This window comes from Staurois parvus, unplaced genomic scaffold, assembly GCF_062004578.1.
Source record: "Staurois parvus isolate SC_StPar_1 unplaced genomic scaffold, SC_StPar_1.0 ptg000012l, whole genome shotgun sequence".
Taxonomy (NCBI): domain Eukaryota; kingdom Metazoa; phylum Chordata; class Amphibia; order Anura; family Ranidae; genus Staurois; species Staurois parvus.
The window spans coordinates 7,946,633-8,018,721 of record NW_028317808.1 but is presented as its reverse complement, the minus strand read 5'-3'; the positions used below and the strand labels follow the sequence as shown (position 1 = coordinate 8,018,721).

The 72,089-nt window shown below is 43.3% G+C and overlaps 1 protein-coding gene and 1 long non-coding RNA gene across 3 annotated transcripts in view; one reads left to right on the top strand and one right to left on the bottom strand.

The window, feature by feature from the left end:
- Positions 1-29,813, top strand: part of LOC149473677 (uncharacterized) — a 71,135-nt gene extending 41,322 nt beyond the window's left edge. For both annotated transcript variants that reach the window (XR_016312387.1, XR_016312386.1), the window contains exons 2-3: positions 23,671-23,924; positions 29,272-29,813. This is a non-coding gene — a long non-coding RNA (uncharacterized LOC149473677). The remainder of the gene's footprint in view (positions 1-23,670; positions 23,925-29,271) is intronic.
- Positions 29,814-37,772: 7,959 nt separating this feature from the next.
- LOC149473676 (uncharacterized) lies at positions 37,773-70,678 on the bottom strand. The gene is made up of 5 exons (XM_089674744.1): positions 70,605-70,678; positions 57,743-57,847; positions 46,239-46,298; positions 46,095-46,160; positions 37,773-38,074 (listed from the first exon to the last, which is right to left on the bottom strand). The coding sequence occupies exons 1-5, from the start codon at positions 70,623-70,625 to the stop codon at positions 38,009-38,011; spliced, it is 318 nt and encodes a 105-aa protein (XP_089530870.1). The 5' UTR covers positions 70,626-70,678; the 3' UTR covers positions 37,773-38,008.
- Between the last annotated feature and the right edge of the window lie 1,411 nt (positions 70,679-72,089).

Below are 72,089 nucleotides of genomic sequence, written 5' to 3'. Positions count from 1 at the left end.
TGAAATACTCACCATGCCTCTTATCAAATTCCTCGGATTGTGTACTTTCCAAAAAGGGGTTATTTTGGGGGGGGGGGTGTTTGTACTATTTTGGCATTTTAGGGCCTCTGAAACTGTGATAGGTAGTGAGGAATTGATATGAGGAAAAATGAGGCTCAAGAAGAAGCACATTAAGGTCCTGGAGTGGCCTAGCCAGTCTCCAGACCTTAATCCAATTTAAAATCTGTGGAGGGAGTTGAAAGTTCGAGTTGCCAAGCGACAGCCAAGAAACCTTAAGGACTTGGAGAGAATCTGCCAAGAGGAGTGGGCCAAAATCCCTCCTGAGATGTGTGCAAACCTGGTGGCCAACTACAGGAAACATCTGACCTCTGTGATTGCCAACAAGGGATTTGCCACCAAGTACTAAGTCATGTTTTGTGAAGGGGATCAAATACTTATTTCCCTCATGAACATGTAAATCAGTGCAGAATTTGATAGACATGCATTTCTTTTGAGTTTTTTGTTGCTATTCTGTCTCTCAGTGTTACAATACACCTACCATTCGATTTTTAGACTGATCATTTATTTGTGAGTGGGCAAACATTCAAAATCAGCAGGGGATCAAATACTTATTTCCTTCACTGTAACAAGTATTTCATTTAAAATAATTGTTTATAAAACACAGTGCTGTGAAAAATTGAAAATTGAATTAAGTTAGGGTTTACATATTTTTTCAGTACTGCTTGTTTTCAGCCTGAGTTAATATCCTTAAAGTGATACTAAACGCACACTATTTAATTTGGATTATCACTGCTTTTTCTGTAAATGGATGATGTCAGGATAATTATTTTAATAAAAACAACACCTAAATACGTTTTTTCCTAAAGTATATACAGCTGTCACATGACCCAGCTCTTTCCCAGCCTGTTTGCAGGGAAGCAGTGGCAGGAGGAGCTTCAAGTCCTCTGCTGCTGGTCACATGTTGGAAAAAAACCAGCCTTTGAGATACAGAATAAAAATAAAAAAATAATATCAATAAACTGTTTAAAATTGTCATACAAATATACTGTATATTTGATATCAAATCTTTATTATTTTTGGGAAATAACATGGTGTGGTTGTGCTGGTTGTTAGGAGCTGGCACCTGCCAGCATCCTAACAGCCAGTGACTCATCCATGCTGTCAGCCAGCAAGGATGTCATCTGTTGTTAAGGAGCTGGCACTCGCTGGTGTCCTAACAACTAATGACAAATACCTGCTATCAGCAGCAAGGAAGAGTCATCACTTGTTAAGCCGACACCCACCAGCTTCCTCACAATGATGAGCCAGATTCCCATAGACCGAAGAATGTAAACAAAAAAGCCAGCAATGAAATAAAAAAACAGCATGGGGACATTCAGATATGGCATATATAGTTTGTCTCCCACAAACTTCATTGTGTCCATTCATTCCTCACTGGGCTCTGTATCTACACCTGGGCGGAAATTAGGGATAAATACCAAGCCCCTCACGCTGAACTTTTCCGATTCCTACAAATCAAACACTGGTTGACTTCAGTGCTTGCTGACAAAGACCCAAAGACCCAATTGTCACTGTTCCAACATATTTGTCATCAGATGCCTTTGTCCCCTAAACTCATATCTACCCAAAGCTCTAATACTCACATTTATGTTTCCAGGTGGGAAAGAGATCCTAAAACATGGCCAGATCTAGGGGGGTGCAGGGGTGAGCTACGCCCCACCAGATTTCACTCACGCCCCCCAAAGCCAACAGCTGCCCTCCTCCACGCTGGACACTGTGCCTTGCCACTGAACCATTGCTTCAGACAGCTGCATTTTCCCTGTCTGCCGCTTTGTAAATACAGTGATAATCGGCTTTGCAGGAAGGGAGCCCAGCAGGATGGGGAAGGCTGCCTATAACACTCCCAAGTCATCTAATCTGCTTAGCTTGTCCTACGGGGATCTACAATGACTCCTGAGGCAGCCAAAGTTTGTGGGCGGAGCTGCAGGTGTGGCTGCCTCATTCACTCCTCCCACAGACCCCTTCACTAAGGATGATCTGGCAGCTGAAGAAGAGCAAAGTGGAGGAGGAAACAGCAGCCTGAGAGTCTTTGATTTCAAGCCATGAGGTAACACCATGCCACCACATACTGCCCTAGTCTAGCACTCTACTGCCCTAACCCTGCTCTACACCTCCCTAAGCCGTCACTACACCGCCTTAACTCGCCACTACACCGCCCTAACCCGTCACTACACCGACCTAACCCACCACTACACCATCCTAACCCACCACTACACCGACCTAACCCACCACTACACCGCCCTAACCCACCACTACATCGCCCTAACCCACTACTACACCGCCCTAACCCACCACTACACCGCCCTAACCCACCACTACACCGCTCTAACCCACCACTACATCACCCTAACCCACCACTACACCACCCTAACCCGCCACTACACCGCCCTAACCCGTCACTACACCGACCTAACCCGCCACTACACCGCTCTAACCCACCACTACACCGCCCTAACCCACCACTACACCGCCCTAACCCACCATTACACCGCCCTAACCCGTCACTACACCGCCCTAAACCATCACTACACTGCACTAACCCGCCACTACACCGCCCTAACCTGTCACTACACCGCTGTAACCCGCCACTACACCGCCCTAACCCACCACTACACCCCCTTACCCACCACTACACCGCCCTAAGCCACCACTACACCACCCTAACCCGCTACTAAACCGCCCTAACCCGTCACTACACCGCCTTAACCCGCCACTACACCGCCCTAACCCACCACTATACTGCCCTAACCCGTCACTATACTGCCCTAACCTGCCACTATACAGCCCTAATATGCTGCTATACCGCACTAATCCGCCACTCTACTGCCCTAACCCACCACTCTACTGCTCTAACCCGCCAGTATACTGTCCTAACCCACCACTATACTGTCTTAATCTGCCACTCTACTACCATAACCTGCCACTATACTGCCCTATCCTGCCCTAACCTGCCACTATACTGCCCTAACCTGCACTATACTACCCTAACCTGCCACTGTACTGTCTTAACCTGCCAGTCTACTGCCCTAACCTGCACTATACTACCCTAACCTGCCACTATACTGCCCTATCCTGCCACTATACTGCCCTAACCTGCCACTATACTACCCTAACCTGCCACTATACTGCCCTAACCTGCACTATACTACCCTAACCTGCCACTGTACTGCCCTAACCTGCCACTATACTGCACTAACCTGCAATTATACTGCCATTTAACCACCCACACTAACCCACTACTATACTATACTGAACCCTTCTTTAGCTCGACTGACCCCTATCCTCTGCCCTGCAGACCCCTGTACACTGCCTTACAAGTTAATGGTCTCTTTACACTGCCCTATAAACTTATGACTCTATCTTCTTCCTCGCTGACCCTCTGTGCACTGCCCTGCTGACCTAACATCCTCTGCCCCCAGATATTTTTTACTGCATCCCCACATCAGACAGGCTGTCCTAAAAGCACCGAAGACAGGGGCTGCTGGTCACAAATCTGGACCACACTGACCTCTTGTTCAATCAATATCCTCATCATGGAATCAGCCTTCAAAACAGTCATGAGGTGTTATCTGGTTCCGTCCCGCCTAGCATATCTTCACCCTTCCACCCCTGGCACCTGCTTCAGAGGATGCCCATTCCAGGTGTTTCTTTCTGTATTTGGTGGACATGTCCTATGCTCTCCTGGTTCTGGACAAAAGACCTTAAACTTCTACGCTCATTATTAACCTGCCCCTTCCCAAGGGACCCGTAGCATGTTCTACTACATTTGAAACCTCAGGGCCTCACTAAATACCAATTTAAACTGCCTACTTATGTGTTACTTGTGGCAAAACAAACTTTAGCGAAGGATTGGAAATGACAGTTCATGCAAAAGTTAGCCACAGTTTAGATTTCTTCTTAAACATTGAAAAGCTTTCCAGCATTCTTTTCCCACCCCTCTATTTCAACCGCCAGTTCCACATTGTTATAAACACTGAGCTCCTGTGGCTCGAGTCTATGCTTTCTTGATGTCCTTCCCCAATTCTCTTTGGTTTCTCTTTTACTTCCCCTTTTGGCTTTTCTTTTGGGTCACCCGCAGGGACGATCTGTGAATTGAGATTTGTTCTTATATAGTATTTACCTGTTTTGTCTTTTCAGTAGTGAACTTTGCCATTTCTTCCATTCATGCCTGCTCTTCGATACAGATGTAGGAAATTTCTTTTGTTATTTATATTGTTTTCATGTTTGAAAGCGATCAATGTACTTTTGACATGACAAATGTTTTGTCACTTGTCACAGTTCATGTATGCGAAGTATTACCGCTCTTGACTCATAAGTCTTTGACTTTGTGCTTTTATCAGTACAAATAACAACGGTAACCAATATATCTTTTACAAATTTATTTCAACAAAATTTATTGAAAGAGAAAAAGGGGAAGTGTGTCATTTTCTGCTGCAAAATGCATTACAGGTATCTGCAACTAAACGTAATGCATGTTTAACTGCAGACAGCTGCAGATGGGAATGAAAAGTTGACCCTGGATGCAGCTCTTTCCTTCTTTTCCTAAATGCAGCTAAAACTGTCTGCAGCTTTATGTATGAGTAACATGATTATTGCATTGTGTGAGTCCAGCTCCTTTTAGAAAAGTCTTCTAAATGCAGCTAAACTCTGAAATTTAGACACCTGTGTGAATGTAGCCTAAATCCAGCCCAGGGGCAGACTGACCATTTGAACACTTGGGCACTGCCCGAGGGCCCGGGGTCAGTAGGGGGCCCCATGAGATGCCCCTGGTACATTTCATTGGCTTTTTCATAGGCTTTTTGGGTGTGGACGAGGACACAGGGGCCCCATAATCCCTTATTGCCCGGGAGCCCCATGAGTTGTCAGTCAGCCCCTGATCCAGCCATAGATGGAGTGAATCTCGGGTGATTTAGCTGGGGCTGGTCAAGATTCAATCCATCTATTGGTATGCTGGTTGTACTGAAGACAGTCCAATGATCGACTTCAGTACAACCAGCCTGATGGATTTCTTTTCTCATGATCTCTGATTTCGGCTATAACTGCCAGCAGCAATCACTGCGTTCTGCTGGCGGGGAGACTTCAATGCACAAAAGTGCTGCTTATGACTCATTGTGTTGATGGGGGATTCAAGCAATTTTCTTTTCTTCCACTCACGATGAAAGGAAAGAAAATGTGTAATCTTTGGGCTGCTTAAAGTATTTATGAACCCTTCCCTAGTAAAACAACCCATTCAGGTTAATATAGAAATGACAGGCAGCACATTTGTGTATAGATATAAAAAAAAAGATTATAAATACTTTTTTCCCTTTTTTTTATTACCCTTTGTTCTCGGCTGCATAAGGAGCTCAGAGAGCTGGAGGAGGGGAAACAGCAGCAGATTGATCTTCCCGGAGAATAGCTGGACAAGGAGGTGGGGGGTTGTGTGTCAGCAGAAGTATGATCATTGAAGGAGAGCAGGTTGAGTTCCCAACACAGCTAGAGAAATTACTGAGCTGTGCTCTAATGCATAGTGTGGTCAGTTTTTTTTTTTGTAAAGGAAAGAAAAGTGACTGGCAGGAACACCAGGGATTTCACACAAAGGAAGCAATACAAAGAGAACAGGATAGTTTTTCATACAAGAATATGGTACAGCAGGCACATATCAGGAATATTAAATGTTGGGATTACATATTCTTTAAGACTTCCTTGTAGAGAATAATGAGACAGTGGTAATGAGATTCCAGTGTCCAGAAAAACTGCTGTGTAATAGTGATCAGATTTATTTTGAATCTGCATCTGTGTCCTCAGTATCTATAGACAAGATATAAAAGATCTTACTGATATGTTATTGCTAAACTGGACGTAAAGCCCTAAAGGATAAGTTCAACTTTTCACACAAAATAATAAATGCACAATTTTTGCAGGTAAAAAGATCACAAACAACTTGTAATTATCATCATAGACAGCATTCCTCTTAGTAAGGTTCAGGGTAGCTCTAGTAACACAGGTGAACAGTTGTGTCTGAGGACACAGAGGGGCCACCCCTCTGGAACTGGAGTACTTTAGTAACAATTGAGGGGGATTCTCCCCACAGCAGATGGGTTATCTGGAGAAGTTGCATGCTATTAGGCTGCTGCCTGCACATCCATTCTGGGAGTGGAGGGCCTCTCGCTTGGCTGCAGGTTACACGCCTAGCTACCTTTTCCTTTCTCTGAGCTTCAGAAGGAGAGCATATGAAAACTGTATCTTCTCTGTGTGTGTCCCAGAGCCCAGGAACTTGTGGGGAAGGGAGTTAAAGGGGCCTGCGCCTGTATCTGTACATGTTGAGCAAATGGGCACTCCACCACAGACCTATGGGGAGTTAGCAAAAACAAAAATGTCTGTACTCTCCCTAAACCCCCTCTGCCCAATGATATTGAAAACATTATTTTAAGCCCATTGAATCATACAGTGTATAAGCAAGCATCTTCCACAAATTGAGAAGTGTGATAGCAAATCTTCAATGTAGTAATGTGCCTATGTTTCACAAGCTTCTGGAGCAGGGCTGGATCTAAAGAAATGCTGGGGTGGGCTTTGCCCAAGATTTTAGCTGTGCCCCACAGGTCTCTGAGAGTGCATCCACTGATCCATGACCCAGTCTGATAGGGGCAGTTGATGTAAGGGGCACCCTGATTGGGACAATCCATGTAAGGAGGCATTGTGATGGGACTTACCTTTTATAACGGAGCACTTTGATGGAGATATCTGATGTAATGGGGCGCTCTGATGGAGATATCTGATGTGATGGGGCACTCTGGTGGAGATATCTGATGTTATGGAGCACTCTGATGGAGATATCTGATGTGATGGGGCACTCTGGTGGAGATATCTGATGTGATGGGGCACTCTGGTGGAGATATCTGATGTGATGGGGCACTCTGGTGGAGATATCTGATGTGATGGGGCACTCTGGTGGAGATATCTGATGTGATGGGGCACTCTGGTGGAAATATCTGATGTAATGGAGTACTCTGATGGAGATATCTGATGTAATGGAGCACTCTGATGGAGATATCTGATGTGATGGAGCACTCTGATGGAGATATCTGATGTAATGGGGCACTCTGATGGAGATATCTGATGTGATGTAAGGGGCACCCTGATGGAGATATCTGATGTAGTGGGGCACTCTGATGGAGATATCTGATGTGATGGGGCACTCTGGTGGAGATATCTGATGTGATGGGGCACTCTGGTGGAGATATCTGATGTGATGGGGCACCCTGGTGGAGATATCTGATGTGATGGGGCACTCTGGTGGAGATATCTGATGTGATGGGGCACCCTGCTGGAGATATCTGATGTGATGGGGCACTCTGGTGGCGATATCTGATGTGATGGGGCACCCTGGTGGAGATATCTGATGTGATGGGGCACCCTGGTGGAGATATCTGATGTGATGGGGCACTCTGGTGGAGATATCTGATGTGATGGGGCACTCTGGTGGAGATATCTGATGTGATGGGGCACCCTGGTGGAGATATCTGATGTGATGGGGCACTCTGGTGGAGATATCTGATGTGATGGGGCACCCTGGTGGAGATATCTGATGTGATGGAGAACTCTGATGGAGATATCTGATGTGATGGGGCACTCTGATGGAGATATCTGATGTGATGGGGCACTCTGATGGAGATATCCGATGTGATGGGGCACTCTGATGGAGATATCCGATGTGATGGGGCACTCTGATGGAGATATCTGATGTGATGGGGCACTCTGATGGAGATATCCTATGTGATGGGGCACTCTGATGGAGATATCTGATGTAATGGAGCACTGTGATGGAGATATCTGATGTAATGGAACACTCTGGTGGAGACCCTGATAGAAGGGGGGCACTCTGATGGGGACTCTGATGTAAAGGGTGACTCTGATAGGGATACCTAATATAAGGATGCACAGCTTCTGTTTAATCACCCTAATCTAAATACAGCCCAATACATACTAGTGTTTCCCAGGTTATGACACTGTGTGACAGCCTGCAATATCTCAGACAGTGTTGACATTGTGCCTCTGTACTTTTTTTTACTGCACCCCCAGATCAGATAGGCTAGATCCGGCCCTGTTCAGGAGGCACGCCAGTGGTAAAACTCATCAGATGTTGTTGACCACTTGATACAAAATGTTTAAACAGAACAAAGTAACATAGTTCTAAAGCACAGGAATTCTTTGTTTCTTACGATCTTCATGGCACTCATGAAAAGACAGTTTCATTGCAAAAAGTATAAAAATAAAAAAGGGTCTGTATTGTAAAATAACTTCTGTATTAAAAAGTCACATTCCAAACAATCCAGAGATACTCACAGTGTGCTCAATCCAGCACCAAGAATCTGACAGCTACGATGTACCATAAAGTACTAAGAAGTACCATGCCAGGACACTGTCTGCTCTGCAAGTGGCCTCCTCTGGTGCTGACATCACAGTACCCCAGCCCCACATCTATATGGGTATCAGCAGGAACAGTCAGAATACTGTGATGTCTGTGCAATAATGCAATAAATACATTTACCTTAACCCCTTCCATCACATGCATTTTGATAGATAGATACTCTCCCCCACCTCCACCCAGTACTTCATTCACCTCCCACGAGATTGCCAACCACTTCCAAAACAAGATCGACGTTGCCAATGCTCAATCTACCTCCCCACCCAGCCTCCCTCCCACAATAACCCCCTCAACTCTCCCCTCCTCTGACCTCGCAACCGCCCTGACCCCCACTACACCTAACATCCCGCACACTAAAACCTCCCAGACACTCCACTCCTTCAGCCTTGCTCACCACTGAAGAGATCACTAAGGTTTTCTCAGAAGCCCGCCTCACCACTTGCACCTTGACCCTGTCCCCACACAACTCCTCCGGTCTCCCTCCTCCTCCATCCTACGCTTCCTCACCCACATATTCAATCTCTCCCTCTCTACTGGCGCATTCCCCTCCCCCCTAAAGCACGCACACATCACTCCCATACTCAAAAAACCCTTCCTGGACCCCACCGACCTGAGCAACCTTAGACCCATCTCCCTGCTGCCATTCTCATCCAAACTCTTCGAGCGCTTAGTCTACAATCGCCTAAGCTCCCACCTCAATGACAACAACCTCCTTAATCCACTACAGTCTGGCTTCCGTCCCCTACACTCCACCAAAACCGCCCTACTCAAAATCACTAATGACCTGATAACCGCCAAAGCTAATGGCCACTACTCAGTCCTCCTACTCCTCAACCTCTCCGCAGCCTTCGACACAGTTGACCACCCCCTCCTCCTTAATAAACTATACTCCCTTGGCATCAGAGACTCTGCTCTCTCCTGGCTCTCCTCCTATCTATCCCAATGCCCCTTCAGCATCACCTATAACGCTGCCACCTCCCCCTCTCTTCCCCTCTCTGCTGGGGTCCCCCAAGGTTCTGTCCTCGGGCACCTTCTCTTCTCCATCTACACCTCCTCCCTTCGCCAACTGATACACTCCCAGGGCTTCAACTACCACCTCTACGCCGATGACACGCAAATCTACCTCTCTACCCCTCGCCTCACCCCTTCAGTCTCCGCCCGAATCACCTACCTACTGAACGACATATCAGACTGGATGTCACTCCACTTCCTCAAATTAAACCTTTCCAAAACCGAGCTCCTAATTTTCCCCCCAGCCCGCGCCCCTCCCCCACCCTCTCCATCACGACCAACAACGCCACCATCAGCCCCACCCCGCAAGCCAAAGTCCTAGGTGTCACCCTGGACTCAAATCTGTCCTTCCAACCCCATGTCCAATCGCTGACAAATTCATGCAGGCTCCACCTCCGCAACATCTCCAAAATACATACGTTCCTAACCCCAGACACTACTAAACAACTCATTCACTCCCTAATATCTCACGACTCGACTACTGCAACTCCCTCCTCACCGGCCTATCTCATCACAGACTATCCCCGCTTCAGTCTATCCAGAACTCAGCGGCCAGACTCATCCACCTTACCAACCGCTCTGCATCTGCCACCCCCCTCTGTCATACCCTCCATTGGCTTCCGATTGCCCAACGCATTAAATTCAAACTACTAACATTGACGTACAAAGTCATTCATAACACTGCCCCAAACTATCTCACTGACCTGATACCCAAATACCACCCAACCTGTACTCTTCGCTCCTCACAAGACCTCCTACTTTCTAGCTCCCTGGTCTCCTCCTCCCACTCCCGACTGCAGGACTTCTCCAGGGCTTCCCCCATCCTCTGGAACTCACTACCCCAATCCCTCAGACTGTCACCTACCCTCCTCACCTTTAGGCGCACCCTGAAAACCCATCTCTTCAGGGAAGCCTACGCCACCCTCACCTAACAGCCGATCTCCTCCACTCCTCCTACCACTCCATCCCCCACAGCCACTTCCTCCTGTACCACTATCCCCTCCCTCCTAGATTGTAAGCTCGAAAGAGCAGGGCCCTTGAACCCCTCGTGTATTGTTTTGTTACTTTATTGTCTCATGTACCGTCCCTCACTATATTGTACAGCGCTGAGCAAACCTTTTGGTGCTATATAAACACTGTATAATAATAATAATAATAATAGATGAATAGATAGATAGATAGATAGATAGATAGATAGATAGATAGATAGAGAGATAGAGAGAGAGATAGATAGATAGATAGATAGATAGATAGATAGATAGATAGATAGATAGATAGATAGATAGACTGATAGATAGATAGATGGTGGCCATATCGATTATAACTCTAACAATCTTTCTCCTTCTAGATATGTACTTTTAGCTTTACTCCTCCCAGTGGTGGTAGTGAAAACAACAGCAAAACTGGAAACTACACACTGACCAGTCAATTTATTAGTTACACCAATTGCTTGGTAATACAAATTGTTAATCGGCCAATCACATGGCAGAAGCTCAATGCATTTAGGCATCTAGATGCTGTGAAGACGACTTGCTGATGTTCAAACTGAGCATCAGAATGGGGAGGAAAGGGGATTTAAGTGACTTTGAACGCGGTGCGGTTGTTGGTGCCAGATGGGCTGGTCTGAGTATTTAAAAAATTGCTGATCTGCTGGGTTTACAGAGAATGGTCTGAAGGCAAAAGGGGGTCTAGCTAACAAGGTGTACCTAATAAAGTGTCAGATGAGTGTACATAATATAGCAATTTAGCAGCACACTAAAAAATAGAGGTAAGTGCTTCCATTCTTACTCCCCCCTGTGGCAATGTGCAAAATCTGGTGCAGCTCTGCATAAAAACCAATCAGCTTCCAGGTTTTCTTGCCAAAACTTAATTGAACATTATGTACTCTCCAGTTTTAATAAATCAACCTCAATGTGTTCCTCTGTGTTCTTAGCTAAGCAGACTGTAAGGCTCCCCCTCTCTCTATTCCACTTTCCTCCACTCCTCCCTTTCTCGCTCTATCCCTCCCCTTTCTCCCTCCCCCCCTTCTTCCCTCTGCTCTCTTCCCCCCCTCTCTCCTCTCTCCCCTCCTCACCTTTCCCCTTCAGTCTCTCTCCCCTTGCCTTTCTCTCTCTCTCTTCCCTCTCTGCCTCTCTCTTTCCCTCTCCCTCCCCCCACTTTCTCCTCTCCCTCTCTCTCACTCCTCTCTCCCTCTCACCCCCCCCATCTCTCTCCCTCTCACTTTCAATCTCTCTGTCCCTGTCCCCCCCCCCTCTCTTTCTCCCCCCCCCCTCTCTCTCATCATAACATTTTAACATTGCCTTACGAGCTATATAGACATGTAGGGCCTAGATAGCTGTGTACAGTATGTGCCTGGATTACTTTTTCTCAAAGCATATCTTTTCCTATCCACATCTACATGCATAGCCAGAAGTGGCTTGCATGATAATGAATTGCAATCAGTGATTACCCTGGCATGTTTTAATATGATTTGAGCAAAGGCAGGTACAAACCTGTCCTTAAATCTTTGTACTCTAGGCATCATTTCTTTCATTTCATGACTTAAAGGGAGTAGTCAATTGAAGATATTTGTAAGGTGTAGTCAAACGTTGTATAATGAGAAAAAGTTTTAATTGGCACCTAGATATCAAACTTGTAGTGTAATGTCACTTCCCCTGCACACAGTGGTCGTTCCAAAAATGTTGTTACCTGTATTTGAAAGTGTCAAAATGTGTGCTACATTTTATTCTTTAACTGCTTCCTAACCGCCCTATATCAGAAATACTGCTACAGGGAAAAATCCCGTATACGCTGGTGACGTCAAGCACCAATACAGCAAGCACACGGGCCGCCATCTTGGTATAGGAAAACAGCATTCAAACACACAAAGAGTTTATCTTGCAGTTGGACACTATTAAATGTGAGTGGAAATTTTTGTATTTTAATAAAGGTGTTTTATTTACAATAGTACACTATGAGGAGTATCTTTTACATATGCATGTAGTGGAGTTGGAGGAGATAGTATGCCGCTTGTGGAAGAGCAGTAACACACCTGACAGTAAGCCGACGGTGGAAGAGCAGTAACACACCTGACAGTAAGCCGGCGGGGAAAGAGCAGTAACACACCTGATAGTAAGCCGACGGTGGAAGAGCAGTAACACACCTGATAGTAAGCCGCTTGTGGAAGAGCAGTAATACACCTGATAGTAAGCCGACGGTGGAAGAGCAGTGACACACCTGATAGTAAGCCGACGGTGGAAGAGCAGTAACACACCTGATAGTAAGCCGGCGGGGGAAGAGCAGTAACACACCTGATAGTAAGCCGGCGGGGGAAGAGCAGTAACACACCTGAGAGTAAGCTGACAGGGGAAGAGCAGTAACACACCTGATAGTAAGCCGGCGGGGGAAGAGCAGTAACACACCTGATAGTAAGCCAGCGAGGGAAGAGCAGTAACACACCTGATAGTAAGCCGACGGTGGAAGAGCAGTAACACACCTTACAGTAAGCCGACGGTGGAAGAGCAGTAACACACCTGAGAGTAAGCCGACGGTGGAAGAGCAGTAACACACCTTACAGTAAGCCGACGGTGGAAGAGCAGTAACACACCTGAGAGTAAGCCGACGGTGGAAGAGCAGTAACACACCTGAGAGTAAGCCGACGGTGGAAGAGCAGTAACACACCTGACAGTAAGCCGACGGTGGAAGAGCAGTAACACACCTGAGGGTAAGCCGACGGTGGAAGAGCAGTAACACACCTGAGGGTAAGCCGACGGTGGAAGAGCAGTAACACACCTGAGGGTAAGCCGACGGTGGAAGAGCAGTAACACACCTGACAGTAAGCCGACGGTGGAAGAGCAGTAACACACCTGACAGTAAGCCGACGGTGGAAGAGCAGTAACACACCTGACAGTAAGCCGACGGTGGAAGAGCAGTAACATCTACGTATATACCTACCCAGTTAAAAGGGAAAAGCGCAGTTTGACCTGGGATAAAGGTCAAACATTAAGGTGTGCACAATAGTGTGTCTGGGTTGTGTGGACACTGAAGAGGGACACTATTACACTTCGGTTGGATTTGAATATCACATGAAGCACGGCAGTATTAAAGGTACAATTCACTATAAAAACTGATTAATAGCATATGGTGAATTTCAAACACAGCATACGGCAAGTTCACCATGTGGATGTATGTGTGATTTATGATGAATTTGGCACTTAATATGTTTAAATTTTTTTGACGGGCATATGTTTATTTTTGGATAATTTAAACGCACGTTTGGGCACATGCGTTTGTCACTTATGACACAAGGATTTGCAAGTTTTTGTATGTATATTTGGTATTTATTGGAGTATATCTGTTCACTATGCACAATTATATATGTTTATGGTATACATCTACTTATACCACTAATATATTAGAGTATTATTTGTGTACTGCATATGCACTTTATTTATTTTTTTATATATATACTGTATAATAATAATAATATACATGATTTTGCATTTCCGGGTAGGGGGCGCGTGCGAACCGTGCATGCGCTCTACCCCCGCCGCATTCATGGCCGCGGCTGTCAACCATTGAGTCCCGGGCGGTAATTACCCGCCAGCGCCCGGTGATTACCAAGCATCTCCGACGAGGAGGAGGACTGTCTTGTTCTCCTTCCTGTTGATTTGGGCACACTGCTCTGGATGGCTGTGCACAGCCATTCAGAGCAGTGTGCTTACCGTGAAGCACACACCCCTGCCCCCTAGTAAAACACTCTCACCACACAGTTAACCCTTTGATAACCCCTCATGTTAACTCCTTCCTGCCCAGTGCCATTAGTACAGTGTCAGTGCTTTTTTTTTTTTCAGCACTGATCACTGTATTGGTGTCACTGGGGATGTCAGTGACACCAAGTCAGTTTCCCCCAGTGTCAGAATGTCCCCCACAATCCCGCTATATGTCACTGATCACCGTCATTATTAGTTAAAAAAAAAATTCCAGAATCTATATCGCCATTTGTAAACGCTATAACTTTCATGTAAACCAATTCACTTATATGTATTGGAATTTTTTTTTTAGCAAAGACATGTCGCAGAATACATTTTGGCCTAAATTTATAACAAAATTTGATTTTTTAAATGTTTTTTACTGGACATGTTTAACCGCTTCCGTGCCGCCCTATAGTAGAAATACTGCTACAGGGTGGCACGGGTGCGCAAAATCACGTATATACAGTATATACGTGATTCGCACTCCCGCAGTTTTCAAGGCCCTCCTAGATAGCGTCAGATTGCCCGTCAGTACACCAGTAATCACATTTAACCCCTTTATTGCCAGGAACACACTCATACACAATAAACCTCCATTGCTAGAATGGATCAATATCTTTGATCAGATCAGCACTATACCAGCGTTCTCATTAGTATAGTGTCTCCTAAAACACAGCGTTAGCGGGATCAGACCCGGCACCTGCCAACACCTGCGTTTAGCCCTTATGCTTACTCCCCCCCCCCCTTCTTCCCCAGCAAGTGCAGTGTCAGTAGGTCACTGTCACTTGATACAGTGTACACAAATCCGCAGTGTTTTCAGAATCAGGCCTGATCTCTGTTAGCACTTGCCGGTAAATTTTTTTGTAGCGGTTCAGGCAGTCCCTGAAAGCCAAGTGATCTTTTTCCCACGAGTCGCACTAGGTACCTGTAAATTTAGTGGCCAAAAGGTCAATGGAAAGGTACTCTAGTGAAGAACCCTACAGGATTCTGAGCATGTCAGATGAGAGCGAAGGGGAAGCCTCACTGACACAATCAGCCTCAGAATACGAACCTGTAGACAACAGCGGCACCCTGACAGATAGCTCAGATGATGGAGAAAAGGTCCCTGCTAAGATCAGGCGTACCTGACCCCATTACCAGGTTGCTGAGATTTTCCATGATGACTCTCATATGCAGCAGAAAGCCAGTACTAGTGCCGCTCTACCTTTTGGTGAACTGGCGAGCATCAGTGGCCTAGTACATCCTGGTCTTTCACATACCAGCACTGCAGTATCACTTGGTGACATGGTGAGTCCCATAAGTGCAGTACAAGTCAGTGTGGTGGCGAGCACAAGTAGTGTCCCGCAGCCACCAAGGTTCTCACACAGGCCCATAGAGCCCCTAGTATCCTTCCGCATGTGCCTACAAATCCCGATTGGTAGCCCACAAATTCCGCAGCACTTGTACTTCCCCCATTCACTGCCCAACCTGGAAATCAGGTGGAAACAGCAAATTTAACTACTCCCCTTGATTTTTAGGAGCTGTTTTTCACGGAAGATCTGTATGCATTGATTGTGGATCAAAGCAATTTATATGCACAACAGTTTTTCGTCACCAACCCAAATTCAAACCTTGCCAGACCATTCGCATGCAAACCCATTACAGTTTCGGAATTTAAAAGGTTTTTTGGGTCTAGCCCTCAACATGAGCATTATTAAAAAAAATGAACTGTGGTTGTATTGGTTCAGACCTGAATCATCATATGCCCATGTTCTCTGCTGCCATGGCCAGGCATAGATATGAGAGTATAGTGTTTTATGCATTTCAATGACAACACACTCTGTCATCCTCGGGGTGACTCTGAAGTTGACCGGCTCCACAAAATTCGGTCCCTCATAAATCACCTTAACCAAAAATTTGCAGATGTCTATACTCTGCGTTGATGAGTCCCTCATTAATTTTTCTGGCCACCTTGCATTCAAAACAATTTCTCCACAGCAAGTGTGCCAGATGTGGAGTCAAGATATAGAAGACCTGTGAGAGGACAACAGGCTCTACATATAAGTTCTGAATTTACGAGGGAAAAGATAGTCATGTGGAGCCCCCTGGATGCCCAGACTACATGGGGAGCAGTGGCAAGATAGTTTGGGACTTGGTGTCATCCTTTTTCCATATGGGGTACCACTTATACGTGGACAATTTTTATTCAAGCGTGCCACTATTTAGAGTTAGAACACTATGTAGGTGTTATTTGGATGGTGAGCTGTATTGGATTTCTGCCAGACATATCATTTAGTGTTGAGGCCAAATAATTCAATTTTAGTCTCATCTGACATAACACCTTTTTCCATGTGGCCCAGAAAGGTGCATTATGGCAAAGTTCAGTCGCGATTGCATGTGGTCTTTTTGAGGAGTGGCTTTTTTTCTTGCAACCCTCCCATACAAGCCACATTTGTGATGCATTTATGATATTGTTGCCACATGCACACAATGGTCACTCTGTCATAAATTCCTGCAACTGCTTCAGAGTTGCTTTAGGCCTCTTGGTAGCCTCTCTGACCAGTTTCCTCTTGGTTCTTTCATCCTAGTTTGGAGCGACATCCTGATCCAGGAAGGGTCTGTGTTATCCCAAATACCTTTCCTCTTCTTAATAACTGACTTCCCTGTGCTTCTAGGCATTGATAAAGCCTTTGAAATTTTTTTTGTATCCATCTCCTGACTTGTGTCTGTCCACAACTTTATCCCGGAGATCTTTTGACAGTGCCTTGCCACCCATAGTTGATTGTTTGCTTCAGCTGCACTATCAGGGACTGAAATGCTCCAGGAAAGCTATTTTCATACTGTGCTATTCAAAATGACTACAGATGATCAGAGTTGAAATTCAAATGACTTTGTGTGCCATGGAGAAGGTGATTAGCTACACCTGATTGAGTTTACAAGTTATTTTTAGGAGGGGGGTGATCCTTTTCCCAACTCAGTAATTCCATTTTTGATTTTTTTTTTTTTAATTTTCTGACATGTTGGTGTTATACCTTTCACTTGGTGGTAAAAAGTTGCAGTGAGTAAATACAGATGGATAAAACAAAACATTTTGGGCTGCAAAGCAACAAAATGTGATTATTTTAAAGGGGGTGATTCTTTTCTATACCCACCGTATGTATATTACATGATCATATAATATGACGGAATAGCAACAAAAAATTCAAAAGAAATGCATGTCTAACAAATGATGCACTGATTTGCATGTTCATGAGGGAAATAAGTATTTGGTCCCCTTCACAAAACATGACTTAGTACTTGGTGGCAAATCCCTTGTTGGCAATCACAGAGGTCATATATTTCCTGTAGTTGGCCACCAGGTTTGTACACATCTCAGGAGGGATTTTGGCCCATTCCTCTTGGCAGATCCTCTCCAAGTCATTAAGGTTTGGTGGCTGACGTTTGGCAACTCGAACTTTCAGCTCCCTCCACAGATTTCCAATCGGATTAAGGTCTGGAGACTGGCTAGGCCACTCCAGGACCTTAATGTGCTTCTCCTTGAGCCACTCCTTTATTGCTTTGGCCGTGTGTTTTGGGTCATTGTCATGCTGGAACACCCATACACGACCCATTTTCAATGCCCTGGCTGAGGGAAGAATGTTCTCACCCAAGATTTGACTGTACATTGCCCTGTCTATCGTCCCTTTGATGCAGTGCAGTTGTCTTGTCCCTTTAGCAGAAAAACACCCCCAAAGCAGAATGTTTCCACCACCATGTTTCACAGTTGGGATGGTGTTCTTGGGGTCATAGGCAGCATTCCTCCTCCTCCAAACATGGCGAGTTGAGTTGATGCCAAAGAGCTTGATTTTGGTCTCATCTGACCACAACACTTTCAAGCAGTCCTCCTTTGCATCATTCAGATGTTCAGTGGCAAACTTCAGACGGGCCTGGATATGTGCTTTCTTTAGCAGAGGGAGCTTGAGGGCACTGCAGAATTTCAATCCTTGTCGGCATAGTGTGTTACCAATTGTTTTCTTGGTGACTGTGGTCCCAGCTGCCTGGAGATCATTGACAAGATCCTCAAGTTTCTGGGATGATTCGTGAATGATCATTGACAGTCCACCAGGTAAGATCTTACATGGTGCACCAGACCTAGGGAGACTGACAGTTGTTTTGTGTTTCTTCCATTTGCGAATGATTGCACCAACTGTTGTCACCTTCTCACCAAGCTGCTTGGCAATAATTTGGTAGCCCAGTCCAGCCTTGTGTAGATCTACAATTTTGTCCGACATCCTTGGACAGCTCTTTGTTCTTTGCCATGGTGGAGAGTTTGGAATCTGATTGTTTGATTGCTCCTGTGGACAGGTGTCTTTTATACAGGTAACAAAATGAGGTTAGCAGCACTCCCTTTAAGAGACTGCTTCTAATCTCAGCTTGTTACCTGTATGAAAGACACCTGGTAGCCAGATATCCCACTGAATGATAGGGGATCAAATACTTACTTATTTCCCTCATGATGTTAGACATGCATTTCTTTTCAATTTGTTGTTGCTACTCTGTCTCTCAGTGTTACAATACACCTACCGTTCAATTTTTAGACTGAATTTCTTTGTGAGTGGGCAAACATTCAAAATCAGCAGGGGATCAAATACTTATTTCATTCATTGTATATATATATAAATACATACATACACTATATAGCCAAAAGTATTAGGACGCCTGCCGTTACACGCACATGAACTTTAATGGCATCCCAATCTTATAGCTGCAAAGGGTGGGCAAACTCTATTGAAATCTATGGTAGGGTTGACATTTAACATTTACAAAAAGACAATTATTGCTGTGAGCTCAAATCAGTATAACTCATATAATTAGACACAGAGCAAAGTGCACAGTGGCAGGACCCATGTAGATATTGTAGCTATCATCTTCCATTGTTCTGAATGCGGTTCAAGCTGAACTTCAGGCAAACCACTAAATACACAAATATAATACATATCAGGGAGCTGACTGCCTGCCAGTGGGTAATACTTCTTTGATAACGTGCACAGGCATGAAACAGGTACGGGAGGTGCCCTACCCTGTGACGTCACTCCGCACTGCCCACGTGGACGGCCGGCGGCCATTTAAGTTACTGTTTTATACCAGTCAAAAAGTGAGTTTTTTTCCTTGTTATCATCCCTTTAATTCAAATAAAGTACTACACTATTGGAGATTTGTTCTTTTTGGCTTGTCCACCACGAGCCCCCTGGTGACCCTGCATTACCTGCATGTTTGGTTCCCTCTGCTGTTTGGAGAGAGTTTTTCTGGAGCCTGGATATTCCTCTGTGCTACCTGTTCAGCTGACGCTTGCCAAATGACCCCCATTGTTCCAGTTTCCAGATGCAGATGACCAGGAGTTGGTCTTGATTTACTCAAAAGCGCATTAGTTTGTGCTTTCTGGTTAGTGCAATCTACACTCATCCTTTTAGACACCACGGTCATGGATTTTCACCATTTTGCTGCTATTTGAAGTTTGGAATTTTTATACATCACCTTATAACGTCAAGTCTGGACGTTCTCACATGTTTGCTTTTAGAGTCATAGAGTGCAATTTTATATGATTGATTATTTATGCTACTTTTTATATACTATCTATATACCATCATTCATTTCAGCACCACAGAGCGCAATTTTATATGATATATTATTGATATGGTTTTTATATTATCTATGTTTCTTATATAATACCTATTTATCATTAGCGCTGCATGTACACATTTTATAATACTTCTTTCTATCAAGCTCTGCAATTTAAAGGATAAGTTCACATTTGGAACATGATACATGTTCCACCCATTTTATTAGGTTAAGCTTTAGGAAGAAATTACACTCTTCATGACCAGGCCATTCGGCACTGCTCTACTTCAATTGTCAATTGCGTGGTCCTGCAACACTATACCCAAATTAAATTTATATGATTTTTTTCACACAAATAGAGTTTTCTTTTGGTGGTATTTGATCACCACTGGGTTTTTTAGTTTTTATTATATAATTGAAAGTAGACACAGAAAATCCCAATAAGCATATATTGATTGGTTTGTGTAAATGTTATAGCGTCTACAAACTATGGTATATATATATATATATTTTTATATTAGTAATGGCAGTGATCAGCGACTTATAGTGGGACTGTGATAGTGCAGCGGCCAATCTGAAACTGACACTTTGTGGGAACTGGCTGATGCCGACATCTACAGTGACACTAACAGTGATCGGTGATAATAATATACACTGTCACCGTACTAATGACAGGGGCAATCATAGGGTTAACTGTGTGCCTAAAAATGTTTACTGTGTGCCGTTTTTACTCTGTGCTTTGCAGGGAGAAAACAAATGGCACATCACTGCTTCTGTCATTTACTTGGCTGATCAGTGGGTCCTGGCCATAAATCATGGTCCGGGACCAGCTGATCGGCTTGGGCTGTAGTGAAAGACAGCACAGCCGGGGTGGCAGGTGTGCGCCCCCTACCCGGAAATGCCAGATCGCGTACGTATACGTGATCTGGCGCAGGAGGACCAGTGGCTTGCAGTATTTTTGTAATGGGCCAGTCGGCCACTGGTCATTGGTGGAACATGTAACATGGTCCATCTCTTTCCTCCTCTCCCCAGCATTATTCATTCACAGAGCCAACGACCTGTAGTTCTGAATGAACTGGTGAGAGCTCTCGTAGTTCATTGAGTCTTTCTACCATTCAGTAACTGCCTGCCTGTAGATATCTGCAGTCTACTGAAAGTCTGCAGGATCCTGGCATTGCACCTGCGATCTGCTGATTGCAGGTGCAATGTCTTACAGGCTGCAGTGTATAAATACATAGATGCACATTTTTATAACCTGCAACAAGATGTGCATTTATTTATTGTTTTTTTTTAAAGAATAACTTATCCTTTAAGCTACTCACACAACACAGCCAAGCAGATGACCTCACTTTTTCTGTTCTAGTTATAAGAGGACATATGGTGTTGTCCTCTCCTCATCCCCAGCTTGCAGACTGGGCAGTGAAAGAGCAGCAGCCTATTGGTGAGGTTATCCCTCTACTCACTCCTCCTAAAAGCATGTTTCCTGTTGGCACATTGCATACAACGCACCTGATTGGCTCCTAGTCTTGTCCCTCCTTTTCCAAGTGCTGCTGCAGTGAGAATTGCAAGAGACTAATAAGTCAAATTCAGATACATACACACCTTGCATTAAAAAAATGTTTTTTATATCTGTCTGGAGTTCAGCTTTAATCTCATGGAAAGTGAAATGTTATTGAGTAGTAGTCTGCACATCATAACCTTTCTTGCTGCCTTGGTAATCTAGGCCAACAGTTTCACAGGTAAAACAGCTATTTATACTTTGGACCTGTCTAGATGGCTGATGTTTGTCATGTCCAAGGCTGCTGATCCAGAGCTGGAGTATGTGACTGTCAGACCTCTAAGGATGGTACTACTGGGAGTACAAGGGTTTAGGTATGCTTTCACTGCAACTACCTCTGCTCTTGTTACAGCCATCCTGATAGGATCTTTTTTAAAGAACAATACAGAGAGCAATGATGATATTGCTAATAGCAACGAACAGCCATTAGACTAAACGTTAGTGGTTAAATCACCAAAAGATGATTTTTGATTGGTTGTTATAGGTTACTACACCATGTACTTATTGTATACAGTGGATGTATTCATATTTGTGTTCATTGGTATGGAACATTCTGATATTGTTGCTTTGTTTAACCATTTGCCCTCCAGAGGATTTACCCCCCCCCCTTCCTGACCAGGCCATCTGTTGTGATATGACGCTACGTTATTTTAACTGACGATTGCGCGGTCATACAACGCTGCACCCAAATGAAATTTACGGCCTTTTTTTCCCACAAATAGAGTTTTATTTTAGTGGTATTTGATCATCTCTGCGTTCTTTATTTTTTGCACTATAAACAGACAAAAAAAGACAGATAATTAAAAAAAAACAAACAATATTTTTGACTTTTTGCTATAAAACATGTCCAATAAAAAATTGCAAATCAAATTTCGTCATACATTTAGGCCAAAATGTATTCTGCTACATGTCTTTGCTAAAAAAAAAAAAAAAATCCCAATATGTGCAAATTAATTGGTTTACGTGAAAGTTATAGCATCTACAAATGGCAGTATATATTCTGGAACTTTTTTTTTCTACCAGTAATGGTGGCTTTCAGCCACTTATAGCGGGATTCTGACACTGGGTGGGAAATGACTGCCATTGACATCCCCAGTGACACTAATACAGTGATCAGTGCTAATAAAAAAGCACTGACACTATACTAATGACATTAGGCAGGAAGGGGTTAACTTTGGGCGATCAAAAGGTTACCTGTATGATGGTATGTGTTTTACTATGTGTGCTGTCTTACAACGGAGAAATGCTGCTTTGTATTTTTCTGCTGCGTAAAGAGATACAAAACAGCATGTCCTTGCTGGCAGCAGAGAGATCTGTGTTTACACACGTCTCTCCCCTGTCAGCTGTACTCGGCGATCGCCGGGTGCCGGCGAGGAATTTCTGGCTGGGACCCTGTGATTAACATCTCTAGTAGGTAGGGCAGCGTGCGTCCCCTACCTGGAACTGCAAATCACACATATATATGTGATTCTTGTACAGCCCTGCCGCCCTGTAGCAGTAGTTCTACTAAAAGGCGGCAAGTAAGCGGTTAACAAATCTAATTGAGACTGAGCAGAGATCAGAACATAGGAGATTTAGGTGTCCGTTTATGAACCAGCGATAATAGATCGCTGCTCAGTTCTCCGGCATTCTCGGAGAACACAGTTCTCCTGTGAATGCAGTTTATGAAGCAGTTCTCCGAATGAAGGGAAAACGATCTCCAAACGCTGGAGAATGGTCTACAAACTCTGGAAAACGGCTGATTTTACTATAATCTCGCAAGATTACAGTAAAAGATCAGTTTACTAAGCAGAGTTAAATTATCTCTGCTTAGTTTTCGGTCCCTCCGATTCTCCAGCTTTGGGCTGAAGAATCTGGAGGGAGAACACAGATCTCCAGAGAAGTGCTGAACATATTCTCCTGGGTGTTATAAACTGTGAATGACTAGAGAATAGCTGCGATCTTCTGAATCACAGCTATTCTCTGTGTCATAAACGGACACCTTAGCTTTAGAGTTCACAGTACAAATGTACATAGGGTGGTGTATGCAGCCATCTAGTGGTAACAAAGGGTGGTGCATGTTGTAATCTAGTAATAAAGGGCATTGTAGTTTGCCATTTTGTATTGATAAATTGGTATATATCTTTAATAAAGATTTCATATTTTTGGCATAGCAATGTAGATTAATTTCAGAAACCTTTTTTTGCTATTTTTTCTTCTATTTTTGTACAACACTACTAAAAGTTCTAGGTATGTATCACTCTGTATATAGAATAACCTAGGTACCATAAAACACTGTCTCATGGTAATTCATGTGTTCTTTTTTTTATTTCTATTTCATACAGGAAACTTCTCTCAGTTTGGTACATAGCAGATCACACGACGAGAGATTTTCAATGTCCCAACAGATTTCAGTCAAACTAGCGTTACTCACTCCACAATGTCAGAGCCTTTCTTCGATGGTCAAATCTCACTAGAAAAGTGCATATCCAGGATATTTTAACAAAAATACAAACATGTCGGTGCTGTAGAGAATATGTACAGAATTAACAAAAATATAAATAAATGGAACCTGCTCAGAGAATCAGATTACTATAGTGTAAGTCATGTAATCATTTATTACTGTGAATTATTCGATCATTTATAAAAAGTTTTAGATTAAGGTCTCATTCACATGGGTATATCGATCCATATACCTGTGCAAAGGGCTGTTTTTGCCCACAAGGAATGCACAGTTGTTCTTTGTGCATTGTCATGCAGGCAACTAAATCCACGTTCATCCACGGTGGGATGCAGTGGCTGCATAGACACAGCCAATGGTTCCAATTTCATAACCATGTGGGTGCCTATCCCTGAACGCACACTGTTTGCAGGTATCCTATGCAGGTAAAACAGCCCTTGCACTGGTGCAAGGATATGGAGGCCTGTGTAAATGAGGCCTTACCCACGGTTTTATCATGTAGATAAGTTCACTTAAAGCTGAAGTTTAGTTAAGAAAAACATTTTTTTCTTTACAGCTTTTGTTACATCACTTACCTGTAAGGAAGTATGTCCCACAATGTGTAGGCAACTGGATCCCGTTGAGGTTAGCAGCTTTAGGTATCCGGACTGAGTTGCACTAAAGATGATCTGATGGGGAAAGAACATTTCCAATGGAGGAAAGGACAGAAAGGGGCATACCCCATCAGATCATCTTTAATGCAGCTCAGCCCAGGGACCCAAAGCTGTTCACCCTGACAGTGCTGGAAGTTCAAGCAGCAGGAAGAGGTCAGGGCAACCCTGCAGTGAAGATTTCTTCAGAATCCAGCAACTTGCACATTTTGGGCGACATACTTCATTATAGGTAAGTGATGTAAACAGAACTATACAGAAAAAAAGTTTTAGCTAAATTTCAGCTTTAACACATTGTTATACATTGCTCAAAAAAATTAAAGGAACACTTTGAAAACACATCAGATCTCAATGGGGAAACATATCATGCTGGATATCTATATTGATATGGACTGGGTAATGTGTTAGGAACCTAAGGATGTCCCATCATTTGATGGAAATGAAAATTATGAACCTACAGAGGACTGAATTCAAAGACACCCTGTAACGTTACCGACCCAGACTGCGCTCGAGTACTTCGTTAGAATACCGCTTCCCTGTCCGAACACCGACAACAGACATCACAGCCGACCATACAAGACTAGACGACACCAGTCTTGAAGTAAGTCAGGAGGTAGACTAGTTTATTTGAACACAGAAACAAGATATATACATTCAGGGGACAATCCCCCCTCCCTGTATAATGACACAGGGCCGGGCAATCTACATTTAGTAACAAGAGACACACAGGTATTCAAACTTGACACCAGCAGACAGTCCCATCAGGAGGGAGAGCTGCTGGAGACACCCTCCCCACTAAGCTAATACACATAAACACATTAAACAACAACCCCCACCCCACCTATCTCCTAAACATGTCTACACAGTCTGCGACAAAGCCCACATAATATTAGGACAGATCACCCTGTACCCCTAACAGGCACAGGGTGATTTACACATGAGAGGTATATGGGGAGCTGAGACAGGGGTCTCCCCACCTCTCCAAAGTGAGCTGGATTCCATGGGCCTTCCCACCCAAATTGACTCCTGTCACATATCTCCCCTTTCGGCAGGGGACTAACACAGGAGGAGACCCCAAACGAATTGACTTCAAAGTTAGTCTGTACTTCCAGTCTCCCAATGCCTGTACCCAAATTGTCCCACACAAAGCATTACTCACCCAGCCAACCTCTGCCTCTTTCGTAGAGCATACCCACTGCTGGGGAGAAGTACGGACTGGTCGTTCTCCCTGAAGTCCTCACAGCCGCTGGAGAGAAGACAGGGTGGCTGGGCCAACTTCATAATGCTGTTGGGGATCTGGGCCGACTGCCCAGCATCTCTGGGGTGACAGTAGTCTCATCCACTTTGACTTGATGGACATCCCCCAGTGTTCGCAAAGTAAGGCTGACATCCTCCTTTCCCAATGCCAGACCCTTTTCTGGGGTTGTGTCAGTGGAGACCAAAGTCCCAACCACAGACATCAGCTCAAGCTGCAGTTGTGAGGTGCCTATTGCATCCTCTTCCTGTAGCTCCTGCGGTGCTGATTGTTGTGGGCAGAGGTCAACAACGCCATGCCCTGATGCCAGCTCTTCTGCTGGAGGTGATCTGGCTGGTTCCTCCTCAGTAGAAAAGTCAATCAAATTCCCAGTCTCTGGAACTGGTGTCTGGGAATAGGGGTTCACCATCTCCTGTCCATGGAACCTAGAAGATGTTACCAGTGCTGGGCAGAGGCTAGCAGAGCTCGGCCCTTTTGTCAGCACTTCAGGTTTGGGGACGGCAATCTCTGGAATTTCCACTGCCGATTCTTGGGCATGCTGCTGAACATGTTTTAGCAGTTGCCTGTATGCCCTTTCCAGATGCTGTTCTTTCATCAGCAGGTATTCCAGATCTGGTTCAAGCTCTGAGACCCTTGTGAGACCGAACATAGCCTCTCTGTTTTCTCGCAGGTCCTCAAGGGTAGGTTCTCTTTCATCGCCAAACATAAAATGATCTGTATGGCTCTCCCACAGCAATCCAGGGCCACCAAAGTCATATCCCTCCGGACAGCATTCTGTTGTCACCCCTAAATATTTCTGCTCTGCACGCCATTGCAGAGCCCGATATTGCTTCTCCAGTTCTATCTCCTGCTGGACCAGCCTGTCCAACTCAGTCACCCATTGCTCCTGGGGTCGCTCTCCCAGGAATGGCATCCGTAACCCCCGTTGGTCCCTGGCCCGTTCCCCTGGGGTTGGATAGCACTTGCCCTTGTACATACCAGCAACCTGAAGGGCTCTACACCAAAGCACCACCCAAATCTGCTGCCTGAGCTCCATGTACTCATCCGCGGACACAGTCCTGGGGTATTTTGCAAGAACGATCTGCAGCAGCCTTGGGAACTGTGATGCCAGGTCCATATCTCCACTGGGGTGACTGACGTCTACTTTCCTGATCTTGAACCTGGTGGTGGTTTGGACGTGTTCACAGCTAGGAAGCACAATCCCACTGCTGCCACCAATGTAATGGAAATGACCCAGACTGCGCTTGAGTACTTCCGTTAGAATACCGCTTCTCTATACAAACACCGACAACAGACACCACACCACTAGTTTATTTGAACACAGATACAAGATATATACGCTCAGGGGACAATCCACCCTTCCTGCATAATGACACAAGGCGGGGCAATCTGCATTTAGTAACAAGAGACACACAGGTTTTCAAACTTCATACCAGCAGACAGTCCCATCAGGAGGGAGGGCTTCTGGAGACACCCCCCCCCCCCCACTAAGCTAATACACATAAACACATTAAACAACAACAACCCCCACCCCACCTGTCTCCTAAACATGTCTACACTGTCTGAGACAAAGCCCACACAATATTAGGTCAGATCACCCTGTACCCCTAACAGCCACAGGGTGATTTACACATAAGAGGGGAGCTGAGAGAGGGGTCTCCCCACCTCTCCAAAGTGAGCTGGGTTCCATAACCCCCCACCCAAAGTGACTCCCATCACACACCCCAAAAAACCAAAGTGAAAAAATGATGCAGCAGGCTAGTCCATTTTGCGGAAATTTCATTGCAGCAACTCAAAATGGTATTCAGTAGTTTGTATGGTCCCCACGTGCTTGTATGCATGCCTGACATCAGATGGTGTCCTGGGGCATTTCCTCCCAGATCTGGACCAGGGCATCACTGAGCTCCTGGACAGTCTTAGGTGCAACCTGGACCAAAACATGATATCCCAGAGCTGTTCTATTGGATTTAAGTGAGGCGAGTGTAGGGGCTATCCAATGATATCAATTTCTTCATCCTTCAGGAACTGCCTGCATACTCTCACCACATGAGGCCCGGCATTGTCGTGCACCAGGATGAACCCAGGACCCACTGCACCAGTGTAGGGCTGACAATGGGTCCAAGGATTTCATCCCGATACCTAATGGCAGTCAGGGTGCCATTGTCTAGCCTGTAGAGGTCTGTGTGTCCCTCCATGGATATTCCTTCCCAGACCATCACAGACCCACCACTAAAACAGTCATGCTGAACAATGTTAGTAGGGTTCTGGCATTGCTCATCTTGTTCCTCCTTGCACAAAGGAGCAGATACCGGTGCTGCTGATGGGTTAAGGACCTTCTACAGCCCTGTCCATCTCCCCTAGAGTAACTGCCTATCTCCTGAAATCTCCTCCATGCTCTTGAGACTGTGCTGGGAGACACAGCAAACCTTCCGGCAAGGGTATGTATTGATGTGCCATCCTGGAGCAGTTGGGACTGCCTGTGCAACCTCTGCAGGGTCCAGGTATCGCCTCATGCTACCAGTAGTGACACTGACTCTAGCCAAATGAAAAACTAGTGAAAAACAGTCAGAAAAGGAGAATAGGGGAAAAAATGTTGGTGGCCCCTACCTGGAAAACCATTCATGTTTGGGGGGGTCATCTCATTGTTGCCCATCTAGTGTACCGCTTGTTAATTTCAGTTACACCAAGCAGCTGAAACAACCCCCTCTGCTACTTAACTGACCAGATCAATATCCCAGGAGTTTAATTGACTTGATGCCATACTCTGATTAAAAAGTGTTCCTTTAAATTTTTTTTGAGTGGTGCATTATCAATTTTTGAATTTGCATTATACTTGAAATTGATACAGCTTAGGGCTTAAATGTTTCATGAATAAAACAATGAAGGCTGCCATTTCTGTTAATGCTACATGTCAGTTATGATAATCCTCTCACTTTAAGTTAATGGTGTGGAAATGGAATACAATCAGGAAACAAAGAAAAAAGTCAGACGTTTGGCAGCACACTGCACATCTGTTGGCAAGGTGCATTGGGGCATCATTCAGAATAAATGGTACTGCATTGCACCAACATGCAGTGCTACCGTTCAAGATTGTGAATGTGCCATAATACCTGATGTTCTGCCAGGGTTTCCTGTAAGTTCTTAGTGCAGAGTCCAGACTTGAGTGATCAACTGCTCACAGCACATGATTTGGAATAAACTTCTTTTGCATTGTTTGTAATATCCCCAACATCAAGAGACATGCTAACAAAAGGTGAGAGCAGAAAGCGTACCTAATCAGTCTGTTGCTGCTCATTTGCTGGCCAGTCACAGGCTGGGGACAGGGATGTGACCTAGCTATATTGTTAAAGCAGAAGAAAAGTTGTGTCACTACCCTGGCAGAGCTGTATAAATTGACAGAAAAAGTTCATTGTATAGGTAAAGCAGCTCGTTTCTCCATTTTTTCATCACCTTACACTCAGTTTTTCATGTTCAGCAACTTTATATCATAACCTCTCAGTAAATAACATGAACCTCTAGGTTGTTGACCTGCATACCAGGTTTGGCCAGTGATATTTACTCTTACTGTTTCCACCTACAGATGGCATGTTTGTCACCACCCACCGCATGGAAAGTTCTGGCATGGTCACCAAAGTCACACCATGGTCACACGAACAATGATATCAGGAGGAGCCCTCAGCAGACAGGTGGAGAGCCAGTTCTATGAAGCCTAAAAGATACGCCATGCTGGCTTCACTGGACAATATATGTATGGCGTGTCGCAATGAGTCTCTATATGTCACAGGCGTTGCTTTCATGCTTCTATGTGTTATCCTGTTTGGGAGATTCTGAACGTTTTCCTTAGAAGTAAACACTAAGACAGGACAATGCAGAGGATGGAGGGATGACATGTATATTCTGACACAGGTCCTAGCCAAGGTATCAAAGGGGTGACAAATGAAATGCCTGAACTCCACTTCATAACACAATGCTAAAATGAATTTACTTTGATGGGGAGGAATCCATTGTGGAATGTCGTCCCAGCATCCTGCACTCCATGGTATGCTTTAACCAAACATTATTTATCTTTTTATGATTTGTATATAACTTTTTTATTACAAAATATATGCAGCAGAAAGGGAATTCTTTGTCTGCGTGAGGTGCACTGGATGTTGTAGAGGACCTTAGTACTGGCCCAGTCTGGGTAAAGGAGTAGGTGTATGGGGATGGATGTTGTAGAGGACCTTACTACTGGCCCAGTCTGGGTAAAGGAGTAGGTGTATGGGCATGGATGTTGTAGAGGACCTTAGTACTGGCCCAGTCTGGGTAAAGGAGTAGGTGTATGGGGATGGATGTTGTAGAGGACCTTAGTACTGGCCCAGTCTGGGTAAAGAAATAGGTGTATGGGGATGGATGTTGTAGAGGACCTTAGTACTGGTCCAGTCTGGGTAAAGGAATAGGTGTATGGGGATGGATGTTGTAGAGGACCTTAGTACTGGCCCAGTCTGGGTAAAGGAATAAGTGTATGGGGATGGATGTTGTAGAGGACCTTAGTCCTATCCCAGTGTGGGTAAAGGAATAGGTGTATGGGGATGGATGTTGTAGAGGACCTTAGTACTGGCCCATTGTGGGTAATGGGGGTTGGTAATTGGATAGGTGTATTGGGATGAATGAGGCTGTATTGTGAGGTGTACAGGATGTTGTAGAGGACCTAAGTAATGGCCCAGTGTGGGTAATGGGATATGTATATGGGGATGGATGAGGCTGTAAAGTGAGGTGTACTGGATAATGTAGAACCTTAGTACTGTCCTTAATGCAGGCCATACATGGGTCAAATTCCGAAAGAATTTTCGTTCGAAAATCGTGACTAAGAATTTTCGTTCAGATTCCACACCGCTAGAGGGCATCGACTGATTTTCATGCACCCATCGAATTTGAGTGATGAAGGCATGTTTGAAATTGTTTGAAAATTGAACGAATCTCTAATCAATGAAAGGAGAATCATGCAAGAAGTATAATCAAAAAATAAATGTGTGAGCTGTGATCTGCAAAGAAAGCCACGAAAATTCTATTCTTTAGCAACATGAGGTGAAATTGAAGGCTTGGTTGGACAAATTTAAAAATCAATGGTGGCACCATCAGATTACACAAAATTTCCGATTTTCTATAAAAAATTTGTTCAGAATGCGACCCACGTATGGCCTGCTTTACTCGATTTTCACGGTACACTGTGAGCTGCATTAAATCAGATAAAGTCCACCTGATTTTCTGGCTGGATAATATCCAGGATCCCTTTCCTCTCCAGCCTGACTGTGCCAGGCTTGCCCTTTCATTCACCGAGGCTCAGGCCTATCCAAATGCAGCGAGCTTAGGATTTTTCCAGTCAGAACCCACCCCCCCACCCCCAACAAAAGACAGCCAGAGGGCTTGAAAGATAAGTACACACACAGGGTGCAGTGATATTTGTAGGACGCTATGTACAGCACCCTGACAAATCTTTCCACTAGCCACAATCTGGTTGTACTGCATAGAGAAGCCCAGAGTTACAGCGATCAGATATGTAATAAAAAGTTTTTAGAAAATGTGATTATTATGGTGGTGGATGTAAAGGGTGAACAAGGTATGCAAATATACAGTGAAGGAAATAAGTATTTGATCCCCTGCTGATTTTGTAACACTGAGAGACAGAATAGCAACAAACAATTCTAAAGGAATGCATGTCTAACAAATGATGCACTGATTTGCATGTTCATGAGGGAAATAAGTATTTGATCCCCTATCATTCAGCAGGATTTCTGGCAACCAGGTGTCTTTCATATAGGTAAGAAGCTGAGATTAGAAGCAGTCTCTGAAAGGGAGGGCTGCTAATCTCATTTTGATACCTGTATAAAAGACACCTGTCCACAGGAGCAATCAAACAATTAGATTCCAAACTCTCCACCATGGCAAAGACTAAAGAGCTGTCCAAGGATGTCAGGGACAAGATTGTAGACCTACACAAGGCTGGACTGGGCTACAAAACTATTGTTAAGCAGCGTGATGAGAAGGTGACAACAGTTGGTGCAATCTTTTGCAAATGGAACAAACACAAAACAACTGTCAGCCTACCTAGGTCTGGTGCACCATACAAGATCTTACCTCGTGGAGTGTCAATGATTATGAGAACAGTGAGGAATCATCCCAGAACTACACGTGAGGATCTTGTCAATGATCTCCAGGCAGCTGGGACCACAATCACCAAGAAAACAATTGGTAACACACTACGCCAACAAGGATTGAAATCCTGCAGTGCCTGCAAGGTCCCTCAGCTGAAGAAAGCACATGTCCAAGCCCGTCTGAAGTTTGCCACTGAACATCTGAATGATGCAGAGGAGGACTGGTTGAAAATGTTGTGGTCAGATAAGACCAAAATCGAGCTCTTTGGCATCAACTCAACTCGCCGTGTTTGGAGGAGGAGGAATGCTGCCTATGACTCCAAGAACACCATCCCAACTGTCAAACATGGTGGTGGAAACATTCTGCTTTGGTGGTGTTTTTCTGCTATGGGGACAGGACAACTGCACCGCATCAAGGGGACGATGGAAGGGGCAATGTACTATCAAATCTTGGGTGAGAACCTTCTTCCCTAAGCCAAGGCATTGAGAATGGGACATGGAATGGGGTGTTCCAGCATGACAATAACCCAAAACACACGGCCAAGGCAACAAATGAGTGGCTCAAGAAGAAGCACATTAAGGTCCTGGAGTGGCCAGTCTCCAGACCTTAATCCAATTGAAAATGTGTGGAGGGAGCTGAAAGTTCGAGTTGCCAAACGTCAGCCACCAAACCTAAATGACTTGGAGAGGATCTGCCAAGAGGAGTGGGCCAAAATCCCTGCTGAGATGTGTGCAAACCTGGTGGCCAACTACAGGAAATATCTGACCTCTGTGATTGCCAACAAGGGATTTGCCACCAAGTACTAAGTCATGTTTTGTGAAGGGGATCAAATACTTATTTCCCTCATGAACATGCAAATCAGTGCATAATTTGTTAGACATGCATTTGTTTTGAACTTTTTGTTTCTATTCTGTCTCACAGTGTTTCACTACCATTCCATTTTTAGACTGCTCATTTCTTTGTGAGTGGGCAAACATTCAAAATCAGCAGGGGATCAAATACTTATTTCCTTCACTGTATACGTCCAGGCCAGGGGCGGACTGACAACTCATGGGGCCCCCGGGCAATAGGGGATCATGGGGCCCCTGTGTCCTTGCCCAAACTCAAAAAAGCCTATGAAAAAGGTACCAGGGGCATCTCATGGGGCCCCCTACTGACCCCGGGCCCTCGGGCAGTGCCCGAATTTCCAAATGGTCAGTACGCCCCTGGTCCAGGCACATGTTTACAGGCATTTAGAAGGCAGAAAACAAATCATTACTTGTGCGTTCTGAGGGGGGTGTTTAAGCTAAAAAAAGGATGCACGTTTATGAGTGGTAATAGAGTCTAATTGGCAGAATTCATATTCTGGGCTGGCCAATAGAAATGCAGTAACACCAAACTCATGAACGCACAGAAATGCAGACTAAAGTGCACATGTCCAAACAGCGCAATTCTTTCGCGTTCAGGAGAGGGAGGTTTAACTCTTAAACTCTGCTAAAAGCCTACATGGACACATAGGCCCTGATTTACTAATGTGCATAGACACATTTCTGTGGGATAAAGTCCACTTTTCATTAGAATCAGTCTACTTGTAGACGTTTACTAAAGAAAAAGTCTAACAAGTAGACTCGAATTTACTAAGTTAGTTTACTAACTAGGCACAATACAGGAATCAGTCTAAAAAAGCAGATGTCCTAGAAGCACATCTAACAAATGAAAAATCACTGCAGAAACATGTTCACATTGAAATTTGCTTTCCCAAATATCTGGACTTCACTTTAAACAATATATTACATTTCAAAAAATGTTTTCAATAGGTAAAAAATAGTTTTTTAAGGGAATTCATGACAGTCAAGAACTAGACGCTTTTTCAACATCTATGCAAGGATAGAAATGAGCATGTGCAGGACACAATTTAGCTGTCTGCCGTGGGCGCTTTCTTTTTAGATGCTGTTTAATAGTAAATCTCTGTGTGGAGTCCTCTGCAAGAAGGCAATTGATCGCGTTTCCTGTGACTGACAAACAGCACTATTTGTAGCTAGGTATATCTTTATGTATTATAATTTTATTTCCTTAGTTCTATTGATTCTATTTTTGTTTCTTATCCTTTATAATTATTTCTGTAATGGTTTTACATATTTTGAAGATCTAGATAATATATATTTTGATAGCTGAATCTAAAAATAGAGGTTGGCAATTAAAAAAAAAAAAAATGGCATGGGGTCCCCCCTCCCATCCATACCAAGCCTTTCGGGTCTGGTATGGATCTTGAGGGGAAGCCCCACACCAAAATTAAAAAAAAATGGCGTGGGGTTCCCCCCAAATCCTTACCAGGCCCTTATCTGAGCATGCAGCCCAGCAGGTCAGGAAAGGGGGGGGGGGGAAACGAGCGAGCGCCCTCCCCTCCTGAACCATACCAGGCCACATGCCCTCAACATGGGGGGGTGCTTTGGGGCACGGGGGCTCCCCCCCAAAGCACCTTGTTTCCATGATGATGGGGACAAGGGCCTCTTCCCCACAACCCTGGCCGATGGTTGTGGGGGTCTGCGGGTGGGGGGCTTATTGGAATCTGGATGCCCCCTTTAACAAGGGTTCCCCCAGATCCCGGCCCCTCTATGTGAATGAGTATGGGGTACTTGGTACCGCTACTCATTCACAAAAAAACAAAAAGTGTAGTGTACAAAAGACAGGACACAGTCTTTGACAAGTCCTTTATGTCGCCGCCGACTCGAGAAAAGAAAAAAAAGGTTCCGTTCCCTACGATGGCTGCCAGCCCTCTGCTCTGAGCTGGGTTGACAGTTCTTAAATATGTAAGGGGCAGGGCCACACAGGGACATCATGCATGTGACCCCACCCCATGTGACATCAATGCCTTCCAGATTCTGATAAGCCCCCCGCCTGCAGACCCCCACAACCACTGGCCACGGTTGTGGGGAAACGGCCCTTGTCCCCATCATCATGGAGACAAGGTGCTTTGGGGGGGGAGCCCCCCTGCCCCAAAGCACCCCCCCATGTTACCCATGTTGAGGGCATGTGACCTCATATGGTTCAGGAGGGAGGGGCGCTCGCTCATTCCCCCCCCCCCTTTCCTGACCTGCTGGGCTGCATGCTTAGATAAGGGTCTGGTAGGGATTTGGGGGGGACACCACATCATTTTTTTTTAATTTTGGCGTGGGGCTTCCCCTCAAGATCCATACCAGACCCCGGCTTGAAATGGATGGGAGGGGGGACCCCACTCCTTTTTTTTTATTTATTATGGTGCTGGTTTTTAAATATAATTATCGCTTTTTTTTTTCTTCATTATAGCTCAGAAATTCAGCTGTCACTTTCACCAGCTAAAAGATAAAGTTTTCTTTGAGTTTATTTCCCTAAAGGAAACAATGTTTACTTTTAGTTTCCTAAAAAAAACAGTTTCCTGTAACTCCGGGGAAAGTGATAGCTAAGCTTGTGAACTATAGTGAAGAAAAAAAAAGGCTGTCATTTGCATTTAAAAATCAGCACCGACATACACTTCGTATTAAAACATTTGGAAACAGATGCATTATTTTCAATGGATTTTCATACGTAAACCAAAAATTACATTAACCAAGTCATTGGTAAACCGAGGTATGCCTTTAATAGTATTGCAATCCTTTGTATTGGGATACATAGAACCAACATACATCTGAATTGGCAACATAGCACAACATTTGTGTCACATTTGAGATATCTGACTAGTTACACTGACCTTGCCCAGGGACCTAGGATTGATTCACACCACAGAAATACAGGCGGGATTGGTGTAACAGCTCATTGAATAAGTGATTAGCACTGCTGCCTCACAGCAGTAGGGTTGTCGGTTTGAATCCCAACCACGGCAATGAAGTTGCATGTTCTCCCTAGGCGGCTGCCCTAAAATAGATGTGCTGGCAGCATGTTTGCTTTCTGTCTAAATGATTCCTAGAATCCTAGAATGTGAATTAGAATGAGGCCTTGTCTGTTCAAACACCTTCAAAGCTGCATCTTATGTGAATGTCAAACGATGGGGTGAGATAAGGCCCTGGACTAATGTTTGATTAATGGCAGTCAGGGTGCCATTATCTAGCCTGTGGAGGTCTGTGTATCCCTCCATGGATATTCCTCCCCAGACCATCACTGACCCACCACCAAAGCGGTCATGTTGAATAATGTTGCAGGCAGCATAATATTCTCCATGGCTTCTCCAGACCCTTTCACGTCTGTCACATGTGCTCAGGGTAAACCTGCTCTCATCTGCAAAAAGCACAGGGCGCCAGTGGCAGACCTGCAGATTCTGGTGTTCAATGGCAAATGCGAATTGAGCTCTATGGTGCCGGGCAGTGAGCACAGGGCCTACTAGAGGACATTGGGCCCTCAGTCCACCCTCATGAAGTCTGTTTCTGATTGTTTGGTCAGAGACATTCACACCAATGGCCTGCTGGAGGTAATTTTGTAGGGCTCTGGCAGTGCTCATCCTGTTTCTCCTTGCACAAAGGAGCATACCGGTCCTGTTGATGGGTTAAGGACCTTCCACAGCCCTGTCTAGCTCTCCAAGAGTAAGTGCCTGTCTCCTGGAATCTCCTAAATGCTATTGAGACTGCGCTGGGAGACATAGCAAACCTTCTTGCAATGGCGCTTATTGATGTGCCATCCTGGAGGAGTTGGACTGCCTGTGCAACCTCTACAGGGTCTGGGTATCGTCTCATGCTACCAGTAGTAACACTGACCCTAGCCAAATGCAACAGTAAAAAAAGATGAGTAGGGGAAAAAATTTCAGTGGCCTCCACCTGGGGGCTGTCTCGTTGTTAACACCAAAGCAAATGAAACTGATTAACATCCCCCACTGCTACCTAGCTGACCAGATCACTATCCCAGGAGTTTTCATTTTTCTCTAGGATGATGCAGAACCCCGTCCTCTGTCTGGACAGTGCTGACTGGCCCTGTGCTGAGCACTCTTCCAAGAAAAAAAAAACTCTCTAGAAATACACACCAAACTGAGCATGTGCAGAGTGACTCCACAGGATATGTCTTATCAGGAGATAACAGGGGGACACTGGAAGAAGGGGAGGATCAGAGAAGTCAGGATCAAACAGTGTTTTCACACAATGCAGAGGATTAACCCCTTACGTTACACAGTGAGTATAAGAAGCATGCTTTACTGCATATACAGACTGATTTTACTGTTGTGGGTTTAGTAACACTTTAAATCCCCTTTCTTCCCAATTCTGATGCTCAGTTTGAACTTCAGCAAATAATCCTCACCATGTCTAGATGCCTAAATGCATTAAGTTGCTGCCATGTGATTGGCTGATTAGCAATTTGAGTTACCAAACAATTGAACATGTGTACCTAATAGCAGATTGTAAATTGAAAAAATATTGTTAATGGATATAAGCAATGTTCCAAACAAATATATATTCAATCTTGTCGGTGATGTCATCCATATGCAGTTATTTTTCCCTGAAGAAGGACTGAAATTTCTCTGAAATGCGTTGGACTGTATAGAAATTGTCTCTGTAACAATATGTGTTGATGGCGATGTTACAATATTTTTAAAAAATGATTAATCAAGCATCACATTAAGTATCTGTATTACTAAACAGATACCTGGATGGTGATGCTGTACCATGATCTTGGATGGTCTGCTATGTTGTATGTTTCAATGTGAAAATTTTACAAAATAAAGATTTTGTACTTTTTACAATTTTTTTGTTATCCATCTATGCTTTTAAAGTCCCAAATCCCATAGGGGGGTTCTCATTTTTTTTTAATCTTATCTAATAAAGTGGTGTTGAATGTATGTCAACTACTGTCCTAGCATAATTGTAAAATGCAGAAAACTAAAGAATTTCTTTTGTGAGGACTTGTACATAATTTAATTCCCAAATTCAAGAAAAGCACCTACATTTTATACTAACAAATACAAAGTTTCTAAAATACATTCTGCTTTGCAAAAAAAGGAAGAGTAAATACACTTTCTTATTATTTTTATTGCCATCATTTTCAGATAACCCTGTAAACAAGTAATATGTCTTCCGTTTTATACAGATAACATAGATTGTGTTTTCGTTAAAATTTTAAACAACCAAGAAATGTTTTATTTTCTGCATTTGCTTTTAACATCACAAACATGTATATAAGCTTGATTGTTTCTTTTATTATTGTAATTATAAGTATAGAATTGTCATCATTTCTTTGAACTATTCTTAGACAGAGAGCTGTTGGATTCTGCTTTCTACCGTCTTTTTGTCAGCTCCGGTTATGCGATCCCTCTGAAAGCAATTTTTAAAGTACCTTTTAGAAGTGATTCTCCAGAAAAAATCAAAAACATTACAGATATATTTTAGTAAAATGTGCTCAAACGGACCTACCGTATATCACAGTGTTGATGCAGGTGTGTTATTGTGTAGTTATACTGCTGGGTGCAGACCACCATCTGTCCTCATCATGCATGATGTACAGTATTTTACAGCAAACCATCTCATTTTGATATAGCAAAATGGGCGCTGTAGATGTCCAGATCTGTACACATTAACTAGAGAGATATCTGCCCTGACTATTAAATTGCAGGTAAAAACTGGGCTGAGTTTGGTCTAGATTTTTTCTTTTGCTCATAATTACTGCTGCTGATGCACTTAAAGCAGAGTTCTGGTCCCTGCCACCTCCCCCCTAAAAAAGTTAAAAGTCAGCAGCTACAAACACTGTGTCTGCTGACTTTTAATAGTAGGGTACTTACCTATTCATGCATAAAGTGTTGTCTTCACCCCAAACCGATTCTTCAATCGGCTGTCGGGTGCTGGCACTGCCATCTTGACTATGGGAAACCGGCAGTGAAGCCTTGTGGTTTCCTACTGTGCATGTGCGAAGCTTGCTGTGCTTTGTAAATTGGCTGTAGTCCTCTGGGACCTTGGAACTGTCCCAGAGAGCTGTGGGGGTGCTGAACTTCCAGCTGAGTTTGCCACAGCAAACGGAGCAAGAAGTGGGAGCGGGCACCTGTCAAAACCAGGTACCTGCTCCCCCTCCCCCTCCCCCTCCAAAATGTGCCAAATGTTGCAGCGGAGGAGGAGGCAAAAAGCGGAGCTTCCACCTTTGTGTGAAACTCTGCTTATAATTCAAGCATTACAGTGGTAATCATTCATGTTAGATATCTTCATATTTTATTTTTAAGAAATAATTTATTAGATTTCTGTAATTTCTTTTATCATAAAAATGCAAACAAATATTTAAAAAAATGTGTTCAGTATTTAAAAAAAAACCCAATAACATTTAGAATGGCACTGAACTGCTTGCAAGCATGTGGCTCTCTCCCATGGCAGTATCATTCTCTGTGATACTCTGAATTGGAGAAGATACTGCGTGAACTTTGATTTGGTAGAAGGACCTTTTGGACTCTTCACCTTCATCTGTCATACTCCCCTGTTCCTTGCTACATCACCAGTTCTTCCCCCATTTGTGCACTTGAGTCTTCCATCTTCCTCCAGCTTTGCAGCCAATGAAAGAAGAGCAGCCGAACCCCTGACATCCCTAGTGAGCTCTTTTGTGATCCCCAGTGCCTCCTCGCTTTGTCTGTCTCTCCAGTGATTCTCATGTACTCCATCTGGCATCCCATCTGGTGATGCCTGTGTGCCAGCCAGCCTACCATTAGTAGCATCTCTACACTCTTATTCTATTTGATTCATCTGTGCCTCTGTATGCACTCCTACTAGCTTGGACTGGGTACCCTACAGACTTGTGATCCCGGTATCTCAATGCTACAAGGACTCTTGAAGCATTCCTGCATGTAGACTTTTCCCAGTAGTTTGCAACCTGGGTGTTGCCTGCAGCAAAACCAATCTCCAACTTTAGGAGTTCTGATGAAGACAAGGCGACTTCTTAGATTCTACGCCTGAGCCCTGCTAAGAGGTCTCATCATTGCTGCATGGGTGGGCACACTGGACTTGCCCTTTCGGTGCCAATAGGTACCCAGCTTCTCCAAGATTCTTTGCTCTTCTGTAGCCAACGCCACTCCCTAGTCCGAGCTGTAAAACTAATTTCTGGCCAGCCAGTCTGCCCCTTAGTGGGCTTGTGACATCATCTATGGCAAAAATAATTTAAATAACAAAGATACAATACTTTTTGTTGTATTTAAAATACACTTTCTTAAAAATGACTTCCCCCATCTCAATTATCCAAGTTATAAAAAACAGGTACTGTAATTCTATTAGGGATGCACCAATACAGTTTTTTACCGGTGAGTACGAGTACCAATATTTTCAGTCAAGTACTCACCGATACCAAGATAGCTTTGCAGTGCGATTTAAGCCCATAGAAAAAGAATGTTTCCTGTACAGCTTCCGTGTGTACCCAGGCTTGTCATAGTGACTTTGTGCCTGTGTTCACACAGGGGCATGCAGGAAACCTCCTTGCATGAAGGGTTCCATCAGCTCCCGATATCACTGTGGACATCAGTGGTTGAGGCTTTCCATTGTCTGACAGCGGGAATCAGCAGTCTGGTTCAGCAGGACCTGGGGGATGGAGAGGGGATCCAGTGGACTGCTGGAACCGCTGGAGACTGGGGAGAGAGCCATGGAAGAGGTAGAAGGAGCCCAAGCTGCAGCTACTCATGTCCACAGTGGCCTCTGGAGCCAGAGCTGGTGGAACCCTTCATGGAGGGAGGTTTCCTGCACCTTTCCTGTGTGAACTCAGGCTCAAAGTCACTATGACAGCATTGCTGTTCCAATCACATGCAGTTCTTTGCAGTGCATTTTGAGCCCATTCATTTGTATGGGCTCAAGTGGCACTGCAAAGGTATCGGTTTCATATTAGCATTTACACACTTGTGCAAGTACTCAGTATCTGCACAGATACTGATACCAGTATTGGTGCAACCCTAAAAAATACTATTGCATAATTTAGGGTTGCACCAATACAGGTGCTGTACATGAAACTGCATGTGATTTGGACAGAAATTGCACCACATTTGCAGTGCAATTTGAGCCCATTCATTTTGTATTTGTTGGTACTCGGTATCGGCAAGTACTTGACTGAAACTATAGGTACTTGTACTCAACGGTGAAAAAAGAACAAACAGTCTTGGTGCAAGCCTAGGCTTTTTGCAGGTACTTTTTTACACCATCTTCAGGTGGGGACTGGAAATTGGAGATATGGGAATAGGTCATTCCTGACTAACACTATGTAGGTCTGTGGCTTGTGAAGGAGTGAGAGATTGCTCTCTGCAAGGTTGAACTGCCAGGAGGATTAGTTATGGACACACTAGGAAGAAGACAGTAGAACCTTGCCAACCGTGACCTTTTGCGTAGCAGGTCTCTGGCCTGGTTCTGGACAGTCCCAGGGCCTAGTAATGAGGGATGCCCAGTGTATGGAGTATGTGTGCTCCTAGGGTAGTGTAGGTAAATGTATTCTGTATGACTTATGGTAACTATGTGAGTCTGTAATTAGGTTGGGTTACTGCAGGTCAGGCTGGATGGCTTAACAGGTTGGGACTCTATTGCCTCCACTTGGTTCTGGAGGACCATGGAACCTTCTAAAAGCCAGTGGGCAGAAGGGTTGGAAACCTAGTCTGCATGTTTATTGGAGTCTAGCCAATCCCAGATTTGCAGGTCCTGGTAGAGTAGAGGTGAGACCAATCCATAAATGAGAGTAAGGCTGACAGGGAGTTGGGTGGAAGATGGAGTGCTGAAGAGACTGTCGGTGACCTGGGAGGGGTCCCCCAGGTGTAGGAAGGGGGTTGGCCTCCAGGCTGGGCTCGGGCTGGCTCAGGAGGATCCATTCAGTATCAGTGCATGAACAGAATTAAAGCCTGGGAGCAGTTGGAGCAAGGAGAACAGAGTGAGTACCTCCAGGGATTTACAAGGGGAGAGACTGCCACGTGTAGCAAGCTTTCAAAGGAGAGCTCTGTGCCAGGGGCAGACTGACCATTTGGAAACTCGGGCACTGCCCGAGGGCCGGGGTCAGTAGGGGGCCCCATGAGATGCCCCTGGTACCTTTTTCATAGGCTTTTTTGAGTTTGGGCAAGGGCACAGGAGCCCCATGATGCCCTATTGCCCGGGGGCCCCATGAGTTGGCAGTCCGCCCCTGCTCTGTGCTTAACCTCCCTGGCGGTATGATTATGTCAGGAATTTTGTACCAAAAGCGGTACCATATTTTGCATGGAAATATGTATTTTTTTTATTGTAGGCCTGTAATTTAGGAATAACTCCCTGAAATCTGCCCGAAAAAGAGTCTAGTAAACATCCCGGATAGGATAAAATTTGAAACACGAAATCATAAATTATAATTTAATAAATAATCATAAAAAATAATAATATAATAATAATACATTTAATTCAATAATACAGTCATGGCCGAAATTGTTGGCACCCTTGATATTTCTCCAGGAAATCATGTATTTCTCACGAAACGTATTGCATTAACACATGTTTTGCTATACACATGTTTATTCCCTTTGTGTGTATTGGGACAAAACAAAAAAAGGGAGGAAAGAAAGCAAATTCGACATAATGTCACACAAACCTCCAAAAATGGGCTGGACAAAAGTATTGGCACCCTTTCACAACTGCGGATAAATAAGAATGTTACAAGCATGTGATGCTCCTGTAAACTCACCTGGGGCAAGTAACAGGTGTGGGCAATATAGAAATCACACCTGAAAGCAGATAAAAAGGAGAGACGTTCACTTAACCTTTGCATTGTGTGTCTGTCTGTGCCACACTAAGCATGGACAACAGAAAGAGGAGACGAGAACTGTCTGAGGACCTGAGAACCAAAATTGTGGCAAAATATCAACAATCTCAAGGTTACAAGTCCATCTCCAGAGAACTAGATTTGCCTTTGTCCACAGTGCGCAACATTATCAAGAAGTTTGCAACCCATGGCACTGTAGCTAATCTCCCTGGTCGTGGACGGATGAGGAAAATTGATGAAAGATTGCAACGCAGAATAGTCCGGATGGTGGATAAGCAGCCCCAAACATGTTCCAAAGACATTCAAGCTGTCCTGCAGGCTCAGGGAGCATCAGTGTCAGCGCGAACTATCCGTCGACATTTAAATGAAATGAAACGCTATGGCAGGAGACCCAGGAGGACCCCACTGCTGACACAGAGACATAAAAAAGCAAGACTACAGTTTGCCAAAATGTACTTGAGTAAGCCAAAAGCCTTCTGGGAAAACGTCTTGTGGACAGATGAGACCAAGATAGAGCTTTTCGGTAAAGCACATCATTCTACTGTTTACCGAAAACGGAATGAGGCCTACAAAGAACAAAACACAGTACCTACGGTAAAATATGGTGGAGGTTCAATGATGTTTTGGGGTTGTTTTGCTGCCTCTGGCACTGGGTGCCTTGACTGTGTGCAAGGCATCATGAAATCTGAGGATTACCAAAGGATTTTGGGTCGCACTGTAGGGCCCAGTGTCAGAAAGCTGGGTTTGCGTCCAAGATCCTGGGTCTTCCAGCAGGACAATGACCCCAAACATACGTCAAAAAGCACTCAGAAATGGATGGCAAAGAAGCGCTGGAGAGTTCTGAAGTGGCCAGCAATGAGCCCAGATCTAAATCCCATTGAACACCTGTGGAGAGATCTTAAAATTGCTGTTGGGAAAAGGTGTCCTTCCAATAAGAGAGACCTGGAGCTGTTTGCAAAGGAAGAGTGGTCCAAAATTCCGGGTGAGAGGTGTCAGAAGCTTATTGATGGTTATAGGAAGCGACTGATTTCAGTTATGTTTTCCAAAGGGTGTGCAACCAAATATTAAGTTAAGGGTGCCAATACTTTTGTCCAGCCCATTTTTGGGGTTTTGTGTGACATTATGTCATATTTGCTTTTCTGCCTCTGTTTTATATTTGTTCCAATACATACAAAGGGAATAAACATGTGTATAGCAAAACATGTGTTAATGCAATACCTTTTTTGTGTGAAATACTTGATTTTCAGGAAAAATATCAAGGGTGCCAACAATTTCGGCCATGACTGTATAATCAAACCAAAAACACTGAAATGTGAAATATAGCGCCAAGTTAGCACATTGCTGAGCAAAGTCGCAAAATCGTTTTCAGTGTCTGATGACGAATTTCCCCACAAATCATTATCACTCAATTCTGCAAGTGGTTCTGATTTACTATCGCTGTTCTCTAGCTGATCTAAACTGCTTTTGACCTAAAGGGACACTTTTTGGACGCCATGGACATTTCTCAGTTTCCAGGCAGAAAGAACAGACAAAATGCAGGCAGGGCGCAGGACAAAGCATTAGGGACAAGATGTATGTGAAATTGGTTGAGACAGCAATGTTTTACTATGTAAAATGTAAAAAAAAAAAAAGACATTTTTTAAAATTTTTAAATTTCCCGCCGCCAGCGGCGCCCGTACGTCCCGACGTCACAGGGACAGGACACAGAAGCCGGATGCCGGCATCGGCCAGAGGAGATGGCCGGGGACGCTGCAGGGGACACATCGTGGGAGCGAAGGACAAGGTAAGTGAAGAACACATGCCGGAGCAGTGCCGCATGGTATTCCCGAGTGTAGCTCGGGGTTACCGTTTGTGGTACTGAAGTGTTACCCCGTGCTACAGTCGGGAATACCGCCAAGGAGGTTAAGCCTTTACCCTTGTCCTGGGAGACCTATAGAATAGCCAGGAATGCTGGTAGTGTCTGCAAGCTGTGCAGCTGGGAGAAGTTCTACAGGGGAGAGGAGACACCTCTGCATGTAGTTTGCAACAAGCTAAGCTAACTTTCAGAGGGGGCTGAGAGTCCATAGCCCATAAGGGCCTGTTGCTACTGATCCACATAGACTGACCATTTTCCAGGAAAAGAATAGTCCAGGATTTGTTCCTGTAAATAGGATGTTGTCCCTGTGCATTGTTTCAGGCAAGCTGGAAATCCCATAATCCTTATTACCCTATCCAAGTTATTTCCCCTAATAAAATAACAAAAACCTAGCTCATGGAATGTTCACTGAATGTGAAAAAAGCATGTTGCCTGGCTGTGCGGAGCTTAGGGGGACCTAGAAACACAGCAGCCCTCAAGAGGGTAGTGCTAAACGTCTGAGTGCATTCACCACTTTATGTAAGCCTTCATACATTCATGTCTATGGGCAGCTTCACACAGCACCAGGGGCATCCCACCACTAAAATACATTTGATTACTCTGTGTAGGTGAAATCACCCATGTGCATGAGCCCTTAATTATCAATTTATTAGATTATCACACTCCCTAAAGCCAGTACACTCAGTTCCTTTTTTTTAATTCAACCAGAGGGCTCAACACAGTGATGTTTTTGCTAACAGCTATAGCTGGCAATAATCACATGTAAAATCCGACATGCTGGTTGTACCCAAGTCATACAACAATCAAATTGGGTACAATCAGTCTGCCCATAGATGGTTTCAATCTCAACTGGTCCTTGCTGAACTGGCTGAGATTCAAACCATCTATGGTCAGCATAACAGATTTCTGCATCCAATCTAAAAATTATTGATGCAGGAATCCCTGTGCTGTGCACAATGTGAGTGGGCATTTGGCTGTTCTTTATTCTTGAAAGAGATTAAATACTGATTTACACTATGGGAGGTCTATTTTTTATGCATTTGATATGTTATCACGGCACTTGTCACTATTGTGAAATTTGATCCCAAATTCAGGGATCCACTCTATTTCACTCTGTTGTATATATATGGCTTAATTTAGCCATTTTCTTCCTGGTCACGATTTGCACGAGAATATTAATCCCATTCAGGGATTCACGATATTATATATTTTTTCACATTTGTGGTCCCATTTGGATGGTCCGTTGTCACTGGTTCCTGGTCTTGATACCAGGTGAGATCATGTTCAATTACTCACCATAGATCCCAGAGAGGATCAATTCACTGATTACTAGTCATTTGCGATATTTATTCACTCTGCACATTTTTTTTTGTATTATATGTTGTATGATATGATTATATTTAGGGTAGCGCTGCATCATTATATTTATTTATTCATTTATTTCCACTTGGTATATGGTTAGGTGCTAGCAGCTCCCCCATATTGGATTTATTGCTTAATAGTAGAGCAGGAGGTCCCTATTAAAATCCCTGTGCTGTGTTATTGTATTCAGACAGTGGGCACTCCTCTGCTGTAAGAATACACTGATAAGTGACTGCTCGCCAGAAACTGATCTGAGGGTCAGCTTTTGTTAAACAGGGAGGGTCACAAACAGAACAAAATTCTGGCTAGCAAATAAACCCTGACACATGAATATCAAAATGACATAAAAATAAACTTGCGTTAGGAATACATAAATCTGAATTATCACATACCAGTGTTCCAGACTTGATGAAAAAATATTCTGGCACTGCTTGGATATCATATTCCTTCGCAAAACTCTAATAATGAAATATAAAGTAGTATTAGGAAAAAATACCAGGCTTGTTAAGAAAAAAAATATTTTATATATCACTTACTGGGTTTTCTCCAACATCACATCTTAAAATAATTGCAATGTTTGTTTCCAAGGCCAGTTTCTGTTAAATAAAAAGGAAAAAATGTATGGTTTCACCTATTACAAAAATACATTACAAAGATTATATTTGGAGACACTGTAACATTCTACAACCTTCAACTTAAAGTCTTAATCAAAGTCAGCAGCAACAGTATTGAACTCCTAACAGGTAGCCAGAGGTTGTGGGAGGATCCAGAAACTTGAACGGTAACCACTCTGGGTGGTTACTAATCAAGTTTCCTGCATGAGCAGTCCTTTCATTGCTATCGCTATAACCTACAGGTTTGTTTTCTTCAAATCATGCAGCCCGTTGATCTCCATGTAAAATTGATCCAATGGCAGTACAGCTACCTAATCACTTCAAAACCCTACTGGCACCTCTCCTGCTTTGTGCTGTTCCCCATATGGTCAGTGTGCTGCCCTTTTCTTGTCACAGGTCTTACTTTGCTTTCCTTGCCGATGGGATCCCAGGATTGTGTCAGGGGGGTGTTCAGGATAGCAGAGTGGGAGTAGATTAAGGAACTCCAATTCCCCATTATCAGCATAAAGTTAACCTGAAAGTGCTCAGTTCTTCCAAGGTGGCCAGATAAGCTGCAAATTGGGGCAGTTGTGTCCTAGATTTGTACTGACTGGAGGCAAAGAAGACATCAGGGGGTTTATTTACTAAAGCTGGAGAGTCCAAAATCAGACTCCCTTCTGCATAGAAACCAATCAGCTTCCAGGTTTCATTGCCAAAGCTTCATTGAACAAGCTGAGGTTAGAAGCTGATTGGTTTCTATGCAGAAGGGAGTCTGATTTTGGACTCTCCAGCTTTAGTAAATAAACCCCCAGGAGTCTAAAAGAAGTCTGATGTGTCTAAAAAGCATGTCTATCACAAAGTGCTATTACATAGGAGCTTATGGACAGTACCAAGGGGCGTAATGACAGTACCAAAGAGAAAAAAACTGTAAAATTAAAAGTCCCCTTTCCCTACTCAACATGCATGCATGCACTTACACAAAATTAGCACACGTATATATATAAATAAAGTACCTATTGCATGCCAGAGGTAGAAAAATCATTTTTTAGCTGTCACAATAATTTAATTCTGAATTGGTGAGATGTAATTGTTTTCAGTGCATCAGTCATTTACATTCCTTTGGAATATTCATAATTCTCCATTTCACAAGCACAGACGATCTAAAGTAGCACAAGTAGCGCTATGCTTTGTGAATCGTCCCATGGTCTTCTGGGACCTGTCATGTGTCCCAGAAGACTACGGAGAGGGGGGAAAGGACAACTTCTGCTTCCAAACGCCTAGGAGTTGTCAAATTCTGGTTGGTAACCCCCCCCCCCCCCGCTCCTCAAAGGTGCCAATCCTTAACGGCATCAATGGCATCACACTAAGAAAATGCCCAACATAAAAAATATATACATGCAGTTGCCTCCCATACAACGCTGATGAGTATATCAAAACATATATTTGTCTGGGGTCTCTCTGGATAAATAGGTGAAAACAATTTAGTAAAAATAATTGGAGTAGATTAATTATATGAAATATGTTATGCAATAGGAAACCTAAAACTACCTTGTTTTTGCATTTTTGTTAATTTCTTTGCTTGTTATAATATGTATATTTAAGAACACTCTCCTACCTTTTACCATTTAAATTTGCACACTCTTTAGCAAAAGTGTGGATGCAGACAGGCCAGTTTGCACAGGAAAATGTGTACCCACAAATTATATCTGAACCTACATTCCTTTTACTCCTTATTGGTGCATGAGCAAGCGTTCATTAATCAGATGTACACAAGCAATTTTTTTTTAATGTGTAGCGCTACACCCGTAGGAGTTGCTGAGTTTTGATTTGGGTCCCTTTAAGCTATGCACAGCCAGGTAACACGCATATTCCACACTCTGAAGCACTAAAAAGTCCTTGAGCTTGGTTTTGTTGTTTTTATTAAGGGGTTAAACTTGGATGGGGTCTAGGGGTACATGGGATGCCCAAGGAACTGTAGAACTTGACGACAACTTCTGAGCAACCTCTACAGTGAGGAACAGTAATATTTGAACACCCTGCGATTTTGCAAGTTCTCCCACTTAGAAATCATGGAGGGGTCTGAAATTCACATTGTAGGCGCATTCCCACTCTGAGAGACAGAATTAAAAAAAAAATTCAGGAAATCACATTGTATGATTTTTAAAGAATTTATTTGTCTTGCACTGCTGAACATAAGTATTTGAACACCTGAGAAAATCAGTGTTAATATTTGGTACAGAAGCCTTTGTTTGCAATTACAGAGGTCAAACGTTTCCTGTAGTTCTTGACCAGGTTTGCACACACTGCAACAGGGATTTTGGCCCACTCCTCCACACAGATCTCCTCTAGATCTGTCAGGTTTCGGGGCTGTTGCCGAGCTGAGTTTCAGCTCCCTCCAAAGATGTTCTATTGGATTTAGGTCTGGAGACTGGCTAGGCCACTCCAGAACCTTGATATGCTTCTTACGGAGCCACTCCTTGGTTATCCTGGCTGTGTGCTTCGGGTCATTGTCATGTGGGAAGACCCAGCCATGACCCATCTTCAATGCTCTGACTGAGGGAAGGAGGTTGTTGCTTAAAATCTCACAATAAATGGCCCCATTCATCCTCTCCTTAATACAGTGCAGTCGTCCTGTCCCCTTTGCAGAAAAGCACCCCCAAAGCATGAAGTTACCACCCCCATGCTTCACAGTAGGGATGGTGTTCTTGGGATGCAACTCATCCTTCTTTTTTCTCCAAACACGACGAGTGAAGTTTAGACCAAAAAGTTCTACTTTGGTCTCATCTGACCACATGACTTTCTCCCATGCTTCCTCTGGATCATCCTGATGGTCATTGGCAAACTTCAGACAGGCCTGGACATGTGATGACTTGAGCAGGGGAACCTTCAGTGCAATGCATGATTTGAAACCATGATGGCGTAGTGTTCTACCGACAGTGACCTTTGAAACTGTGGTTCCAGCTCTCTTCATGTCATTGACCAGCTCTTCCCTTGTAGTTCTGGGCTGATTCCTCGCCTTTCTTATCATCAGTGATACCCCACAAGGTGAGATCTTGCATGGAGCTCCAGTCCGAGGGAGACTGACAGTCCTTTTTAGCCTCTTCCATTTTCTAACAATTGCTCCAAAAGTTGATCTATTTTCACCAAGCTGCTTGGCAATTTCCCCGTAGCCTTTTCCAGCTTTGTGGAGGTCCACAATTTTGTCTCTGGTGTCTTTTGACAGCTCTTTGGTCTTGCCCATGGTAGTAGTTGGCGTCTGACTGACTGTGGGGTGGACAGGTGTCTTTAAAGAGCTCAGACAGGTGCTACTAAGGTGTCTTTAAAGAGCTCAGACAGGTGCTACTAAGTTAGATTAATGAGTGGAGTAGAGGTGGACTTTTTAAAGGCGCAGTAACAGGTCTTTGAGAGCCAGAATTCTTGCTGTTTCTTAGGTGTTCAAATACTTATGTTCAGCAGTGCAAGACAAATAAATTCTTTAAAAATCATACAATGTGATTTCCTGCATTTTTTTTAATTCTGTCTCTCAGAGTGGGAATGCACTTACAATGTGAATTTCAGTCCCCTCCATGATTTCTAAGTGGGGGAACTTGCAAAATCACAGGGTGTTCAAATACTTCTGTTCCTCACTGTAAGTATTAAGCCCTCATTGCAAAAATCATTTCTCCTTTTAGCTCCATACCACTAAAAAATATGCTCTAAACACTTACTATTTTCTTTTTTCAAGTTCTCAATGCTCAGTCTCCCTCTCTGTGTTTCTTTTCTGAACTTCCAGTTAGGGAGCCCATATTGTACATATCATTGAACAGTCAGCTGTACAGCATTTGCTCAGGAGATTACCAGGAATAAAACCAATGTCAATAATAACACTTGCAGAGTGGTTTGTAATGAAGGCATTTGAAGCTGCCTATGGATGTCTGTGCACTGAGCATTGGCACAGCAAGCTGTAGTCTGGGAGTGCGCACATCAGGGTGGCTACACTGGAGCTGCAGCAAGGCCCTGTAAGGTAATGTAGCCTCCCTATAGCCAAACGTCATATCCAGCTGGTGGAACACACATCGGTGCATCACTTCTGATTTGGCATTTTATGCTTGAAATCAGTTTGTTTTATGTGAGTGCAGTATCTATTGTTTGATTTTTATTGTTAAATGGAATTACACTGTATGGCCCCCTACGTTTACTTCCTACACATGTGTATCCATATTGAGTGATCGCTGCATGGTATGATCTTGGTGAATAAAGAGCATGTTCTGGCTGAGGTGGACTACAAGCACCAGCAAAACTGGGACCTTCTTAACAAGCGCATCTGACTATTACTCAGCAGTAAGAGGCCACTGGAGTCAGTGAGTGAGTGGAACCACTGGTGGGGAGCACAGTTCACAGAACGGCACTTTAATAAGAATAAGCACGGGCAGGGGTGGACTGACAACTCATGGGGCCCCCGGGCAATAGGGGATCATGGGGCCCCTGTGTCCTTGCCCAAACTCAAAAAAGCCCATGAGAAAGGTACCAGGGGCATCTCATGGGGCCCCCTACTGACCCCGGGCCCTCAGGCAGTGCCAGACTTTCCAAATGGTCAGTCCGCCCCTGAGCACGGGCACTATTAAGAGACTGCATAGTTTGCACAAATCTTATGGACTATTAATGGTGTCACTATATTGTTAATTGAAATTATGACTGTATTTTAGATATAAAAAGCAGCAGCTACCTATGTTTATATAAGCATACTTTTTCTATCACTTATTTCTAGGCAGCCATCTTTTCTGCAAAATCATTCATTGAACGTTACATCCAATGCAATTTTGAGCCGAGGACTACAAGTACCAGCAGAACCGGGACCTTCTTAAAAGTACATTTGACTCTAAGGCCTCTTTCACACGGGTGGTTGTTCTTTTTTTTTTTTTTTTAATTTAAATATTTATTACATTTTTCATATTAATACAAATACCCATAAAGGGAGACAATTCACATATACTGTAAATAGACATTTATAACATTTCTACATTTCCCCTTCTAGAAACTCTTTTCTTTCCCAACCCACCCCCACCCCCCCTCCCCCCTCCTCCCCCTCTGCATACTCTAACCCATTCTAATCTCTCGAGGCTTATTAATTTTTAGCTAACGTCCTAGTTTATAGTTTCCTATATTTCTCTTTCAATCCTGCTTTTTCCCACTTTTCCCATCTCATATAATAAACTCCCATCCTATCTTCCTGCATATGGTATGATCTTTCCATTCTACCTATCTGGTTTACTCTATTAATCCAGTCTTCCTCCTTCGGTACCTCAGATTTCTGCCAAAACTTGGGTATCAAACCTTTCGCCGCATTTAAGTAGTACCATACACCTGACTCTTTGTATTTATTTACAGATGTCTCCACATTATGTAGGAGGCACGTCGTTGGGTCTAACCCTATGTCAATTCCAGTTATTTCTTCAATCAATTTGACTATTATCTTCCAAAAAACCTGGATTTTTGGACATTCCCACCATATGTGAAACACCGTGCCTATTTCTCCACATCCTCTCCAACACATTTTTGAATTTTCCCCATTCATCTTGTGCTCAACACTCGGTGTAATGTGCCATTGTGTCACACACTTATAATTAATCTCAACCTCTCTCATACTAACATTCTCGTGTATCAATCTAAACATCTTTCTCTGTTTGTCCTCGTCAAACCCTACTTCCATATCCCTTTCCCATTTTGTTATAAAAATTAACTTTGTGTTTGTGTCTAATTCTGTGAGTATTCTATAGACTTTCAAAATACCGTGCTTCCCATCCCTTCGTGTCTCTAACAACCTTTCAAACATATTCCACTCCTGTTTTAATCTCAGGGGTTTCGGGAGATTTCCAATAAAACATTTCAATTGATGATATTTCCACTCATCTATTCTAGTGAAGATATCTCCCTTCTTCTCTATTAATTCTTTAAGTGGTCTCAATTCCCCCTCCACCAAAACATCTCTCAGTTGGGTATCCTCCTTTCTAAACCATCTCCCTGATATCTTATCCTTTCCCGGGGGAAAGTACTCAGTATTTGTGAGAGGCATTAATATAGAATTAAATTCCCATTTTATGTTTTTGTGCAAGTTGTCCCATACCCTTAAAACATTTAAAGTGTAAATACTTGTGCTTTCTTTAATTCCTCTAAACTGTGCTGGAACCCATATCATCTGACTCAATCTAATTCCACTAAGATCATTTTCCATTGTTACCCAACTTTTCCCCTTATGGTTAAATGTCCAGTCATATATTCTTGCTAAGACCACTGCTTTATAATATCTCTTGATATCTGGCAGACCCATTCCCCCTTTCTCTTTAGTCCTACTTAATGTTTCATATGCTATTCTAGGTTTTTTATTCTTCCATATATATCTTGTTAACATTTTTTTTATTATCTTAAAGAAGGCCTCTGGAATTTTAATTGGTACCATTTGAAATCTATACAATATTTTAGGCATAATTACCATTTTGACTAGGTTTATACGTCCTATCCAGGATGGGTTTCCTCCTTCTAATGTTTTTAAATCTTCCCTGATCTCGTTTATCAAAGAAATATAGTTTAATCTATATAAATGCTTAGATGAGACAGTAAGTTTTATTCCTAGGTATTTTATCTCTTTTTCTCTCCATATAAAGGGGAATTCTTTTTGTAGTTTTTCTTTTTCATTCTTTGATATATTAATATTCAAGATCTCTGATTTCGTTGGGTTAATTTTTAGATTTGATAATTCACCGTACTCCTTCAGAATCTTCATTATATTTGGGAGTGTTATTCGGGGGTTCCCCACATAGAACAGTAAGTCGTCCGCAAAGGCCGCTATTTTATGTTCTATAGTTTCTATCTGAATTCCCGCGTTTTTTAAATATATCATCCTTTTTTCATTGATTCCCTCTCGAGCTTCTTTTAGAGAACCTTGGGGACTAATATTATATAACTTTCTGTAATACTCCGTGAACACTTTAATAATCTCTTTAGTTGAGTGGGCCGACTCCCCCTTAGGACTTTTTATCTTTTCTATATAGTTCCTATTTTTCTTTTTATTCAAAGCTCTCATTAGATATTTTCCTGGTCTATCTCCCCATCTATATCTCTCATTTAAAACCCTGTTATATACTCTTCTCTTCTCCTCATCCATCAACATCTCTAGTTCATCTTTTTTATCCATTAACTTCTGTCTTGTATCTTTTGTTATTTTTTTCTTATGGATCTGCTCCAGGTCCAGTATTTCTTTTAGAAGCCCACTGACCCTCTCTCTTCTTTCTTTTTTCTTCCTTGCTCCTGCCGCAATCAAGATTCCTCTTATAAATACCTTATGACTTTCCCAAACTGTAGCTATCGATACTTCCTCTGTTTCGTTCTCCCTAAAATATACCCCAATCTCTTTCTCGATTTTCTGAGCTAAATCCTCATCCAGAAGAAGAGCCTCATTTAACCTCCACCCTAATCCTCCAGTCCACCTTCTTCCCCATCCCATTTTCATTACGACCGGGGCATGATCCGAGAACGTTCTTGTCTCTATTTCAATTTTAACCAGATGTTCTATAAGTTGATGGTCTATTAAAATGTAATCTAATCTCGAGTATGTCTCGTGTGCATTAGAGAAGAAGGTATAGTCTCTGTCTTTCATGTGCATTATTCTCCAGGTGTCCACTAGTTGATACTCGTGCATCACTTTTTTCAAAGCTCTCAGAGACCTACTCCCCTCTCTTTGCACAGAAGAGGTAGTATCCTTTTGTGGGTCCATACAGAAATTTAAATCTCCTGCTACTATCAAATGCCCTTTTTTAAATTCCATTAATTTTTTCAACAGACCCTTCATATACATCTCCGGGTTCTTATTAGGGCAGTATATATTGGCTAAAGTACACTCAATCCCCTGAAGTTTACCTTTTAAGAATAAAAATCTCCTCTCCGGATTGGTCCTTCTGTCCTCCAGCTCAAATCTCATATTCTTTGCCAATCCTATTGCAACCCCTTTTGCTCTTGTAATTGGAGAGTCTGCGTAATACCATATTGGATAATATTTAGATTTCAATTTCACATTTGCCTCTATCTCAAAGTGTGTCTCCTGTAAAAATACCACTGACGTTGCCCTATGATGTAACTCCTTAAACAACTTAAATCTCTTCCCTGGACAACTCAACCCGTTCACGTTATAGGTTATAAACTATTTCTTCCATCCTTCCTAGTTCGCTCTATCTCTCTTCCAAATTGCCTCTTCCTCTTTATCCCTACTGTCATGCAGAGTGTTAACCCAATACCTCCTCCCCTCCCAACTCCCATCCCCCCCTCCCCCCGTCCCTCGTTCTTTTTTTCCCCCCTACCCATTTTTAGGCTTGAATACTGCCTATAAATCATTTGTGGATCTATTTCCACCACTGATTTGATGCTTTGGGCGTAAGCTCCACCCATGGCCGGCTAGCCTCTCCTTCGACCTCCCCAGATCCCCTCTCTCTATCCACAGGAGAATACAAAAATCTTTACTTCCCCCCTCAACCGAAGCACCCGAGGGATTACCATTTCAACAAAGGTGGGGTCTGGGGGGTCGAGAGATAGAGGAGAAAAAAAATATATTTTTCTCAATTCTCCCTCCCCTCTCTCCCCACCCCCGGGCCCCCCCTCCCCCCAACCCACTGCCAGTCCTCTTTTCTTGTATCTTCTGTTTCCCTTCTTTCTTTTTCTTTTTCTTCTTCTTCCCACCCCACTATCACCATTCTTTGCAGTTTCAGTCTGTCACAAAAATCCCTCAGTTCCTCCGGGTATCTCAAATATGCTGTTACGCCATTTTTCCAGCCAATTAAACAAGCTGGGGTACCCCATCTATACTGGACGTTCTGTTTTCTCATTTGTTCCAACAAGGGTCTCAGGGATCTCCTTCTCCATAGGGTCTCTGGTGTTAGGTCCGCATAAATTTGGATATTTAAGTCTCCATACTTAATTAATGATCTTCCTTTAATCTTCCTCCATATCTCATCTTTGACCCCAAATTTTTGGAACTGGACCACTGTATCTCTTGATCTTTCCTTCTCCGCAGCTTGATAAAACTTTCCTATTCTAAACACTCCATCCAGTTTAATCCCGTCTGTTTCAGGTCTGTCTCTTATGGAGTTTAGAATTTTTACAACTAGGTCATATAGTGATTCCCCTTTTACTTGCTCTGGAATTCCTCGAACTCTAAGGTTACATCTTCTTTCTTTATTTTCTTGAACTTCCATCCTATAGAGCAATTTTTTCTGGGTATTCTCCAAGTAAGTTATTTTTTTCTCTAGATTATCTATGGTTTGGGCCTGGTTTTTAACTTTTTCCTCTGTTTCTTCCACTCTCGATAGCAGGTGTCCTAAATCATTCCGCACAGCTGTCATTTCATGTTTTATCATTTTTTCCAAATTTTGGAACATTTCTATCATCTCCTTTTTATTTGGTGCTTGTAGTTCACCGTCTAGTTCTTTTTTTTCCAAGCCCTCTGTTGTTAGGTGGCTACAGCTACTATTCATACCCATTGATAATCTAGGACTATTTCCCAGAGTAATGTCCATTTCCCCTTTTGCGCTTGCGCCTTGGGCCCTTTCTGGCGTAATATTTCCTTGCGATGTAAATTTCTTTATCGTACCTGTTTGAGACCCTTTGAGCCCTGTTCCCTTAGGACCTTTGTTCTTCATGTCCTCTAAATCTATGATTTCTTCTCTTATTCTCAAGATGAAATTATATCAGTCCTTTAATTTGTACACCAGACAAGCCTGCTGTTTTCCCTTATATTTTTACTCTCCTAGAACACCTGGAGCTCTTCTCATCTTCTCTTTCTTAACCCAGGGAATCCTCCCCTCCTCTCCTTCACCCCTAGCTCTCCTATATCACTCGGGGATCCCCCATACGATAAGCCCCCAACAGCTCTCACTCACCCTTCTTCTTCTCCAAACAGTGGCTCCGAGCTTAAGATGTAGGGCTTTCGCAGCAGCTCAGTCCTAGGGGGGATTCCTCTGGGTTTCACTTTTCTCCTCCTGTTTTTTGTTCAAGGTCTTCACAGGAAAGCAGGGTGGTTCTCTTTACTCTATTGGGTCACCCAGACCCAGGATCGATCAGCTGGCCGGGGGGTTTGAACATATGTAAGCCGGCGGCTCCCTCTTACATCGGGACGCCAGCCGGTTTCTTCCTTCTCCCAGAGATCCTCCGGGGCCGGTCACGTGCTCCCACCACGTCACCTCACCCCTCAGCCTCCCGGATCTCTCCCCCGTAAGGCGCCGGGCGGACCAGCGCGTCACTGCCACCTCCGCCCTGGTCCCATCTCCGGCTCTCTCTCCTCTCCTCCGCCGTCCGACAGACTCCGGTGAGTCAGATCCCGAGTCCTGCTCCAGAGGGTCACTAGGGAGGTCGAGTAGGGGCGGTTTAGCAGGGAGCTATTGCCGCATGCTCCCCACAGCCGCCATGTTCAGGCTCCTCCCTCATGTGGCACAGGAGTTGAGGACTTCACCATTTGGCCGTCTTGAGGCCCCCCACAGTGGCGGAACGCCCACACGGGTGGTTGTTCTGCCGCTTGTTCTTTTATTTTGAAATTCCAACACTCCTGGCACAAAAGATTATTAGCGTTTGTACATTGCGTTTATCTGTGATTATGGGCATTTACATGTGTTTACATGCGGCTATGTTTAGCTGAAGTAGTACATTCTTGCCTTTTCTATAGCAACTGTTTACTTAGTTTTTCTTTGTACTGCAATTAACTGCGTTTATGTACTTATAGCTGCGGTACATCACTCCTGGATGCTGTCAACTTTATTTTTACTAAACGCATATAATCGTATGTTATGAAAATGTTGCTAAATGCAGTGTGTGGATGGAGCCATAGGGATGCACTGCCTGCATTTAGCTGCAGTAAATAAGTTTCTCTAACCGCAGCTAAAAGCTGAAATCTGACCGCCGGTGTGAAAGGGGCCTTACTTAGCATGAAGAGTCCACTGGAGATGGAGAGTGAGTGTGATCACTGGTGGGGAGCACAGTTCACGGACTGACACTTAATAAGAAGAATAAGCATTGGCACTATTAAGAGACTGCATAGTTTGCACAAATCTTATGGACTATTGATGGTGTCACTATATTGTTTATTGAAATTATGATTGTATTTTGGATATATAAGGCAGCGCTTACCTACCTATGTTTATATAATCTTGAGGGATAACACCCATTGTAGTGGCAGCAGACATTATTTACCTGTATGCATTTGATTATTTATTTATTTAATTCTTTGAACACGGGTATTTATAATATAGTTCTCACTAATCCTGAGCGCAGGATATAAGTTTTTGTTTTTTTTAGAAAAAGTATGCTGCTGCTTAGATATTTTTTTCGCAAGCGTTTAATAACACAAAACAAATGGGGAAAATTCTGCAGATGAGGGTCTGTTGCTAATCATGGTTAAATAAATAAAAATACATTTCTGAAGTACTTACATCCATCCCAGGAATTGCTCTTCTGCAATGAGGGCATTTTATGTTCATGAACATAAGCACTACGACTTTATGACCAGCATCTGTAACTACCTGTTTTATCCTTTGCTGAAAAGAGAAAATGTTGTTATGGTATCATGTATTTGAAAATATACAAAATTGTTGTAAATAATTGTGAATTCCAGACATGCAAAAAGTGTACAATATTTCCAAAAGCATCTGCACATAGGACTTATAGTACATAACCAGCTCTTTATTAAAGTGCAAACAGGAAGCAGCAAGGTAAAGCATAAAAATCTCCATTTAAAAAAACACCTTATTGCACCATCAAACAGGTTCTTTTTTTGAGCATGCTGGAGATGCAAAAAGTGTATTGAATTCCACTGACCTATATAGACAATAAACTGCTGTTACAGTTAATAATATAAAAAAAAGCTATATATATATAAAACATTAAACCAATAATCAATAATACATATATATATATATATATATATATATATATGGGAAAAGTGTATCCCATACTTACCGTAATTTTCCTTTCCTGCATCCTCCCCATATCAGCCTACCACAGGTCAGCTCTGCCCTCTCTGACCCCTCCAGGACAACGTCTTACCTAGCCTATAAGAGTGGCTGTCTCCCCTCACTCAGCGTTCAACATATCACTCCTCGCAATGGAGACTGGGTGGGAATCCCCAGCTGAAATGGGGAGGCATATACTGTAATATATATATATATATATATATATATATATATATATATTCTACCATATTTTCAGCAGGTCCAGAACAATTACAAGTTTACTCACAGCATCACCTAGTGGTAAAATCGGACATCACAGAACAAAAATTGATTCTACAGGAATAATTGATTTTATTTATTTATTTCAGGCACTTATATAGCGCTGTCCATTTATGCAGTGCTTTACACATATATATTGTACATTCACATCAGTCCCTAACCCTCAAGGGGTGTACAATCTAAGGTCCCTAACTCATATTCATACATACACATACTAGGGCCAAGTTAGACAGGAGCCAATTAACCTACCAGCATGTCTTTGGAGTGTGGGAGGAAACTGGAGAACACCAACGCAGACACAGGGAGAACATGCAAACTCCAGGCAGGTTGTGCCGTGGCTGGGATTCGAGCCGACGCCCCTAGTACTGCCAGGCGGAAGTCCTAACCATTTAGCCACTGTGCTGCCCCATTGTTCTGGATAGTTTTCAATCATTCTGGATGATTTTGATTTCCTCCAAACCATGCAAGAAATGGAAACAGCTTCACTTTACTGCTCCTGTGGAAGTGATCACTTCCAAAAATAAACTGACCATCAGCTAAAAAAATATGCACACACTCCTGGAAGCAATAGCAGCTGGGTGTGTGTGTAATGCTGGATTCACACTCGAAGCTCAAAGATCAAAAACTCTTGAGGAGAAAAAATTGATTATTCTCATTAGAGATTGTTTACATTTCCACTCCAAGTCACCAGAAGCCAAATGCCTGAAGCTCAAACAAGTTCTGGAGCTTATTTGGTTGCTCAATTCAGGCAGATTTTCCCATTTTTTTGAGCGTTTTCAATTTTATTTAAATGAATGGAAAAGCGCAATTTGCGCGATTTTTTGCTCAAATGAAAACCTTTTTAAAAATAATAATAATATATGAACAAATAAATTTAAAATAAATACACACATTAAAAGCATCATAAATAAATAATAAACAAATAAAATAAACTAATAATATGTAATAATAAATAAATAGTTATTAACCCCTATATAAAAAGAAAATATACCACTAAATATACAAAAAATAAATGATTTTTATTGATAATATTAGCAATAATATTAATACATCCTTCTCTACCTCCACCCACTAACTCACTCACTGCCCAGGAGATCACTAATCACTTCAAAAATAAGATTGATACAATTCGTGACAAGATCTCCACTGTACAGATATCTACCTCACTCTACACCCCTTGTCCACCTGCACAATCTATACTTCACTTGTTTAACCCAGCTACTATAGAGGAGGTTGGTAAACTGTTTTCTAAAGTCCACCTAACCACCTGCCCCTGGACCCTGTTCCCTTGCAAATACTACGGACACCCTCTGGTTCTATCCTTCATTCTTTAACTCATAACTTCAATCTTTCCCTTTCTACTGGCATCTTCCCCAATTCTCAAAAACATGCGCTAGTCACCCCCATACTTAAAAAAGCCTCACTAGACCCCACCAATCTTGGCAACCTAAGACCCATCTCCTTACTTCCTTTTGCCTCCAAACTCCTTGAATGTCTAGTCTACAACCGGCTGAGCTGCCACCTTATTGAAAATAACCTCGATCCCCTTCAGTCTGGATCTCGCCCACAACACTCCACAGAAACTGCTCTCCTAAAACTCACAAACGACTTATTATCCACTAAAACCAATGGTCACTATTCCGTACTCTTACTCTTGGACCTCTCCGCTGCCTTTGACACAGCTGACCACCCCCCCTCAAAAAAAAACTCTATCTACTTAGTCTCCGTGACTATACTCTCCGTTTGTTTGAAATGTACCTATCTCAATGCACCTTCAGTGTCACTTACAACTCTACTTCCTCCTCTCCTACTCCTTACTGTCGGGGTCCCCCAAGGTTCTGTCCTTGGACCTCTTATATTCTCAATCTACACTTCTTCCTTGGGTCAGCTGATAGCTTCCTATGGTTTCCAATACCATTTCTATACTGATGACGCACAAATATATCTTTCTACTTCTCAGCTCACCCCATCAGTTTCCACAGGTATCATCGATTTACTAACAGATATATCAAACTGGATGTCACACCACTTCCTAAAACTCAATCTATCCAAAACTGAGCTCATAATATTTCCTCCCCCATGTGCCTCTTCCCCTGATTTCTTGGTCAGGATCAATAGCACCACTATCAACCAATCCCTGCATGACAGGGTGCTAGGGGTAGCCCTGGATTCTGAACTATCCTTTCAGGCCCACATCCAATCCCTGTCCAAATCATGCCGCCTCAACCTCTGCAACATCTCCAGAATATGCCCGTTTTTAACCAATGATACCACAAAGCTCGTAATTCACTCTCTGGTCATCTCTCGCCTCGACTACTGCAACTCCCTTCTCATTGGCTTACCTTTACATAGGGTATCCCCTCTCCAGTCCATCATTCACCTTACCAACTGTTCATTGTCTGCTACCCCTCTCTGCCAATCCCTCCACTTCCACTTGCTCAACGAATAAAATTCAGAATACTAACAACAACTTACAAAGCCATCCACAACTCCACCCCCAGCTACATCACCAACCTGGTCTCAAAATATCAACCAAACTCTCTTCGATCCTCCCAAGACCTTCTGCTTTCTAGTTCCTGTGTCACCTCCTCCAATGCTCGCTTCCAGGACTTCTCCCAAGCTTCTCTCATCCTATGGAACTCCCTACCCCAATGTATCCGGCTGTCTCCTAATCTATCCATCTTTAGACGATCCCTGAAAACCTTTCTCTTTAACTACTTGCCAGCCGCAGATAGTCGAATGACAGCTACACTGCGGCCGGCCAGTTCTCCGAGGGCGTCAAAGGACGTCCTCCCAGAACGCGCTCTCCTGCGCGCCCCCTATGTCCTATGGACACAGCTGATCACGTGATGTGGTAAAAGGCCAATCACAGCGGCTTTTTACCACGTGATCAGCCGTGTCCATTACACGCTGATCACCGAGAAATGCAATTGCCTGTTCTCGGCTGCACTTTCCTCACGCTGTCAGAGCAGGGATCGGCACCGATCATCAGGGCACTGATGATCAGTGCCCTGATGACCGGTGCCCAGCAGTGCCACTCACCAGTTCTGCCCACCTGTGCCCAGCAGTACGCCCACCTGTGCCCAGCAGTGCACCCTCCTGTGCCCAGCAGTGCTACCCACCTGTGCCCAGAAGTGCCACCTACCTTTGCCCAGCAGTGCCACCCACCTGTGCCCACCGGTGCCACCCACCTGTGCTCACCAGTGCAGCCCAGCAGTGCTGCCAGTCAGTGCCACCAGTCAGTGCCCAGCGGTTGTGCCAGTCAGTGCCCAGCAGTTGCACCAGTCAATGTCTAGCAGTGCCGCAAGTCAGTGCCCAGCAGTGATACCAGTCAGTGCCACCTATCAGTGCTGTCTATCAGTCCCACCGATTAGTGCCGCCTATCTGTGCCACCTCATTAGTTCTGCCTATCAGTGCTGCCTATCCGTGCCACCTCATTAGTGCTGCCTATCAGTGCCGCCTATCAGTGCTGCCTATCAGTGCCCATCAGTGCCGCCTATTAGTGCCCATCAGTGCCGCCTCATCAATGCACATCAGTGAAGGAGAAAAATTACCTGTTTGAAAAATTTTATAATAGAAACAAAGAAACTTTTTTTTTCCAAATTTTATGCACTTTTTTTGTTTATAGCGCAAAAAGTAAAACGCCCAGCGATGATTAAATACCACCAAAAGAAGGCTCTATTTGTGAGAAAAAAATTTCATATGGGTACAATCTTGCATGACTGTACAATTGTCAATCAAAGTGCGATAGCTCTGAAAGCTGAAAATTGGCCTGGTAAAGAAGGGGGTATAAGTGCCCGGTAGACAAGTGGCTAAAGAAGCCTATTCTGTTTCTACCTAGTAAACCGCTATTTATTTCCTCCATCAGTTCATCCCCCCCACAGCTATTGCCTTTTGTATCACTCAACTCTTACTCTTAGATTGTAAGCTCTAACAAGCAGGGCCCTCTGTTTCCTCTTGTACCAAATTGTATTGTAACTGTACTGTCTACCTTCATTTTGTAAAGCACTGTGCAAACTGTTGGCGCTACATAAATCCTGTATAATATAATAATAATAATAATAATAATAATAATAATAATAATAATACACCCTAACCCTAACACAAAATAAATAAATTATTATTAATTTATTGATTTTTTTTTAAATGGTTAGTGGGTTAATTATTTATTATTGAATATTATTTGTGTATTGTATTTATTTATTATTTATTTATGATTATTTTTCTTTATTTTACATTTATTTATTTTTAATTATTGGTGTTATTATTATCACCCTAACAAAAAAAAATTAAATACTAAAAAGACAATGCAGAAATTATTAACTCTCAATCTACCCTACTCTAACAAAAATAAAATATAATTAATAATTTAAAAAAAGAAATAAAAGCTGATGGAAAAGCTAATAAGCTGAAAAACATAGTAACAAATGATGCAACAGATGATATTTTTCTCTATTGGCAAATAAAAAAAACGCCAAAGCTAAAAAATGCCAAAGATGCCAATCCTTAACGGGGAGCAGGGGACAAAGCCTAGAAGCGAAACTTTCCCTTTTGAGTGGAGCTCTGCTTTCAGCCTAGAAATATATTTGATATTTATTAAGTCAACACAGTATTTTATCCTTATGTAGCACTACCCCCTTAGGAGTTGCTGAAGTTTTGGGTCCCCCTATAGCCCTGAAAAGCCAGGCAACATGCATTTCACATCTACATGTATTCAGAAGTCAGTAATCAGTCCTTGAGCTTGTTTTGATGTTTTATTAGGGGATTTTGGAAGTTGGATGTGGTAAGGGGTGTATGGGTTGCCCACTCAGGAACTGAGAAACCGAGGACAACTCCTGAAATATGTACAGAGTTTACAGCAATCAGTCTCTTCCGGAGAGCTAGCCTGCATCTCCTCTAGTACTGCCCAGCCCCGGATGAATCCTCTCCTCATCCAGCTGTACTAGGTGAATCCCTGGGCAGGGAATCCAGTGCCTGCCACAACAGTGTGAACAGTTCCAGGTAAAAAGCTAATCCAGTTTCCCACCGGAGTGCCCCTTTCCCTTGCTGGCCCATGGTCTGCAGGTCTAATGACTTAGTCCTTCTCCTGTGTTGCCAGTGACTGTTACTAGGACTTCTAGCTGGGCTGCTTCTTTCCTGCTGCACAGGTGGTCCTCTCTCAGGGGGCCGGTGAAGTCCCAAACTTTCCTCCTTCCAAAGTCCCTGCTTGGAGGTGAGCCCCTTCCCAACTGAGCCTCTCAGCCCTGACCTGAAATTGAACCCTGCTAGCGATCACACCCAGGCTGCTACTCAGCCTTCTAACTAGCAATGGAACTTGAATTCCCCCTAGCTAACTAGGAGGGTGCTACACATGCATAAACATGCAAAAGTCACGCAGAAACGTGTGAAAATATCTCAAAGATGCTACGCTCAAGTGTGAATCCAGCCTTTGGCTTGGTTCACGCTGCCGCATCTTAGGATCCGACTTGTGAGACCCCATGTGAAATCTCATGTTAGTCAATGAGAGCTGTAATTAATTAGCACTATTGAAGTCTCTCAGACTTTAGAAAAGGTTTCGGTACTACTTCAAGCAACTTCTATCCGACTTGTGCCCATAGACTTTAATGGAAGTCGCCTCCAAGTCAGATTCTCATCTATATTGATGTGATTTGCATCCAAAATTACAGGAATATTACCCAGGCAGCTATGGCATGAAAGTCGTGCACAGGGGCGGACTGACAACTCATGGGGCCCCCGGGCAATAGGGGATCATGGGGCCCCTGTGTCCTTGCCCAAACTCAAAAAAGCCTGTGAAAAAGGTACCAGGGGTATCTCATGGGGCCCCCTACTGACCCCAGGCCCTCGGGCAGTGCCTGAGTTTCCAAATGGTCAGTCCGCCCCTGGTCGTGCATCATGTCACATCCAAGTCATACTTAAGTCGCATCAGGTCATCAGCAAATCGTAAAGATGTCGACTGGCAAAGTTGCACTGTAGGTTGCAGTAATGTGAACCGAGCCTTATACCACTTGCAGCAAAAAGGTTCATTCTGATTGTCAGCTCTTTGGGCAATCAAACCATTGGCTGCATTTTTTTTGTTCTCAGAGGTGGGTATTTTGAGGTTTCAATTTATTCTGTGTGTGTTTATTTTTAATTGATAGGGCTTTTTAAGTTTGGGGTTCTCAAAGTGGGGGATCCACTTATTACTGACTATCTCTTCTTGGAGCTGACTTTTATTTGCAGTGCAGGTTACAACTTTCTGGTGGGCTCACTCAGGTGGGTCCAGACTAGAATTCGAACACACTTGAACACATCCCTAAACAGCAGTAGCAAGAAATAGAGCTTGAAATCCAAGGCTACAAAAGAAGCTAATCCATCAGCACTGGGAAGCCAGGTTGTGTTGTTTTACAGAAAAAGCATAGGTTTTCTCATTTATGTAATTATTGCAAGGCTAACAATATTTTGCAGTGAACTGAACAACAGTGCAAAGTCTAGGTTTTGAGCTGAACACCAATGCTAATTTAGAGTTTTGCACCAAACACCAGTGAGTTTTGATTGCCCACTAATGGCAGTTTAGAATTCTGCACCAAATACCATTGCTGTGTGAGTTTTTTTTTCTTTTACTGACCACTAAGGCCTTTTGCTCACTGTTCATACTCAGGATCCTGTTAACAAATATTATTCCATAAAGACCTTGCATAAACGTGCATATGTGTACACGTGCGTAAAATTCTTCTTATCCTTTTCTAATTACCAATGCTGAAGTACATGTACATGAGTATACACACTTATACATGCTTATGCACATAAATTACTGTACTCAAATGAAACATTTTGTATTTTTTGGCTTGTTACTCATCATTGTATTAGTGTATTAGTGATCTTGCTGTTTGCATTGTTCCATAGACAACAATGCACCTGTGTTCAGATCAGTAAAAAAGTGTTGTTGTGTACTCCTGTATGCAAGAGGCCTATTGTGAAGTTAGAATTCCGCACTACACACCAATGCAGAAAAAGCCCAAGTTTCACTGTAAAGAGGTAAATGTTACTATATATATTTTATTGTGTATTATGATATTTAATACTCACTGTTCACACTAATAAATAATGTGTTGTGCATCAGAAAATTATTTGCTGGCGCATCATGGCAGCACACAATGGGTTGTAGCTCTGCCCCAATAACCTGATAGGGCTGGTTTAATACAAATCAAAGATAGACCCAGCTTGCAGCATTCTCCTTTTTGGCATCACCTGATCAGGACTGGTTCACGAGGTATCCTTTACCGCTAAGGTTGCCACCTCATCCCTTTAAAACCGAACGCATATTAAATACACAGGTTCTGTGGCTGATTAAGGTGGAAACTAAACTCACTTGGTGCCTTATCTACATTAGCCTCAGAACCTGTGTAATCAATATGTGTTCGGTTGTGTTCGGTTTTAAAGGGATGAAGTGGCAACCCTACATACCGCTTGTCGACCACAGCCAGGTTCAGCCTCTCCTGGGTTGAAGTTCTTCATGTTCAGCCTCTAAATGAGCTAAACAGTTGGAGCCCCATTACGGTGGTTCGGGCTTGTCAAAGAAAGCTTTAACCAAGCTTCAGAATAAGTGTCAGGATTTTCCCTTGTTTTTTCCATCTTTTCTCTGTTTGTCAGTGTTTTTTTCCTGCGCTTGTTTGTGTAGTGGGCTTTGCCATTTCCAAGATGGCTTCAGTGGTGCAAGTACACACTGAGAACAGTAAGTGTGTACTTGCACCACTGTGGGCCATTTTTCCTGGCTTGCCCTTTTCCAAGATGGTGCCAAGAGCCACAGGTTGTGATCTGAGAATGCTCAGGCAGTGATACCATCACTGATGGTTAGGAGTGCCATTGTTAAATGGATTTAGGGCATTTTGGGGCAACACATGGTGGTGTTCTCTACTCATGCATGCTGGATGCTTATGTGGTCATTGTCTGCAGATATTATTTCCCTTTTTATGGCATTCACCTGGGCTCTTCCTATCTCGGGCTCCTTCTCTATGCTTGGTTTGGGATCACGGAGTCTGAGGTGAAGTGGAGGAAACTCTCCACAAGGTTAAAAAGTACTTCCTAAATATCAATAAATATCCATTTTTCATTTCCTTTATTGAGGGACTGGAGGAGCTAATCCAGGATAAATGACAGGGGCCAGAGGTAAAGGCCTGTATGAAAACCAGTTTGTCAAAACTGCATCCTCCGAAAATGCCCAAGGTCAAGCGCTGTTATGTAGCATCTGGAGGTGCCTGCTGACTAACAATAACATTGCAGCGGTAGGCAGACGATATAGAGGGGGACAGCTAACATAAAAAACTGGATAAAGTGGAGAGAGACAAGGTGGAACCAGCTTTGCAATAGCTGAAATTTGTGGGAGGCCTTGTGGCAGAGGCATCATTTTCACAAAAAACAGAATAATTAGAAAGGACCAGTGCACAGGTGTCAAATCCCTGATAGATCAGAGGAGGCAAAATCCTACAAACTGGGAAAAGATGACAAAGTCAACTGAAGAATTTTTAATTCTTAGACATTAAAGCCACCTGTCGTGGAAGAACAGTAGAAGTCCTTTTAAGGATGCATTCATCCAGGAGGTACCTATGGGAGCCTGTTTGTGCACACACCTGGATGAAAATTATTCAGGGTCAGTGGGCCATAATGTCTATATCAGTGTGACATTGCTGGATTTTTAAGGAAAACCTATCTTCCAATCATTTCCAGCAACCCAGGCTACTGGATTCAATGCAAGAGAAAATAATTCTGGACCAAATTAACTAAAAAATGAGAAATAGTGAAGGTTCTGTTCACCTCTTTCCCTAGTAATAAAAAAAAATCAGGCATTCTGTGCCCAGTGCTAAACTTGAAAAAAATCAGCAAGCAAGCATATGAAGTTGGAGTCGTTTGAGATGGAGAATCTCCAATCAATTCTATTATTGATAAATCTGGGAGATTGGACTCTCTCTGTAGGTTTATCAGTTGCCTACTTACAAGTCCCAATCCATCCTGCATTTCAGTCCCACTATCAGTTTCAGTGCCTTCTGTGACGATCGCGCGTCAGATCCCAGCCCTTCTCACCAAACTCGTGACCGAAGGACTAGCCAATCTAAAACCGCGATGTCACGTGCGTAACAAGGCCATGCCCAGCTGCACCCTGCACAACGATTTTCCAGCTAATGGACCACACATCTATGTACCGGCAGCCTGAGTGCGATTGTTACTGGGTCAGGTTAATTACGCAATTAACCCTTCACACTGCCACCACCTCCTTTTAGTACAGAGAAAGAGGAAACTTGATGGTTGAAATAAACGTCTGTATATCACTATCACTGAAGACAGGTTATACAGAGGGTTAAACACACATAGTAGTGCTTTTCAGCGGCAGGAATTCGTAAGTTGCATTAAGGAGCTTTAGAAACAGTTCAACACTTTCAGAAAGAAAGATTTATTACTAAAAGGTTAAAAGGGTGCAATAAAAATATTTACAGAAAAAAGATGTAACCAATATACATATAAATACAGAGAGCAATAACACAGCAAAGAGGTAACCGAAAGAAGTTTAGAGAGGTAGAGTACTTGCCAAAAGTCCTGGGTTAAGCAGATCAAGTTTCAGAGCAAAAGGGCGCTGTCTCCCAAGTTGGTTCTGATGTTAAAAGGGAGATTTCTTCAACTTCCACTCTTAGGCCTGACAGCCTAATTTGTGGTCCCCCAGCAGGGGGTGTCTCTGAAGCCAAGGACCAATGCCTCATTTGGGGAGGGGTGTCTAGGCGGAGACCCAAGCTAGAACCAAAATCTCTCTTAGCTTATATTTTGGCTCATAACTTTTCCTAGGCACAAGTAACATTCCACCCACGGGTAGATTAATATGAAGACGCATCTGCGGAACGGTTAGATAAGAAATATGGAAGGCATACTTGAATGGTTCAAGAGATGTAATTTTCTGCTTTCCTATGTATTCCAGCCAAGGAGTGTGACATATCAAACGGTTTGTCTTCTTGTGAGCAATCTGAATATATGCCTGGTTTTTATCTAAGTCTCTCATATTCCAAGATATGAGACATAGGGGGAAAATGGATTTTAAAAGTGGTATCTAGTTTATGACTCCCCTGGAATGTCTTTAAACTCAGGAGAAGGCTTGGGTTATCCTTTTACGAGGTGCCAGATTGCACAGTTTCTTAGACCGCCTGGCACCCAGCTCAGAGAGGTTTTATAGCTCGGAGCTGCCTGCTGTGCTCTGGCCTGCCTATGACACTTCCAACACACAGGGGGATGAGGAAAGATATATTTGTACAATATGGGTGATCCTTTGCCAAGATGGAGGTTGGAGAAAAATGGTTGAACCGCATCCATCTCTGTGGGTACGATTGCTACACCTTCCTTTCTGTCAGTCCACCTTCTCCAGGACATTCACAAAGGTCTTACTGTCTGCAATAGCGAGGAGGATAATAATACACCACTACTTGGATAGCATCCTTCTTCTAGCCAGCAATTGGGAGGTGCTTATCCAGCATTTGGATGTTCTGCTACAAAGTTTTTGGTAACTAATCAATGGGAAGAAATGTTTCCTCTGCTCAATCCAAAGAATAATGTTTTGGGGGGCATTTTGGTGTACACAGAAAAATTCAGTAAAACTTACACGAGGCATGTTCTGTCTCCTGATAGAGAAAGTCACATATGGTTTGGGAGCAAAATCTCTTCCAGCAGAAAAATGCTGGATCCTTGGGTCTTCTTAATCGATCAATTTATGTTTATGAATGGAACATTATCATGTCAGATGCCAGACAGACAGATTGGGGGGGCACATTTCAAGGAGAAGGCTGCTCAAGATCCTGGGATGCTTAGTTCATGAAGCATAGTATCAAATGCTCTAGAACTGAGAGCTGCGTTCAAGATTCTTCTGGCATTCTTTCCATTGATAAGAGAAACAACATTGTACTGTGCCTAGACAAATAAATGGCAGTTGCATACATACAGAGGCAGTGTGAATGAGGAGTTGAACCCTGACGTTGGAAGTGTGACTATTAGTTGAATGAGCTTCGATTCATCGAAGAGCGGAAGGGCGCACTTCTTAGACTGCCAGTATCGATAATTGCAATTATACCATTTTGGCCCAAGGAGGGTCATCATTGTCTCTGCCAGTAACACCAGATCTGTTCTCTCAAGGCCAGTTTTGCCATCCAGCCACAAGAGACTACATTCGATGGCATGGAGGTTGAGGGGCGGAGACTACCAAGTGAAGGGTTTTCAGTGCAGATAGTGATTACCTTGCTTCAAGCTAGAGAGGTCTCCATGAATAAGACTTACCAGAGATATGGGTAAAATTTTCAGATCTGAAGGAGCAAAAAGCTGGGAGTTCTTTATCACCAGAATCAGTGAACGTTCTGCAGTTCTTACAACCGGGTCTGGACAAGGGCCTAGGTTAGGTTCATATATGTTTAATGTTCAAGTTTCAGCCTTGCCTGCAGTTACTGGGTTTCAATGGATCCTTAATGCTTTGTGATGCAATTCATAAAGGATTGCATGAAGTAAAGACCTCCCAGGAAATCCTTGTTTCCTAAGTGAGATTTGCCTACGGCCCTTAAAATTCTTTCAAGGCCTACTTTCTATCCTTTTCTCTTAAAATGTCTGAAACAGTTAATTTTTTACTGTTTTTCAGTGCATTCTGGGCATTTTGGAAGGTCTCCTGATATTATCTTTAAAAAACGCTTCAAATTGCAAACGCACATAAATGAGGTATGCAAACGCAGCTAAACAGACGTTTTTTAACCTACATTCTCCAGCAGTCAGTTTCCATCGTTCAGAAGTGTTTTCCAAAGTCATTCCTCAGTCTACCCACTGTTAAATTAATAATATTGCTGAAATAGTTTTTACTACAGTAAGTACTTGCCTCCATCAAATGGTGAAAATACAGTATATCTAATTCAGATTTCCTAGCATTACAGATAACAGTCCCTAGATTAGCTATTGTTTCTTACGCCTGAATAGATTAAAAAGCCAATAAATGCCTTAATACTTAGAATTTAGCACTTAATTGGGTTTTATATGGAAAATCTAAATAATACCTTCTAAAAAAAATAAAAAGTACCTGATCACGGATTTTTTCCATTATCTTTATGTAGCTCTTCCTTTGATGGGTCTCGAAGCTCAGTTTACTGACTGATATCAGACTGCAATAAACAGATTCAGAATTCCCTTTTATATACAGTAGTTAATTATTGGCATGTAGTTAGACCACATACTTTTATAATTATCTCTTTGCTTAATACCATTTGGGTGTGCCCTGAATAAGTGTGTGGATTATGCCTTGAACACCTACAGGAGCATATAATTTTACAATACTATTTAATACGTGTTCTTATTGTTCCAAGTGTTTGAGCGTGGGTCTATGTCTGCATGTATTCTTGCACCCATTACAAAAATTCTACTTACCCAGATCAGCAGTACACACTGAAGGGGGAAGTAATTGCCTGAATCTCACTGTACACAGTGTGTGTTGGCTGGTTTCCCAATCATTTTCAGTTCTGGCTGTCTGAGGTTCTTGCCAATTCTATTACTTACCATGCCATGGGACTATAGAGCCAAACTTGGACTGGTACAAAAATTATATGTTCCACTTATATCTAGTTCATGTGAATGTGATATCTTTTCTTTATTAAAGGTGTTTAAAATCACTAGCAAGGCTTGTGGGCTTTCACACTCCTAATAGATTAGTGGAGGTAAGTTTTGGGCCATTATCTGTAGGTTGACCCCTGACCAACTATGTTTTTGCATTGTTGGTCAGGTTTTGCATGGTGCTGCAAAATTCTGTTGTAGGCATTTTGGTTCAGGTTGCCAGTCACTTTGTTCAAGTTGTGAACTCTGCAGTCAGCAAATGAGCCCCAAACCATCACACTTCCAACCTTGTTTTACAGCTGCTGTCACACACTGAGGAACCGTGCTTTCACCTACTCAGTGGCATACAGAAATGCTACAGGAGGAAGCACATATTTTACAATTTGACTAATATGTCTCAACCCTGTTCCAGTTTATAGTATTATTATTATACAGGATTTCTATAGCGCCGCCAGTTTGCGCAGCGCTTTACAAAATGAAGGTAGACATTACAGTTACAATACAATTTGGTACAAGAGGAAACAGAGGGCCCTGCTCATTAGAGCTTACAATCTAGAAGGAAGGGTTGAGTGAGGCAAAAGGTAATGGCTGTGGGGGATGAGCTGATGGAGGAAAAAAAGGTAGTTTACTAGTTAGAAGCAGGATAGGCCTCTTTACAGAGAAAGGTTTTCAGGGATCGTCGAAAGGTGGATAAATTAAAAGACAGTCGGACAGATTGGGGTAGGGAGTTCCGTAGGATGGAAGAAGCTCAGGAGAAGTCCTGGAGGTGAGCATGGGAGGAGGCGACACGGGAACTAGAGAGCAGAATGTCTTGGGAGCATCAAAGAGAGCAGTTTGGTTGATATTTTGAGGCCACGTTGGTGATGTAGCTGGGGGCAGAGTTGTGGATGGCTTTGTAAGTTGTTGTTAGTATTTAGAATTTTATTCATTGGACGAGTGGAAGCCAGTGGAGGGATTG

Bases quoted from the DNA above. Each gene is read 5' to 3' on its own strand.
- LOC149473676 (XM_089674744.1), bottom strand. From the start codon at position 70,625: ATGGAAAAAATCCGTGATCAG. The intron at 46,161-46,238 runs GTAAGTGATATA...TTTCATTATTAG, and splicing joins GTGATGTTGGAGAAAACCCA to AGTTTTGCGAAGGAATATGA. The intron at 38,075-46,094 runs GTATGTGATAAT...AATTGCTTTCAG, and splicing joins TCATCAAGTCTGGAACACTG to AGGGATCGCATAACCGGAGC.